General features: G+C 36.5%; 2 protein-coding genes and 1 pseudogene across 2 annotated transcripts; 1 reads left to right on the top strand and 2 right to left on the bottom strand.

The window, feature by feature from the left end:
* Positions 1–14,863: 14,863 nt before the first annotated feature.
* LOC142642465 (3-ketoacyl-CoA synthase 4-like) lies at positions 14,864–16,736 on the bottom strand. Its single transcript, XM_075816825.1, has one exon. It carries the CDS (start codon positions 16,640–16,642, stop codon positions 15,119–15,121), a length of 1,524 nt encoding a protein of 507 aa, XP_075672940.1. The 5' UTR covers positions 16,643–16,736; the 3' UTR covers positions 14,864–15,118.
* A 13,136-nt stretch (positions 16,737–29,872) lies between these two features.
* Positions 29,873–62,533, bottom strand: LOC142644401 (3-ketoacyl-CoA synthase 4-like; annotated as a pseudogene).
* A 7,214-nt stretch (positions 62,534–69,747) lies between these two features.
* On the top strand, positions 69,748–71,094 carry LOC142642846 (protein CANDIDATE G-PROTEIN COUPLED RECEPTOR 7-like). The gene is made up of 2 exons (XM_075817275.1): positions 69,748–70,968; positions 71,002–71,094. The coding sequence occupies exons 1-2, from the start codon at positions 69,748–69,750 to the stop codon at positions 71,092–71,094; spliced, it is 1,314 nt and encodes a 437-aa protein (XP_075673390.1).
* The last annotated feature ends 995 nt before the right edge of the window (positions 71,095–72,089 follow it).

Raw genomic sequence — 72,089 nt, 5'->3', positions numbered from 1 at the left:
AAATAGGCCAAAATTGCAAAAAGGGCACAAAGAAAGTCCTCGACCGAAGGGACGGTAGCAGAGAGGGTGCTTGATCATCGCCCTAGGGTTTTCGTCTGGAACCCTCCACTAGAGTTGGATGGAGCCCCCTTTCCTCTAGACTCCTCAATTACAGATTTCCAAAAGGGAAAAGATGGATACATGGTTGATGCACTAGAGTAGCCTTTACTTCTGCCTCAAGACATGGCCGACTTAAGGACACTAAAGAAGCATGAGGTGTTTCTAACTTTTAAAAGAGACATGGCCATGGTAAGTCTTTCAACCTATGACCTTTACCAAGTATACATGCTCTTTTTACTCTTAGAGGACTCATTTTAATATTTGTTTTTTTTTTTTTAAAGGTCATCCAAGCAACCAATATTGTTGAAGAATAGGTAGATGATGCCCATAAACAATGGAAGGATGAGGAAGGACGACATATAGTTGCCATCGAAACTCTCACCGTGGCCAAAAAAAGAATTAAATACCTTAACACCAAATTGACCGAGGCAAATAGAGACAGGAAGAGTGCCAAAGCTGCACTAGCTGGGGTTGATAAACAGGCCGAAAATCAACGCCAACAACTGCGTAAAACTGATGATCAACTCGCTATTGTCAAGAAGCAGATAGAGGCTCAAAAGAATAAGTTAGAGAAAGCAGAAAAGGTTGCAACTCAAGCCGAGCAAGAAGGCTATGGCGTAAGGGTAAAAAAACGGAAGAAAATCTAAGAGCCTAAATCAACGAGGTTATTACCTTTAAGAGTGGACTGTGGCACTGAACCTGGTCCAGGTAGACGCATCCTCAGAGCTTAGAAAGACAGAGAACATTTTCTATCTCCCAACTCTATGCATAACATCCCCTTCTAGCTCCCGAGTAGACATCGTTCCCAAAGCGCCTGAATCTAGCCAAACTACCTTTACTAATACTCATCCAGTCACTTCTGAGAACTCTAAAGAGATTGTCCGAGCAAGCACCATGTGTAAGGTGAAGGATCCAACCAAAGAGAAAGTATCTAAGCCAGTTAAACTTCTGCCTGCTCCCAAAGAAACTTCCAAGGAAAAGGGAGCAACCTAGGGCCAAACACTTGGGCAACCCAAACTTCCTTCAACGACCAAGGAGGTTTCTAAAGAGAAAAGTGCAGCTCAAGTCAAAGTGCCTGAACCTTCTGCACAACCAGTAGTGAAGACAAACCCCCCTCCATCCAAATCCAATTAGGATTTTATCCCTATTTTCATGTAACTCTTTTATTACTATTTTTTTGGTTGAAGAAAGTGTATTTCCCTTGCCTGTCCAAGGCTTTACTTAATGAAAGATGCCAATTACCTTTATTTCATTACTATTTCTGTATAAATTATGATAGTATTTGCTTATTATTAAACATGGTCTAATTGTCTAACTATAAAACCAAATTACAAGCCTTTCCAATTAAAGCACAACATTGCCCTTAACATTGACAAGCACCTACGTAAGTAGTAGTCAAATAACTTAACTCACAAATAGTATTTGTGTACCTTAGGTGTTCAATCTAAGAGGTCATATATGATTAAGGCTTCATTCATAATTTCAAGTAGATGTGAGGCATTGGATAGAGAGATCAAACATGGCTAGGGCTTTGTTCCTCACTTAACCATATAAAGGAAGTAATAATTTATCAAAGGTATGTGGTCCAAGGAACCAGGTATGACCAAGGTGTTGTTTAATACTTAAATAAATAAGAAGCATTAATTTATCCAATGTAAGTGGTCCGAGGAACAAGGTATGACCAAGGTTCTATTTAACACTTAAATAAATAAGAAGTATTAATTTACCCAAGATACGTGGTCCGATGAACTAGGCATGACCGAGGTTCTGTTTAACACTTAAATGAATAAGAAGCATTAATTTACTCAAGGTACGTGGTCCGAGGAACTAGGCATGACCGAAGTTTTATTTGACACTTAAATGAATAAGAAGTATTAATTTACCCAAGGTATGTGGTCCGAGGAACTAGGCATAACCGAGGTTCTGTTTAACACTTAAATGAATAAGAGTAAAACACATATAGTAGAAACAAAAAATGGCAATATTGCCTTTCATTAATAATAGTACTTTTGTAGATTATTTACATTCCACAGACGTGGTACAACGTTTTCGTCCAAATCTTCTAAAATGTAAGTTCCTATACTAGCTACCGAGGTGATGCGGTATGACCCCTCCCAATTGGGCCTTGGCTTTCCCCAAGATGGGTTATTTGTCGTACCCTCTACTTTTCTTAATACCAATTCACCTAGTGACAATGGACTTGCTCTCACACTTGTATCATACCCCTGTTTAAGCTTCTGCTAATAATGTGTCAGTTGTACCACAACTGCTTCTCTTCGTTTATTAACCAAATCTAAACTTCTTTTCAACAACTGATTATTATTGTCTGGGGTGAACAAGCTTGTCCTTAGCGTTGGAAACCTAGTCTCTAGAGGGATCATAGCCTCAGACGCATATGTCATTGAAGAGGGTGTTTCCTCGGTTGACCAATAAGGAGTGGTTCGATATGTTCAAAGAACATACGGTAGCTCTTCCACTCATCTACCCTTTACTTCATCCAACCTCTTCTTAAGTCCATTAACTATGGCTTTGTTGACTACTTTAGCTTGCCCATTTTATTGCAGATAGGCTGGGGTTGAATATCTATTCCTGAGGCCTAGTTCACAGTAATATCTCCTGAAGGCTTTACTATCAAACTGGAGCCCATTGTCCGAGATGAGGGTATGAGAAATCCCAAATTGGGTAACAATATTCTTCCAAACAAACTTTTTTGCATCCATGTCCCTAATATTGGATAATGGTTCAGCCTCCACCTACTTTGTGAAGTAATCAATTCCGACCAGAAGCCATCTTCGGTTTTCCATAGCTTTAGGGAATGGTCCTACAATATCCAAGCCCCACTTAGCAAATGGCCATGTACTAGACAAGGGATTGAGTACCCCCCAGGCTGGTGAATGGTCGAAGCAAATCTCCGGCACTGATCACACTTCTTTATGTACTCTTGTGCCTCTTTTTACATACTAGGCCACCAATATCCTTGGGTGAGAGCTCTGTGTGATAACGATCTACCCCTCGTATGACTTCCACATATTCCTTCATGCAATTCCTCCAAAAGTGGTTCTACTGTCTCAGGATGAACACAAAGCAAATATTGTCCTGAGAAAGAACGTTTGTACAACTTATACTCCTCGGATAACTAGAAACGAAGAGCTTTCCTCCATATTTTCTCTACTTCCCCATTCTTGGGTGGCAACACGCCCTCCTTCAAGAAAATAACTATGGGGTCCATCCAACTAGGTCCAACCCTGATTTGGAATGCCTGGACCTTTATCACCCTCTCCTCAGCAAGCCTTCCTAGATCTTCAACCAGGATGACTCAAGGAAGGTCTTGTCTGGAAGAAGTTGCCAAAGAGTCTGCATGTGCATTTCTACTCCTAGGGATTTTTTGTATGGAGAAGAATTCAAAACCTGATCGTAAATTATGAGCTTTATGCAAATACCCTTGCATTTTCAGATCCCTAGCCTCCAACTCCTCCTTCACTTGCCCAATGACTAGTCTTGAATTTGAAAAAACTTCAATAGCTTTTCCTCCCATCTTCTTGACCATAGTTATCTCGACCAACAAAACCTTATACTCTGCCTCATTATTCGTGGTTGAGAAGCCCAGCCTTAGGGACTTTTCTATAGTGATTCTATTTGGAGACACTATTACTACTCCCCCCCCAAGACCCTTTTTGATTTGCCACTCCATCAACACATAGCCTGCAGGGTGAGGGCCTATGTATAGAAACAGCTGAAATTTGTTTTTCCCCAAACCTACACACCTCGGCCTCAACCTCTATTGGGGACTCAGTAAATTCTGTTACCAGATCCACAAGAACTTGCCCTTTAATTAAGGTACGAGGCAAGTACTTGATATCAAATGCTCCCAAAATCGTCCCCCACTTGGCAATTCTTCTCGTATAATCAGACTTTCAAAGCAATGACTGTAAAGGAAGTTGAGTTAAAACCACCATTGAATCTGATACGCCAAGAATGTATTGACTCCCTGTGATGAATTTACCAATTAATTAGTCAAGTTAACTAATTAAACCAATTAACATGCAAAATGCATGGTAGCACAAATAAATCACCTACTGAGTTAATATGAAGTGAAAAATAAAGTTGACATGGTGATTTGTTTATGAATGGGGAAACTCTCCAAGGCAAAAATCTCATTAGGTGATTTTAAGGTCACTACTCTTTAGAATCTACTATTATCACAACAAGAGGTTACAAGTAAAATAATTCTAGTACCTTATACAAACCTACAGTTGAACTCTTACCCCAATACACAATTGAATTTATTCTGTAGTGACAATCTCTCATTTTCAATGCACGGCTCCCAGTACGTGACTAACCAATAGATGCGCGGATCCCAGTAGGCGACTTACTCACCAACTTAAGAAAGATGTTAGCTGCAAAGTTCTTTAGTTCATCAACACGATGAAGATCACGAAACTCCTTGGTCACAAAACCCAACAACGCACAAATGCAACAGTTTCTTTAAGAGAAAGATGAACTAGGGAAAATTTTGTCTCTAGTCACAATTTGTATGAACAAAACTTTGCTTCGCACTCGCGCAACCTTTGATGGCCCTTAAAATAATTCTTATATATGTTTAGGGTTGTGAGAAAAGAAAGCCTAAACATGTACACAAGGATTAGAGTGAAATTAGATCTGAAAAATTGATTTTCATTGATCTTGATAAATAGGTTATCTATCGAGCAGTTGTCGAACATCGAGCTAAACAAGCTTTTTAAACCTCAATAGATGTTATCTGTCGAGCTTTAAAATCCAACACTTCTTCACTTGTTTATTGAACAGATTTGCATGGCTTCAATACTTGGACTTGAACTCTTATTTCTTGAAGTATTAAACACATCCTAGATCTACCTAATTATAAGTAAAATGCATTTTGTCAAAGGATTAGCCAATTATAAATGACATATGTTCCTAACATCATTCACATATGTGCTAACAGTATGTGTTTGAAAATAGTGGAGGAGCTTTCGTGTAGCATGCACTACAGCCAAAATAGCTTTTTCCAAGGGTAGGTATCGAACTTCGGCTTACATAATAGAGTGGCCTTTGTACTCTATCTTCTACTCTTATTGGAACCAAACTGACTGCATAAGAGGCCACAACAATATAGGCAAAAAACACTTCTTCCTTCTCGGGTCTGGACATAATGGGTGGCTGAGATGGTAATCCTTTAGTCGTTGGAAGGCAAAAGCACATTCCTCATTCCATCAAACGCTTTTCACTAGTGCAATAGTTGGAAGAATGGCCTACATCTGTCCGCCAACCGAGAGATAAATCTATTTAAGGATGTAGTCATCCCAGTTAACTTTTGTACCTCCTTAGGGTTCCTAGGAGATTTTAAATCATTGATCGCTTTAATCTAATTAAGATTGACTTCAATTCCATGATGGGTAACCATGTAACCCTAAATCTTGCCCGAGCTAATGCCAAAAGAACATTTAGAAGCATTGATACAAAATTTATGCTTCCTCAACACTAACACTTCCAAGGTCCCTCAAATGCTCAGCCACCACCTTACTTTTCACAACCATATCATCAATATAGACCTCAATATTCCTGCCAAGTTAGGATTCAAACATTCTAGTCATCCTCCTCTAGTAAATGGACCCTGCATTCTTCAACCCAAAAGACTTCACTCGGTAATGATAATTCCCTGTGGGCGTTACAAAAGTAGTTTTCTCTAGGTCGGCCAAAGCTAGTGGTATCCTTGAAATGTATCCAAAAAGCTCATCAGAGGATGACCAACCGTCACATCCACCAATTGATCTATTCGAGGTATCGGGAAGGGATCCTTGGGGCAAGCTTTGTTTAAATCTGTAAAATCTACATAAACTTGTCACTTTCTATTTTTCTTTTTCACCACCACCGTGTTAGCTAACCATTCAGGATAGAAAACCTCCTTAATTGGCCCAACACGCTTAAGCTTTATCACTTTTTCTTTAACAGACTCGGTATGCTCCTTAAAAGAGCGCTGAGGTGGTTATTCTTTCGAGACAATGTTTGGATTGACATTCAGATGATGACAAATGAAATTTGGATCCACTTCTGGAGCTTCATAAGCGCTCCAAGCAAAGATGTCCACATTCTTTCGAAGGAAAGCTAGTAATTCCTCTTTTTCCTGAAGAGGCAACTATACTCCAATTTGGAAATATTTTTCTTCATTGGCATCTATTATGACTCTTTCTAACTCTTCACACTTCACCCTTTCATTCATGACATCCGAGGATACCTCCACCTCCTTTAATTGCTACAAGACCTTGCTCAAGGATTTCACAGACTCGTCCTCGGACTGGTAGTTGATCGCAGCAACCAAGCATTGCCTTGCCATAACCTGGCTTCCAATCAATTCCTCAACGTGATCCCCAGAGGGATACTTCACCTTCAAATGCAGAGTTGAGGATACAGCTTCCATAGCATGAAGCCGCGGTCTAGCAAAAATGGCAGTATAAGGTGAATAAGCATCCATCACGATGAAATTGACCTCTACTACTCTAGAACCAACCTGAACGGGCAGTCTAATCATACCCTTTGGGACAACAACCTTCCCATCAAATCCCACCATAGGGGAATCATAATTGTCTAGATCCTCAGGCCTCAACTTAAGTCCCATATACAGATCAGGGTACATGATCTCAACACCACTACCTTGGTCTACCAAAACCCTTTTCACATTATAACCTCCTATCTGAATGGTTATTACCAAAGCATCATTATGTGGCTGATGGGTTTCGACTTTATCCTCATCTAAAAAACTCAAAATTGGTCAGGTTTGCATCTTCATCCGTTTGATCGTAAGAGTTGGATCCTCAGCGTGTGAATTTGACATAGACATCACCTCAGATTGATGCATGCTTCTCTAACCTGGGGTTGCTAGAATTACATTAATTGTTCCCAAGGATGGTCTTAAAGAGTTCTCTTGCTGAAGAGCTGACCTGGCCCGACCTCCTTGTGTAGATGATGGGAATTAAAACTACTTAAACTTCCCGACCTTAACCAGTTGCTCAAGATAATCTCACAAAGTTTTGCAATCTTTCGTAGTGTGACTACGGTCTTGATGATACTGGTAGTATAAACCCTGATTGCATCTAGAAGGATCCCTCCTAGCTAGGATTACTTTGGCCTTACCTTTCCCCTGTTGTTGGTCTTCCTTAACCCACTTGTTCTTGTCAATTCGATCCATCAATTGACACATGCTGCGTGTAGGCTTTCTAGTTAAGGACTTTCTTTACTCATTCTTAGTGGGGAGGCTGACCTCAAATGTCCTTACAGCCACATCCTTAATATCTCCATCTATCTAATTAAACATTTCTCAATATTTGTCAAAATAAGTTTTCAACGTCTCCCCCTCCCTCATCACCATTGATAATAAGGAATCCAAGGGACGAGGAACCCTACTGCATGTAACGAATCGAGCCTCAAAGGCCCTAGTAAGCTCTTGAAAGGAGCTGATAGAACCTTCCTTCAACCCATCAAACCACCTCATTGCCATAGGCCCCAAACTAGATGGAAATACGTTGCACATCAAGGCCTCATTCCTCGAATGGACAACCATCCTTTGATTAAAGTGGCTGACATGCTCCACCGGGTCTGTCCTTCCATTATACATGGTAAAAGTGGGTTGTGTGAACCGACGAGGAAGCTTTTCCCTCTCAATCCTTTGTGTAAACGGTGACTTTGCTATTTGGCGCAAAGCCTTGCTTATAGCATCATTTCCTAAGCCCCTATGGGCTGGGCTTCTACTCCTTCATCTATAATTACATTCCTCCCTATTAGAGAAAGAGTCACTAGTTGGGGTTCTTGATCTTGGTTTGTAACTATCATCGTCATCGGATTGGGACCCTAAGCTCAAAGGAGACTCTCTCCTTTGCTTGCAGCGTAATTTCCTATGCAAATTATCTATCTTTAGCTGCAAGTTCCTAGTATCTTCTCCATGCGAAACATTACTCCCAGTCTTAGAATGACTCTTGCTAGTGTGAGTGGTGTGCACACTAACTTCACGGTCTCTCATTCGCTCCAGATTAAGGAAGTGGTCCTGACATTGAGATCCCACAAATTCTTCTCAATTTGGCCCGGAACCCATCATAATTGACCAAGCTCACAGATGTTCACTTCGCACAGACGGTGCCAATTGTAAGGGGCACAAATCGATCCACATCCCAAAAGATTTAGACAATGGCCCAACAAGCCTATAACAATAAATTTGTTAGAGAATAAGTTTAATAATGAATACTTAATGAGTCAAATATGAATCACAACAGTTTGGTCGAGTACAAGAATGAATGAGAAGAACAAGTTAAAGAGAAAAACACTCATTGGTCAAGTCCAAGGATGGTATGTTCTTATATATAGGTTTTTCAGACTTATACAAAATGTTTTCAGTTCCTTGTTGCTAATCCTTTCCCTCTTCTTTTCGATGCCACCTCTGTAATAGAATCCTTTCCCCTTTGTACTCCTTCTCATTTTCTCATCTCACCCTTGCACTTGTTGATCAAATAACTAATCTTCTTGATACTTGTCCCATGAGAAATTTCTCCAAGTCCTTGTGGATAGCTGTAAGGTTAGAAGTCACTATTCAGACATCACCTCCACCTTAATGTAGCCAATTGGTTAGGAGCAGAGTATTCAATGTGGTGATGACAGCTTTCTTCCTAGATACTCCTTAATCTTTCGTTGACTCATCTCTTTAAAGCTTATCCTCCCAAGCATAGTTACCCCTCGCCCAATATTGGTTGCGTGGTCGGACCTTAGACTTCCATTTTATGTTTCGATGAAGTTTGTCTCCTCAGACTACATCACCCTCTCGTTGTTACCAATCCTCATCATCAACCTAATAACCTACTTACCCTCATTACGTACCTCTTCAAATTGTAGACAACTTCCTTGTTAAGAATGATGTCATTCTCTCCCCCACGAGAGCTGCACCCTCTACAACAATAATATGCATCAGTCGGAAAACATAAAGCAATAATTGAAATAGTTTATTCTTATTTTTTGAACTTTGATTAGGTGCAAAAATAATAAAAGAAGAATGACATTATTTTGCTATTTGGGATCCACTTATTTTGCTGAAATTAAAAACTTTTTGCTTAAAGTACTGTAGATAAAGGTAAAAGTTAACTGAAATAGTACAGTGGGATTCATGAATAGTACAAAAAAGTGCAGTGAGACTCATGACTAGTAGCAAAAATAAGCTGAATAGTAAAATAAGCTGGCTTTTTAATTTGGAGCCAAACGCACATGAAATATCTGAATTATTGAAGTATGCATCTCTTTTATTTCAGGTTGGTGTGTGGAGGAAGACATTAAGCATTCACATCTCAATTGGTATAAAAGTATCTATTTTACAACAATAAAAATTACTTTATTTATTTTATCAACTCATTTTATAACTTACACAATATCTCAGTTTTTTTTTTTACATATAACTTATTAAAATAATATAAACTACCCTATTAACTCATTCTCTATTTTCTCTCCCGACTCTCTCTTCCCTCTTTTTTTATACTTTTATATACTTTCATGTTTAATTTTCAGCAACACACATCAAGGTAAAGCTCAATTTGAGTGGGTGAATTGCTAAAATAGCAATTTGGGGGATTTTACGACCCCAATGCTAATTAAGGAGGACAATGAAATTCCATTTCCCATATATTTGACACGTAAAATGCATCATCAGGTATTTCATTTTGCACAAATTTATACGATTTTTCTTAACACAAATAACTATTTCAAACCTGTGGGTGATCAGAATGAAGCGTGGGTGAAGGATTTCTCAACACAAATAATCATGTCAATGATAAGTGAAGGGTAGCTCACCTTCCTCTCACACATGCTTCATTCTAACTAATCATGTCTATGGCTTCTTGCTTTTCATCTTGTGGAGGATTTCTCAACACAAATAATCATGTCAATGACCATAGCCTTGAGTAATTCTGCTTTCTTCTTTCTGTTTTCAAACATTACCTAATTTACCTGCAAAGTCATTGAGATCGATGAGCTACAACTTGATGAAAACCTTGAACTAAGATCCCAAAATTGTAAAAAGCATTTACTAAATTCTCAAAAAACACTATCATATAGTCAAAGAAAAAGTTAAAAGGACTCGCTTAGAAATATTAATCAAATCCTCCACAAGATGAAAAGCAAGAAGCCATAGACATGATTAGTTAGAATGAAGCATGTGTGCGAGGAAGGTGAGCTACACTTCACTTGCGCTCTCTCTAAAATGTGTTATATTCTCAACTAACTCATGGTCATCATTATCAGCCTCAGCAAGAAACTGAGCAATCAGGCCGTACGCCTAGATCATTTGCAACTACATATAAATATTTTTAATCTAGTAAATAGTAATGCTATATCCATACAATATATATATATATATATATATATATATAATAATTGACAATTTTTTTTTCATACAGCCAGTCGACAAGTTTTCACTACTTCTCATTTAGTTTCATTATTGACATTACTTTTCTACTTATCACTCATAATCTGCTACATTAACATACGTCAAATTTTTATGTCTCTAGACTTTTTAATGAGTAGATAAATATGACTCACCTGGCAATGTTGAGAGAGAGTGAGAGATCGAGTAACACCTCTTCCCTACTCTCTCTCTCTCTCTCTCTCTCTCTCTCATTTGTAATATTCTCTATTAGAGGTATCAAGCTCAATTGTAGTCTGGATTCTCAAAAAAAAAGAAAAAAGAAGCTCAACTGTAGTCAAGACCCTAGTCCAATCCTTATGTATAACTGAGCTAAATATCTCTAATAATATTCTTAACCAACTCAACATATGCGATACGTAAATATGATAGAAAGATGCATCAATAAAATGCAAGTCTATCCTATTAAAAACTTCTTATACTTGTTTCTAAAATTGTTAAAAAAATAAATAAAAAATAAAAACTTCTTATAATTAGACAAAGATGCATCAATAAAATCTATAATATTAAATATAAAGGACAAAAATCACCCAATATTTACAATAATCGGTGATTACTATCCACGATTAATTGGATCTAATAAAGGCTGAATTAATACAGTCTAACTAATTTAGAATCCAGATTTTATTAAATGCATAAAAAATATGCTAGCCCACAATGTATAATAATAATAATAATAAATAAATAAATAAATAAGCTAACACAACTTACAAACTAATAGGATTTTATTTTGAGTAATTGTCTCTCTTAAATAATGGAATGAAAAATACTTAGTTGCAGACAAATTAATTGTTTCCCTATTAGGGTTTTATTTTGAGTAATTGTCTCTATTACATATTGAAGAAATTCGAGTCTTAAAGACTCAAGTTCTATAGGCATGTACAAATCTTTCTTTAGTAAGAACTTGACTCTTAGAGACTTGAGTTCCACATTGATTTTTTCTTTCACATTAGATCGCCACAACTTTAAACTGGAGGCTTAGAAACTCGAGTTCCTTCACTGAACTCGAGATGCTAACTTACAAAATAGTTTTGCAAACTTTACAACTAACTAAATAGTTGCTAAAATAATGCTAAAGTATTTGGACATAGCTGAGCCAGCCCAAAGTATTTGGACATGATCAATTTTTAGGACCAAGACCTTTCAACTTTTTTATTTTCCTTGGGCCCTGTGAAAGTTGACAATATTAGGCCCAGAGCAATGTTACATACAAAAAAAAAAAAAAAAAAGTCACAGTATTTTTCATTAAGTTGACAAATTTTTATTGGATCTCATTTAAATCCATCATTAACATCACTTTGTTATCTACCATTAATAATCTATCACGCTTAGCATGAATAAAATTTTTTGCCAAATTTTTTTATGTCAATGGACTTTCTCTTAGGCCCCAATCAAGCTCGATTAGAGTTGATTCAAAGAAGAGGAGAAACTTACAGACCAAGTTTTGACACTGTCCCAGTTTACCATTCTTTTTTGATGAATTCCCAGTTGAACATTCCAGCACAACGTTGGCAAGACAAAAGATGTATCCAACCATCCAAGCCCGGTTTCAATTTTCAACAAAGAAAGATATAAAGGTGCCAGCCGATCATCACATGCGAGTTTGAGCGCTCATGGGTTACCCCTCATTTACGCGTTATAGTGCTTAAGAATTGGAAATTGAATATGGCATTCCTTGATTCCTCTGCAAATAAAACACATGGTATAGATATAGAGACATTTTTTTTTTTTTTTTTCAGGCCCTGTTAACGGGTACTCTTAGAACAATTGTTAACAAACGATTTTAGAAAAGTTTTAACATAGCTTGTATGGAATATAAAATAAAATAAAAAATTGTCAAAATTTTCTTTTCTTTTCTTTTCTCATAAAACCTTTCCTAATATGGTTCATTAACAAATGCCTTTAACATTTTCCTTTTCTTTTCTTTTCTTTTTTTCTTTCCCACTTTAGACTCAATTGAATATACCTAGCTAGGCTGGTGGTTTTACTTATAATAATGACATTGTTGCTGCTAAATCAAGCAATTGACTAAATTAATTTCCACACTGGCTGTACTTGAACTACTTTACTGTGAAGGTCAAATTTAGAAATCTATACGTTTTATCTTATAGCCTTTGTAGAGTCAAAGCAAGCACGCAAACGTTGAACAAATGAAACAAGCTAAGCTGGACCTAATTTCACATCCAACCTATCAGGATACATATGATCTTGCAAAAATTTATTCGTATCCTTCTATGATGTATGATTGAAAAGATTCAAACGCTTGATATTTCACGAGTTTAGTGTTCATGACAATAAGGATAGTCTAAATTCTTGGTTCAGTGAAACCAGATCCACATAATTGAACTTCCCATAACATAACCAAAACTCCTATTAGAAATTTAATTTTATTACATCGTGAAAGATTTCTCCCTATAATTCTTGTGAAACACGTATGGTTTCAATTGAAGGAAGCTTCTGCTAAAAAGAAAAATGGAAGGAAAATGATAGATACAACAAACAAGGAAGGAAATTTCCAAAAGTGCATTAACCTGAAGAGGATTGATTTAGACTCTTGCGTATTTCCCCATTACATCAAGGACATAGTATCATTTAACATTTCTTCTGTGAATGGCTTGTTATATTTCCCATAAAAAACAATAGAAAGATGACTTATTTATTTCTAATTTCCTTCTATCACAAGTAAGCTAAGTTATTGGAGATAATGAAACACATGTATGAATATATTAACATGCCAAGAGCACAATCCAAAACCGCATAAAGATAAAAAATAAAAATTAAAAATTATGGAGAGAATTCAAGGACATAAGAAGTAGAATTAGCATGAGATAAGATGCCCTTGATCCAGATACCAACTGATCAATTATACCAAAGTCATAATAGTAACATAAGTGCAGAGAAATTGAGAGATAAAAGTGAAAATTTCGAAACTGTACTATGTTGCTATTTCAACCAAATACTTGCTTAAGGTAGAAGATGCCCACGAAGGAACCTACCTTTGTTGTAGGGTACGTATAGATGGTATAGGCCATGACTTATATTTTTCCAAAACAACAGGAGTTTTTTTAAGAAAGCAATTGACATTGAAATCTACATATGCACCTAAGACATTACACCTTATTCCAAAATTTTACTTACATTGTTAGTAGATGGAGACACCTCAACTTCCAAAATAGAGAAGATGAATTTAATTTAGGCCATGATTTCACAGAGTAAAATACTAAATGCAAAAGAAGCCTAATATTGGTTGTAGAAGAGAAGAAGCAATAGAGAACCTACAGCTGTCCACTGCCAAGCTTCAATTTGTGCTTTTCAAGACAAGAAATTCCCAATTAATTCTATAAAACATCTAGTTTATCTCAACAATTGAATGTCAAGAAATAGTTTACATTGGAAGAGTTGCACTTAGCACAAAAAATATTCCAGCATCAACTAGGAGGAACAAAATCAGACTTCAAGTATACCAAATACATGAAATTATGAATTTTAATGAAAACTGATGGGCTTAAACTCACTGTAGCACAGTAAGAACAAAACCGCTAGTTGAGTGATATTTTCAATAAATGGGAGGCAGCAAGCCATTTGATAAAACACAAAACAACAATATCTTTTATTAATTTTTTTATATTAGAGAAGAAAGGGGTAATGTACACGATTGGTGTAGGAAAATTCATTCTTAGCAGAAAACAAGGTATCCTGTACCATGAAAATGAAAAGCAATGACATAACATAGGAAATAGGACTTCGTAAATTCTGTGAAGTTTAAACCTAGTCAATTGCAAGTAAAGTGTAGGTAAAACTTTTGACAATGGGGAAAACCATGATAAGTCAATTTAAGAAAAATGTTAAGCTGGGTACTGATAGTGATTAGGGACTCATATTTTCAAGAAATCAACATATTCCACAAGCAACTGGCGTGCAGAATGTCTGGCCAGGACAGAGTAGGCTTGACCAGCATTAAGCCAATATACCGCTCAAAAATATCGAAGTCATAAAATTTACCTATTCAAGAAAATTAATGATTTCGGGTACAATTAAGTTATATCTGCATCTCAATGTGGATCAAAGTATACGATAACAGATCAAGTTCAATCAGCAGAGCTCAAGGAAATTGCATAATAAGCAAGGATTACCTGCTTGCATCCAAGGCTCAATGCAAGATGGTAATTTGACTAAATTCGTATAGGAAGAATCAGGCAACCATTTAGAAATGAAAACAGACAAATTCCCAAGACATAAATCATATATATGGTTTATATTAATTTCAAACTCTGTCACAATTCACAAACTAAATTAAATGAATTCCATTACATTTAGATTTTATATATCCCTTCGATGAAATGCATACACCATACTGGTCCAAACACTACTGTACTTAGCATACACTTTATCATAACATCAAACTAGAAGAAATTAAGTCACACATAATCACACACATTATGGCTGTCAAGACCAAGAAATACATAGACAGTGAAAATTCTAGTTCAAACCCATTAAAGTATTATCTTTTTCCCTAAATTGAGATCCTCTAACCAAATTGCGGTTGAGCTATGCAACAATCTGCACCGGGTACTTGTGAATGCAATCTTCCCATGGACTATGAGCAGAAGGTTTGACATTCCTCAGGGCCTCCCAAACTGCACTGTTACATTTAAAACCACTGCCAAATGCAATCTGCCACACACGGTTCCTCTTTCTAATCCTCCCCTTTGCCTCTGTATAAGCCAGCTCATACCAAATTGAACTCGAAGAAGTATTACCAAACCGATGCAGAGTCATCCTAGATGCCTCGACATGTACTGGTAGAAGCTGCAAATTCTTCTCAAGCTCATCAATCACAGCTCTCCCACCAGCATGAATACAGAAATGATCGAAAGCAAGCTTGAAATCCGGGATATAAGGCTTCATTTTTGCATTGAACAATTTCTTGGCCACCAAGGTACTGAAAAAAAGAAGCTGCTCGCTAATAGGAAGCACAAGGGGGCCTAAAGTTGTGATATTAGTTTTGAGAGCTCCACCAGCAATGGCCATAAGATCCTTAGACAATGAAACCCCTGTTTTCCCAACATCATCTTGTTCCTGATAAACACACCTAAAGGCCTTATCATCAGCCCCGCAATGAGTCCTCACAACATGTACAAGCTTATACTTAGCTCGCTGCTTATCAGACGCCTTATTCGATAACAAAACAGCAGCCCCACCAACTCTAAACAAACAATTGGGTATCAGCATTGATTTCTTGTTACCAAAGTACCAATTTTGAGTGATATTCTCAGTGCTAACCACAACTGCATAAGTATTCCTATGAAGTTGTAACATATCCTTAGCCAAATCAATAGCTATAACACCAGCACTACAACCCATACCTCCCAAATTGAAGCTTTTAATATTACCCCTCAGCTTATACTTATTCACAATCATAGCTGAAAGTGATGGGGTGGGATTAAACAAGCTACAATTCACAACAAGGATACCAATATCCTTAGCCTTGACATTAGTGTTGGCAAACAAGTTATCCAAAGCTCCAAACATAACTTGTTCAGCCTCTTCTCTTGCTTTAGCCATAGATGGTCTAGGAGGAATGAAATGCATAGCTTCAGGCACGTAAGTTTCCTCACCTAAACCAGAGCGTTCAAGAATCTTGCGCTGAAACTCCAACGACGATTCGTCAAAGTCCCCAGTGAGCTTTGAGTGTTCCATGAACCGATGGAACTGAACTTGGAGATGTGAAGGTGGACGATAACATGAATAGTCCACAAGGTAAATGGATCTGGGTCTGGTCGTAATGTAAACAGTGGATCCAAAAACGACAATGGTGGAGAAGATAACAACACTAACAAGGTTGTACTGGAGTTGAAGCCAGAGTTGGTGAATATCATTTGGGTTGAGTTGTGAGGCTTGGACAATAATCATTGTCATGAGAGGGACTAAACAGAGAGTTAAGAGGTGGGAAACTAAGTAATGGTAACCAAGTTTCACGTATTTAAGATTCACACTTTGAAGGAAATCTGGGAGTATCCGGGTTTGGTGGATCTGAACACCATCAGTTTTGTTTGTGGGTGAGGAACTCATGGTTTTTGGATATTTGGGGTTCAAAGTTTGAAACTTTGAGATTGATATGTGTGTTTTTGAAGTGGGTTTTTGGGGGGAGATGGATATATATATATATATATATATATATATATATATATATATATATATATGTATGTATGTATGTATGGTGTATAGTGAAAAAGATTGTACGTGAAAAATAGGGATCTAAGAGCTCTCAGAGAGAGTTGGGTGAGTGTAGAAGGGGTTGATACAACTACAACAACGACCCACTGTACACTTTAGAGATTATTCAAACATGTAGATAGATAAGGAAATGAATGTGATAGAGATGACAGAATAGAGTGAGAGATTTGAGTTTGGGAGTTGGGGCTGTCCTAGAGGCCAGAGTGATATCTAGGAATCTTAACTTGAAGAGGAAGAGTGTGTTTTCAAAGTTCGTTTATTTGGTGGGAGAAACTGCATTGAAGGGGATAAAATTTCAAGGAAAAAGAGGAGGGGGATTTATAGGAGTGTGGGATTCAATCAAATTCAGTGGAGTCAAAGAGAAGGGTGTGGATGGTCCAATGTGGCTTCTCTGGTTCATTTCTGAACTGACAGATGTATGTTTTTAAGCTTGGATTTGGGTTTGTACGTTTCCCAACTACTCCAAACAGAGAGCTCCCCAACTGTATTGCTCAGAGTATTTCATCTTGGGTTGTTTGTTAGTGAAACAATCATTCACTACATACTATTAACTCAACTTTTTTGTCACTGGAACGTCATATATTGTAAGTGATGAAGAAAAAATTATGGATTCATACATAAGTGACAAATAATCACTCAAAACCTACAATGTTAAAATTATAACAAAAAATTGTGAAGTAGTTTGTGATCATAGTGTTTTGTAAAGAACAAATTTTCGGCATTTGGACGACAGATCTGGGTTCTGCATATTTGGATTTAGGGTCCAAAGCTAAATGATTTATTTGGCTTTAAAAAATATGAATTTGAGTTCGGGTCAAATCAATTATTAAGGATTCTTATATTCAAAAACCTCTTCCTTGAAATAACAAACACCAATATTTTAGAAATCTTTAGCCGCACGTATCTCTGTCTTGATGCTGTCCCTGTTAAGTGTGACAAATGCAGTGGGTAGGGCAAATTTTGGCTTTCCCTGTTAAGTGTGACATATGAGTGGGTTGGGAATATTTTGGATTTAGTCATAAACAGGTTGGATATAATTATCAATTTGTTATCCATTTAAGAAAATAGATTACACCCATTAAGCTTTACCCATCCAATTCATTTATTTTCGATGGGACCTAATAAGGACATTTTGGGGGAGATGACACATAGTGATCTTCTAATCAATTGGACCACAACATAAATAGGTTCGAGAGTGAAGGAGCATCGAGTTTGGAATTCCTCCCTTGTCGATTTGGCCGAGTAGTCTACCATTGAGTTCCTACACGTAAAGTAATATAATTAATGAAAGTGAATTATGCATGTGGGATTTAAATAAGGGTTTGTGGTTTTCTAAAAAAATATAAGGGTCTGTTAAGGAGTATTTTTAGGAGATTTACTTACTTGATCATTTTACAAAAGTTTTAAATACTACTTTTATGGAAAATATAAAAATTTATCAAAAAATTAGTTAATTTTATTTTCCCATAAAAAGTTTCTAAAAATAATTCATAAACTAATGTTCTCAAGATATCCATTAACTTTGTCTTTTAAATAAACATGGACTTTAGAGAGTTTGTGTGGATATCTCATAATAACAAGAATCTAAAAAATTAGATGATTAAAAGAGTTTCTAACTTTATTGGTGTGGTTTTGTTACACTAATTTGATGCTCACTTAATCACTTCATGATGTTTGTGGTAAGTTGGAAGGTTTGTCGTAGTCTCTTGCCCATTTGTACTCACTTGGTACTGCATTGAGTGATTTGCATAATGGGCTACTAAGTGACACATGTCACCTCTCAAAAGAGCTCTCAACATATACCCATCTACCCAATTATACATTCATATACATAATTAGAAATACTTGAAATCTCTAAAATGACTCAAATACCTTCAAAAGTACTTAATAATTGAAAATACCCTCAAACTCTCCAAAATGACCTAAATAACCCCTTGAAGTCTCCTAAAATTACCAAAATTCCCCTGAGCCTTCTAAAATGACAACAACAAAAATCCTTCAAAACTTTTTTAATGACCAAAATACTTGAGGATGAGTGCATGATGAGAATAAACCATGATATATTAATGTGAGAGAGAAAGAGAGGAAAGTATTGGGTGGTGATTTGTCAATATTGAGAGATGAGATAAGGATAGTGGTTCAAAAAAAAAAAAAAAGATAAGACAAAGAGAGGACAAGTGTCAAGAAGAAAAAATAAATCTCCATAACCAATGAATGCATGCCATGTACAATGCAATGAATATTTAAATTTCTTGACTAGACCAAATTTTGTTGAGTGAGATTTGTCAATATTGGGTGGGTCGAATTGATCATCCCTCCCCCCCCCCAATAATTTGATAGTTACAATAATGAAAAAAGTAGTATGTAAACCCTAGTTCTCCTAAATAATGAGAACCTTTTTTCCCAATTTTATAGAGATAGTTAGAAATACATACATACTAAATATATTGACCTAACAACTTAGGCCAATGCGCTTCTCTTACTCCCTCAAGCACTTAGTGCCTTGGGAGATACCAACTTGGCCAAATATTGTTGCGGTCTAATTAATGAGAACCTAAGCTACAAGCATCTTAGAGTTACAACATTAAATTATAATCATTTTGACAATTGAACAAGCTATTGAGTAGCTTTTTTTTATTAAAAAAAAAAATTAATAGTTGGAAGAAGGAAATTTGAACCTTAAGGGTCCGTTTGGTTGGAGGAGTGAAAAAATGGGAGAATAGAAAAAATGTTAATTTCTCTCCTTTTTGTTTGGTTGGGAGTAGAAAAGTGGAAGGATAGAAAAAGTAAGTTTATATAAATTTATTCATATACTCTTGTTAAAAAATGATAGCCAATTAATACAAAAAAGTGACAAATAACCGACAAAAAAAAAACAATCACCCAATTTATTAAGAAATAAAAATTATGTCTAATTAAACAAAACAAAACAACTATCACACCTACAGCCCAAAAATAAAAAATAATAATAAAAGAAAGGAAAAAAAGCAACGTGTACACCACAACTCAGGAAAAAAAAAAAGAAAAAAGGAGGCAGCGTGCCCAGCACCGAAAAAATGGGGAAAAAAATGAATTGGACATGAGCATTTTTGTCTATTAAGTAGTTTCATTTTTTTTCTCTTAGTTTTCTTTTCATTTTTTGGAGAAAACTTTTTGGTAAGTTTGGGGAGAAAACGCCTGAACCCCACCATTTATTTTCATTCTTCTCCACCCAACCAAACATACTCAAAAAAGTTTTCCTTCTCATTTTCTTTTCAAAGTTTTCATCTCTGTTAATCTTCCTTGTCTCTTTTTTTTTTTTTTTTTTTCTATGAATGGATAACTTTTTTTTTTAGAAAATTTCAACTCGTAGCGTCTGTTCCTAATAATAATTTCAACTTATAAATTGTTAACTAATATTCTAAGAGCATTTGTTAGCATGACGTTTTATAAAAAGGGAAAAGAGTTTAGAGGACCAAAATATTCATATGTGATAATAAGCACAGTACAAGATAGTATGACTACGTATACCCATTGAAATTGTTGAGACTTAAATGCAGCTCCTAATGTCAACTCAAAACTGTAGGTCCTATTGACCGTACCGTTTTTCATTAAATTCTTTTTTCTTTTCTTTTTATGGTGAAAGTTTTTCATTAAATTCATGAATTAAAATCCTCAGCTTTGAGAAGAAAAAAAAAAAAAAAAAAAATCCTCAGCATTGTATCCGTGCAAACATATCCACAACCACATGGCTACGCCATATCATATGTTTCAATTTATTCAATACGTGTGAAATGAAAGTAGAATTTTCTCTTACAACAAAACAAACCCGAAATAAATATTTGATGTTGTATGAAGGAAAAAAGATAACGTTTTTGCTGCAATGGAAAAGCTTTGAAAGATTGAGCCATCATTAGCCAACTAAAAATTTGGGAGAGGGGACCCTTTTGAAGGCTATAAATTATAGGAGAAATAAATAAGGGGGCACGTGTCTATGCAAGCGGCAGAACATTGCTTTATTATAATTTATAATTATTGACACCTTGGCTAGCGTTTCACTTTTGAGTTTTGACTTTAAAAGTCAGATACATTATCACATTGTCATTTATTGGCTATATGATATCGTTGACCTCTCTGACACCTTCATGTTCAGTTTGATAAAATTAAAAACACGATCTTGTTCATGAACTGGTTTTATAGGAAAAAATAAATAAATTAAGCCACACATAATCACACTCATTAGAGAACTAAGTATTGGGAGTGTAAGAACCCCAGGTTGCACTTTTACCAACCAGCACCTCCAAAAATCAAGTTTATCCGAATATATATTGCTTTTTTTTTTTTAGCAACTGTGAACAGTGATTAGGTTTTATAGGAAAAAAAATAAATAAATTAAGCCACACATAATCACACTCATTAGAGAACTAAGTATTGGGAGTGTAAGAACCCCAGGTTGCACTTTTACCAACTAGCATCCCCAAAAATCAAGTTTATCCGAATGTATACTGCTGTTGAAGAAGCTGTGAACGACAGAAGTAAAGGACTCAAAAACGACAGAAGGAAAACAAGTCTAAAGGAAGAAACGACAGAGGAAAGAAGTAAAATGAAACGGGGCGTTTTAGTTAGTAAACCCACACAAGCCACACGAGGGAAGGAAACACAAATTCAGTTACAAGGGAAGCCAGCTGTCAAGTTGCGGTTGGTCAGTTAATTGAGAGTTAGTTATTAGCGTTGCCCAGAGCTATGCTCTGTTTTCTGATTCTGGATTTGTATATAAGTTCTGTTAGATTATAATCAGAGTTGGTTAGTTCATTTTGTAAGATTGTAGAATCAAGTTTGTTAATAAGAGTAAGCTTTCAATCCTCTGTTATTTTACGCTATTTTTTTAGCATTTGTGAACAGTGAGTTCTCAAATATACAACCTACTATTCATGGTTGTAAATATAAAAAATATATATTATTAGAGAAAGAGAGACAAAGAGTAAGAGAAGAAAGAGAGATGATAACTAATGTCTCATCTTATGGAGCTTGAGTTTCAGCAAGCCAACCCCAATTCTAGTAAGGAAGATGCAGAGCTAGAGAAGAGTGTAAAGAAATCAAAAGACATTTCCATAGAGAAACCCATTAAACCTCTTCGCTCACAGGTTAGTTACAAGGATAGTCTCCTGGGAGACATACCTAGCGCTTATACTCAGGCATTTTGTTTTGATAGGGTGGAAGAGTGTAAGGTGGAATCAGACACAGAGCTTGATGAACTTGTTGAAGGAATGGTGGATGTTAAGCTTTCTAAGGAGACCAAGTCTAGGATGAGAGCCCCCTGGACTAAGGCCTTGATCGTGAAAGTGTATGGGAAAACTATTGGTTATAGTTACCTCACTTACTTTGTGGAAACTAGTGGCAAAAATGGATTGTGTTGATTTTGGAAAAGACTTTTTCCTTATCAAGTTTAGTGAGGATTCAAATTATGACGAAGTGCTTCCCTGGAGGTCCCTGGTTTATTGGGGAGCATTTTCTTGCGATCAAACCATGGGAGCCATATTTTAAAGCATCTGAAGCTACCTTTTCTTCGGTGGTTGTATGGATTAGGTTTCTAGAGCTTCCGATAGGATTCTATGAGTCCTTGGTCCTTAGAGAAATTAGTTCAGCTATTGGACTTGTTTTTGAGAATTGATTCATACACTACTTCAAGCTCAAGGCTATGCACGCCTTTGTGTTCAAATTAGCCTCTCCAAGCCACTGATCAATACGGTCAGAGTGGGACTTCTAAGGCAAAAGATGATGTATGAGGGCATATCTTCATTGTGCTTCTGCTGCGGGAGGCTTGGGCATAAGCAAGAAAGTTGTGGGTTTTGTGTGAGACTAGCTGAAAAGACAATGAGTAATGAGTGTACACGGAGACAAGATGATCAATCTGATCCCAAATTTGGTGATTGGATGCTTGTTATGAGGAAGAAGAACACAGATAGGACTGGATGAAATCGCGGGACCAATATGCCCCACCAACAACTAAATACTTTTCCTAACGAAAATAAGGGCAAAGAAGGAAATTCAAACACCCTAACACCTGTTAACCCTGATTTAACTTTTCAATTAAAAGCTGGTCCACCCTTTAGAACTGTTGGAGCCTCTGAAGACCCTAAGGCAACTCTCACATCACAAAAATTTGGAGAGATTTTCACGCAAGCAAATCATGGAGAAAACCGAAAGGCTAAGCTTGATGTCAATCCTAGCCTCTCTAACTATGATCTGGGCTCCCCCTCTACCCAAATGACCAACCTTGGGAATAAGAAAGTGTAGCCCGTGAAAAGAAAACCCAAAACTCAAAAAGATCCAACACCTTGAAATGCTACAACCCTAAGCCTGATTCCTTCCTCAAAGCATCTATCCTTGCCCCTTGCCTAAGCTCTAACCATGGCTCACCCCTTTCCTCCCCCCCCCCCAACCTTTTCCTCCCCTTCCCACAGTGGGATTGGAAATTTGGCACAGGAACAAGGCTGTTGCCATACCAAAAGAAGTGATTGCTCAGATTCGGGCAACCCCAACGAACACATTGGGGTGGTTCGAGGAGGACCTAGTTGCAACTTGGAAACAAATCTTCCTAATCATGCCAACCAGTGTATTAATAAGGAACCTTGCCTTGGACCATCAAGCATGGGGAAGGACGCCAAATCCGTGGTGGAAGTTCCTCACAGACACTCCACTGATATCTGAAAAGGAAGCCCAGGATTTGAACAAGCTAAGGCGGTCATTGGTTGTGCCCCACTCGGATGAATTGGGTTGGCTAGTCTAAGAGAGGAAAGTGATCGATTTTAGGGGGTTGGTGTCAATATTTCTGGGGAATATTCCTATGATGAAGCTGTTCTAGATTCTCAACCAAGTCAAAAAGTGTAATCTACTTCTGTGTTGCAGAGAAGAAATTAAGGGGATCTTAAATTATTTGGTGGTGTGGAAGCTAGATTGGGTGGCATCCAAGGATCTGTTAAGGAGGCTGGGATGGAGCATGATTACATCAGCCAAGATGGGGACTAATCCAATGGAACTACCAAACATCAATTGTTCCCAAATGAACATCTTATTGTGGAATTGTAGGGGTGCCCTGAATGGGGACTTCAAGTGAAGAGTGTTTGAAATGGCTGTGAACCATTTTCCCTCCATCATGATTATCACAAAGACTAGAGTGGGCAGTGATAGGGTTGCCAAGATTATTGAGGGTCTCTGTTTTGATGTTTTTTTTTTTTTTTTTGTAACCAAAACCATTGGATATGCGCCGGGGGAGGGGGGGGGCTTTATCTACTTTGGAAAAAAGAGGAAGTGGAAGTTTTTGTGTTGGAAGCCACAGAACAAGAGATCCATGCCACCATTGTATGCAATTCTGACCTTACTTGGCTTATTACTGTTGTTTATGCTAGTCCTTGTTTAGCTGAGAGGAAAATTTTGTGGTCTAATCTGTCACAAGTTGCACGTTTACACAATTTGCCTTGGTTACTTTTAGGAGACTTTAATGTAATTTTGTGTGGAAATGACAAACTTGGGGGCAAGCAGATTAATCTAAATAGAGCATTAGAATTTAAAACCTGCTTGGATGACTATAATTTTTTGGACCTTGGGTTTTCCAAACCTAAGTACACTTGGTCTAATCTTAGACAGGTGACTGATCTTATATTAGAGTGCATTGACAGATGCTTTGCTAACCCTTCTTGGAGAGCTCTTTTCCTGAAGCTTTAGTGACCCACTTGCCTAGGGTGTTCTCTGATCATTGCCTTGTCCTCCTAGAATTGTCTAGACCCCCACCTACTTCATCCGAGAAATCCTTCAGATTTCATACCATATAAATTCACCATCCGAAGTTTCCTAATGTAGTTAGGAGGGCTTGGGAATCTGAATCCAACCTTCACTCGGCTATCAAGAATTTTATGGACAGAGCTAAAGTCTGGAACAGAACTGTGTTAGGAAATATTTTGCTCGAAAGAAAATGGTGTTAGCCAGACTAAATGGGGCCCAAAAAGCCCTATCCAATGGCCCTAATCACTTTCAAACCCAATTGGAAAAAAAGCCTCATTGAGGAGTACAATTTAATTATGCAACAAGAGGAGGAGTATTGGGCCTTGAAGTCTCGACTTAACTGGGCTGCTTACAGTGATGCTAACACCTCCTATTTTCATTTTCTACCTTGGTTAGGAGGCATAGGAACAAGATTCGGAGCTTAAAAAATTTTGTGGGGGAGTGGAACTAATGAAGAGGATAATAAAAACTTCATCCTATCGAGTTTTCAAGAAATATTTCAGAGTAGTCTTGTTGCATCACCTTATGAATCAGAGGTGCAATCCTTTAGCTGTTGTTTTCTCTCTGAAGAAGAGAGATTTATATTGGCAGCCCCTGTTTTGGAAGAGGAATTTAGGCAGGGCCTTTGGACTTTGAAGCCCTTCAAGCCCCTAGACCTGACGAGCTGCACGAGGGATTTTTTCAATTTTTCTAGGCGGATGTAAAAAATTCTGTTTGCAAGGAAGTCTCAAATATCGTTGATTTAAGGATGATTCTAAATTTTTTAATGAGACTTTGATCTCCCTAATACCGAAATGCCCTAACCCGAAAGCATTAACAGGCCTATTAACCTATGCAACTCCATTTACAAAGTGGTGACAAAGATTATTGTAGGGTTGGATAAACTAGTCTCTCCCAACTAGACTGCTTTTGTGCCAGGTAGGAGAGGATTGGACAATGTTGTTGTTGCACAAGAACTTATCCACTCTCTAGAAAAGAAGAAGGGTAAAGTGGGATTTATGGTGATCAAAGTTGATCTTGTTAAGGCTTATGTTCATCTTGAATGGTCTTTCATCCGCAATATTCTTAAAGCTTTTCAGTTCCTTGATGATCTGATTAAGCTAATTATGAGTTGTGTTTCATCAACAACTATCCCTATTCTCCTCAATGGTGGCAAGTTAAGCTCCTTTAAGCCCACGAGAGGAATACAACAAGGAGATCCTTTCTCTCTGTATTTGTTTATACTTTGCATGGAGTACATTGGATTTCTCATCAATGAGAGTTGTAGGAAGAAAGAATGGACCCTGCTAAAAGCATCCAAGCAAAACTTGGGAATCTCACACTTGTTCTTCGCAGATGATCTTATGTTTTTTGCCAAAGCCAACAAGGCAGGAGTTGAATCCATTAAGAAGGTGTTAAGCCAATTTTGTAAAGAGTCTGGGCAAGTGGTAAGTGTAGAAAAGTCACGCATATATTTCTCACCAAATGTTCTTCCTAATGCCAGAGAGGATATCTGTGATGTTCTTGACATTTTTGAAACCTCTTGTATAAGGAAATACTTAGGTTTCCCCTTAAACCACAGAGGAGCAACCCGAAACAGATATAATTTCATTGTGGAGAAAGTGATCTCAAAACTCTCAGGATGGAAGGCAAGATTTCTCTCCTTTGCTGGGAGGACTATGCTCATTAAATCTGTCATGGCAGCACTTCCTAACCATGTTATGCAAGGGGTAGCACTTCCGAGCCATTTGTGTGAAAAACTTGACAAAATAAATAGAGATTTCATTTAAGGTTCATCTACAGAAAAGAAAAAACTTCACCTTGTGGGTTGGAGCAAAATTATCAAGCCTAAGGAGGAGGGAGGCCTCGATATACAGGTAACAAAGGCAAAAAACATTGCCTTACTTACGGAGCTCAACTGGCGATTATATCATGAAAAAGATTCAATATGGGCGAAGGTCCTCCTGAGCAGTGGCGACTCCAGGAATTTTGTTCAGGGTGTTCCTATTCCACTTTGAAAAAATTTTGGGTCATTTCGGTCTATTTCGGGTTTTTCGGGACATTTCGGTAAATACCGGCCGAAATTCAAAATTTGGCAAGCATGAAGTTTGTACTTTAAAAAAAAAAAAATTCTTAAAACCAAAACAAATTTGCATTATGTACACTGAAAAACCTCAAAAGGAAAAAAAATAAAAAATAAATAAATTAATGAACAAAGGTACCAGTACAATAAACTATAAGTTCATTTGAAATATTAATAAAATATTAATTATTGTTGTTTAGTTGTTTCATAAATTTGTTTGTCTTTTATAAACTATAATTTGTTGTATTGTTGTTTCATTAATTATTAAATTATTAATTGTTGTTTAGCCTAACATAATTTAATTTGTTTGTCTTTTATAATGTATTAGTTAATTAAATTATTAATTATTGGTGTTTAGTTGCTTCATTCATTTCTTTTTACTAACTATTAGGAGTCTAGCACACACCCCACTGTGCGTTAGCACACATCTCATGTGTGCATACACCCCTGCCTCTACATGCTTTTTAGTTTAAAATTTGTTTGGCATAAAAATTTTGAGGGTGTTCCTGATATTGCCTGAGAGTGTTCCTATTTTTTTTTAAGGGTAAACAAATAAAAAAAATTAAATTATTATATATAAAAAAAAAAAAAAATTCAAGCCAGGGTGTTCCTAGGAACACCGTGGCTTCTGAGTGGCGTCGCCATTGCTCTTGAGCAAATACTGCTCTTCTGAGTGGTGTCGCCACTGCTCTTGAGCAAATAATGCTCTCATCAGCGTAGGCAGTCACTAGACCCCGATAAGCTTCCTTGTTCCTCGAATTGGGCTGCAATTAAAGTGGGGTTTCCAATCTTTAAGCAAGGCATCTGTTGGAATGTGGGAAACAAGTCGGGTCTAAGTTTTTGGGAGAGCAATTGGGTGAAGGGCAACTCTGTTAGAGATCTTATTGAAGGCCTTCTTACTCAATAGGAGGAACATCGGACTGTTGTTGAAGTCCACCAAAATGGGATTTGGAAATGGGAAAAAATTTCCTTTGATCTCCCTAGATAAATTGTTGATAGATTCCAAGCCATACACATTCAAGCATTTGGTGAAAAAGATGGTTCTTTGATGTGGAAATTCTCCGCTGATGGAGATTTTAGAATGGCATCAGCCTATCACTAGGCCATTGCTGAGCAGCCTAAGCCCCCTCCATTCATGGGCTGCTAGATTTGGAGCTTGGACACTTTGCCAAAAATCAAACACTTCTTTTGGTCATGCAACCATGGTAGCATACCGGTAAGGCAAGTCATTAAGGCGAAAGGCATCAATTGCACTAGAAATTGCCCTTTGTGCTATGTACAAGAAGAATCTATATTACATGTCCTCGGAGATTGTCTAGTAGCGAGGAAATTCTGGTTAAGCATGGGAGTACCTCAAGCCTTGAATGATTTTCTTTCCCTTGATTTGAAGGATTGGCTTAATCTTAATTGCTTATGCAACAACAGTATCCATGCCAATGGTCTTCCTTAGAGCTCTCAATTTCCCTTTGTTGTGTGGCTATTATGGAAACAGAGAAATAAGGCTATTTTTGAAAACTCCACTTTCAACCCGAAGCTGAATAACCTGTGTATCCAAACTGTTAGAGAGTATTTTTACTGTGTGAACAAAGGCCAGAAAGTTAAGCAACAAATTGCAGTACAAGTGCGCTAGAATAGACCACTAGTGGGATGGTTCAAATTGAATTCTGATGGTGCTTCCTTTGGGAATCCAAGCAAGGCGGGTGAGGGTGACCTTATACGTGATCACCATGGGAAATGGGTAAAGGGTTGCATGAGGCATATCGAGGTTGCATCCAGCATAACAACTGAGTTTTGGGCTCTGAAGGACGGGTTGTTGCTCGCATCACAGCTCGACATCACTCAGCTCCTTATGGAGTTGGATGCCAAAGTTGTTGTAGACCTAATGCACTCTTCAAAATCCTCCAAAAAATCCTTTTCTTCTCTTCTCAATGATTGCAGGTACCTCCTTCGACAATTCCACCAAGTCAGGATCAGACAAGTTTTTCGAGAAGTGAATAGATGCGCGGATCATCTCGCTAAAGGAGGCTGCACCCTTATATGGAATTTTGTTGTTTTAGACTCTCCTATTTTGGAAGAATTATGTATTATCTTAGACTCCAATGCTTTTGGTTTGTATTTCTTAAGGCTTTCAAACAGTACTTCGCCTTTTATGGCTATTTAATTAATGCAAATCATCCATTTTAACCAAAAAAAGAAAAAAGGAAGAGAGATGGAAGAGAAGACAGAAAAACAAAATTTTTTATATTATTTGATTGTGTAGTTTATAGTATTTGATTAGGTTGTATGTAAATATAAAAACTAAGATATTAAAATGTATTGTTAATTAGGTTGGTAAAATAGTGTTTGAGAATGTAAAATAATATTTTTTTTTCTACATCCTGGATGTGAATGTTCTTATGGTTGTCAAGACTAAGTACCACATAAATAGTGAAAATTCTAGATCAAACCCATTAAACTATCTTCTTTTTCCCTAAATTAGGAGCTCTAACCAAATTGCGCAGATGAGCTATGCAACAATCTGCACCAGGTACTTGAATGCAATCTTCCCATGGACTATTAGTAGAAGGTTTGACATTCCTTAGCGCCTCCCAAACTACACTGTAAAATTATTGATTGTTCCAAAAATTTAAACTATTAAGAAATGGTAAATTTAATCACTTAACTATGATTCTAACACTCTTCCTCACTTATGGACCTAAACTTCTCATTAATAAATGGGGGCCCAGCAAGTGGGAATTTAACATTTTAAAAGATGTAGAGTAAAGTCAGGAATTGAACTTAAGATTTCCTACTCTGATACCATGAACAAAATATAGATAATGTTTTTACAATATATTGACAAACTTGATGAATACAAATATATACAAGTATGTTTGATGAAATAAAGGAAAAGGGGTACATGACTCATGGGAAAACAGAAATTAAGGATCCCATGATTATACAATCATGTAGTGGCAATATAGGATGGTGGTTGAACAAGTATTAGTGTTTGTGGCGTGTGAGAGGTAAGGGCTAGAGTTCAAGTCTTCAGGAGGGAGCTTTACACACATGTATACTTAGATAATTAGATTAGGCTAGAATAGAATTTTTATCTTATCTAAAATAAATAAATAAATAAAAAAGAAGGATGGTGGCTGAGTTGTAGTTTCCTTGCAGGAGTAGTCAATTTATGGGGTGGAGCTTGTACAAGGAAAGATATCTGTTGCAATAACAGTTTGCTCTGCCCCTGTTATGCAATCAGCTTATGTTATGGGCTCTTTGCCTTTAACAGTAAAATGGGCAAGAGTTCCACCAGCAATGGCCATAAGATCCTTAGACAATGAAACCCCAGTTTTCCCAATATCATCTTGTTCCTGATAAAAACATCTATAGGCCTTATCATCAGCCCCACGATGAGCCCTCACAACATGTAAGAGCTTATACTTAGCTCGCTGCTTATTAGGCGCCTTATTCGATAACAAAATAGCAGCCCCACCAACTCGAAACAATCAATTGGGTATCAACATTGATTTCTTTTTACCAAAGTAACAATTTTTAGTCATATTCTCAATGCTAACCACAACTGCATAAGTATTCCTATGAAATTGTAACATATCCATAGCCAAATCAATAGCTATAAAACTAGCACTGCAACCCATGCCTCCCAAATTATAGCTTTTAATATTACCCCTCAGCTTATGCTTTTCACAATCATAGCAGAAAGTGATGGGGTTGGATTATGTTGAAATCACATACAAGCTCGAAGGTTCAACAACGGAGGAAATGAACTAAGAGAGAGAGAGAGAGAGAGAGAGAGAGAGAGAGAGAGAGAGAGTGAACATTGTAAAGCTTGTGTGAATGATTTTGTGTATATAATTATTATGCTCTGCTCCTTATATAATGAGAACAGAGAAGGAAAGAATAACATAATTAACCAACAATGATCTAGCCAATACAACAAGGACACGTGGCTTAGAATCATAACAAACCACTAACCTGTACAGTGTAAACTACAGACTGTTTAACACACTAAGCTACACTATGCTATTTTAGTCTAATTCATTTGGTACAAAATACAAAACACAGATACAACTCTAGTATATACAAGATAACCACTACTTAATACTCCCCCTTAAGATGAACTATAGATGTTTATTAAGTTCATCTTGGACAGAAGGAAATAGAATTGTTTATATCCAAGAGCCTTTGTGAAGAAATCAGCAATTTGGTGTCTAGTAGGAACATGAAATGTCTTGATCACACCATCTTGAATTTTATCTCTGATAAAGTGGCATTCAACCTCTATATGTTTTATTCTTTCATGAAATACTGGATTCACAGCAATACACAAAGTTGCCTTGCTATCACAGTACAAAGAGGCTGCTTGATTGTGATCTAAACCAAAAGTTTTAAGAAAAGCTAACAACCAAATAATCTCACTTGTCACTATAGCCATTACTCGATATTCTGATTCAACTGAGGATCTTGACACTATTTGTTGCTTTTTACACTTCCAGGATATTAGAGAATCACCAAGGAATACACAAAATCCTGATACAGACCTTCTGGTGTCTAGACATGCTGCCCAGTCAGCATCGCAGTTGGCTTTGAGTCTTAATTCTAAACTTGCAGACAGAAACAGAACTTGCCCTGGTGTCTTCTTTAGGTACTCAAGCACTTTATAGGCTGCTTGTAGATGTGGAGCTTTAGGAGAACTCATAAACTGACTAAGTTTATGCACTGAGTAACATACATTAGGCCTGGTGAGAGTCAGATAGAGCAGTTTACCTATGTTATAGGCTAAGTGTGTATTAACCCCTTGTGATGAATTAATTGATTAATTAGCCAAGTTTATTAATTAATCAAATTAGCATGCAATATATGTGGTAGCACAAACAAATCACCAACTAAAATAAAATGCAACGGAAAATAAAGTTGACATAGTGATTTGTTTACAAATGGAGAAAACCTCCAAGGCAAAAAACTTCACCGAGTGATTTTAAGGTCACTACTTCTAAGAATTCACTATTATCACAACAAGCGGTAACAAGTAAAGGAATCTCAGTACCTTATACCAACCTACAGTTGAACCCTTACCCCAGTACCCAATTAGACTTGTTCTATAGTGACAATCTTTCCTTTTAATGCACGGCTCCCAGTACGTGACTAACCAATAGATGCGTGGATCTTAGTATGTGACTTAATCACCAACTTAAGAAGGATGTTGGCTACAAAGTTCTTCAGTTGATCACACAATGAAGATCACAAAGCTCATTGGTCACAAAACCCTACGGTGTACAAACACAGCAGCTTCTTCAAAAAAAAAAAAAAAAGAACTAAGGCAAATTAGGTTTTCGGTCACAATTTGCATGAACAACACTTTGCTTCACACTCGTGTAACAGTGCTCCCTGTGACAACCCTTAAAATAATCTTTATATATGTTTAGGGTCGTGAGAAAAGAATGCCTAAACACATACTTACGGATTGGAATAAAATCAGAACTGAAAATCTGATTTTTATAAATCTCGATAAATACCCTATTTATTGAGCAGCTGTCGAGCATTGAGCTAAAACAACTTTTTAAACCTCGATAGATACTAGTTGTCGAAATTTAAAATCCAGCACTTCATCACTTGATTCTTGGAAAAACTTGCATGGTTTTAACACTTAAACTTGAAACCTTATTCCTTGAAGCATTAAACACATCCTAGATCTACCCAATTACAAGTAAAGTGCATTTTTTCAAAGGATTAGCCAATACATGATGACATATGTTCCTAACATGAATCACATATGTCCTTACTCTATGATTCTTCTGTACGAGGATGGATCTGGAACATCCTCTCCCATTGAACTTCTAAACTTGGTTGATTGATCCATAGGCACATTAGTTGGTTTACTTGCTAATAGACTTGTATCAGAGAGCATCTCTAGAGTGAATTTCCTTTGACACAAACTGATGCCTTTCTTAGTCCTTTGAAAGTATTGACTACCTACACATTATTGCTAGCAATTAAGATGTCATCCACATATACTAGCAAAATGATAATTGAACCTTTGCTAACCTTAGTGAAGAAAGAATAGTCTGATTTAGATTGAAGAAAACCATGATCAATAAGTGTGGAAGATAGCTTAGCAAACCATTGCCTGCTTCCTTGCTTCAAGCCATAAAGAGGTTTTGTGAGCTTACACACCTCCCCCTTGCTGCCAATTAGGAGGAGGAACCATATACACTTCCTCATCCAAATCCCCATGCAAGAATGCATTATTGACATCCAATTGAGAGAGATGCCAACCATACACAAAAGCAACAACCAAGAGAGTTCTAATAGTCACAAATTTCACCATAGGACTAAAAGTTTAATAGAAATCAATACCTTCAATTTGTGTGAAACCCTTAGCAACAAGTCTAGCTTTGTACCTCTCAATAGAGCCATTTGCCTTGAGCTTAATCTTATACACCCACTTGCGCCCAATAGGAACTTTACCAGGAGGTAGTTTGGTCATGACCCAAGTGTGGTTAGCTTGAAGAGCATCAATCTCAGCCTTCATGGCAACTTACCACAATGGATCAGTCAAAGCTTGAGCATAAGAAGTAGGTTCTTTGGCAACAGAAAAGGCTCTATGTGCATCAGACAATTTAGCATAAGAAAGAGTAGAAGAAAGAGGATAAAGGATACCTGGACTGTCAAGAAAACTGGAATCATGGAAAGGCATGAGGGAAGCTGAGGCCAGGACATGAGTTGAAGCCAAATTGCAGTGATAATCATGAAAGTATGTGGGTTGTTTATAAGACCTAGTAGACCTTCTAACAATTGGCAAATCATGCAAGGGAGCAGCAACAATGGGAGTAGCAGGTGAAGGATCAATGACAGGTGAAGAAGAGTCCAAATCAGGATGAACGAGATCTGGGAACTCATTAGGAGGCACAATAGTGTCAATAGGATCAAAAGGCAGGGAAAATTCTGCAGAAACGGGAGGAATGGAATCTGGAATTGAAGGCTGACAAGGAAACATAGAATGAGAATTGAAGAAGGAAGAGGAACAATTTTAGACAACCAATGCTTAAATGGAAAAAAAAAAATTCTTTGAAGATGACATCTCTAGAAAGGAAAACTGATTTAGTGGCCAAATCATACAACTTATATCCTTTAGTGCCAAAAGGATAGCCAAGAAAAATGCATGCCTTTGCCTTAGGATCAAACTTGGTTCTATTCAATTAAAGTAGAGGCATAACATAAGCAACCTAAAGATTTAAGATGATGATAGAAGGGAGGATGACCTAAAAGTTTCTAATAAGGAGTGAGATTACCTAGAAGGGGACTAGGAAGTCTATTGATAAGGTATGTGACTGTAAGGACACAATCCCCCCAGAATTTCAAAGGTAGATTGGCATGGAATCTTAAGGCTCTTGCAACATTCAACAAATGCTGATGTTTTCTTTCAACAACAGCATTTTGTTGTGGTGTTTCAACACAAGACAGTTAATGTAAGATACCTTTGGAAGCATAAAATGTAGAAAGAGCAAATTCAGGACCTTTATTAGTCCTAAGCACCTTGATGGAAACCTTGAACTAATTAAGGATCATGTGAAAGAAAGACTGAACTAAGGAAGAAGCATCAGACTTATGCTTCATCAAATAAACCCAAGTACATCTACTATGATCATCAACCAAAGTAAGAAATTATCTTGAGCCATTCAGTGAAGGGGTAGATTAAGGTCCTCAAATATCAACATGGACCAAATCAAAGCAAGATAAAGAAACACTAGTAGAAGTAGGAAAAGGTAATTTGTGTTGCTTATCTAAAGGACAAACATAGCAATCAAAGGACTTATTGTTATTACAAGAATTCAGTTCAGGTACAATAGAGTTCAACAAAGCTAATCTTTGTGAAGAAGGGTGACCCAATCTTTAATGCCACAATCTAACAACATCATTGGAAGGAACAACATTATTGGAAGAGTCAAAATTACAAGTATTGACACTCTTATTACAAAGAAAAGATGACAATTTGGATAAAACCTCTGAAACAGAAGATGGTAAGGTGACAGAACTAGTGCACTGCAATGTATGAAGACCTCCTTACCTCTTACCCAACCCAATCATCTTCCAATGCTGTAAGTCCTAGAAAAAACAATAATGGGAAAGGAAAATACAGCAACAAGAAGGATTTTGGGTCAGTTTGCTTATAGAAATAAGGTTGAAAGAAAAACTAGGAATGCAAAGCACATGTTCTAGAGTTAAAGTTGCTGAAACTTGAACAACTCCAATATGAGTCACCTCAACCATGTCACCATTAGGAAGCTTAACAGATCTGAACAGAAGAAGTAATGGAAGTAAAGAAATGAATGGAATGCACCATGTGGTCCATTGCACCACTATCAAGAATCCAATCATGAGAACTGATATGTGAAGGATTGGCACTTGAAGAGAAAACAAAATGCTCAAGAGAGGGAGAAAACTAGATACCTGATAGCTCTTGAGCTTGAACATCCATAGATTGCTGAGTAATGATGGTAGCAACCTGATGAGTATTGTCCAAACATGCCTCTGGTGGAGCTTGAGTACCAAAGTGACATTTAGAGTTTAACAATCCAACCAATTGTTGATATTCATCCTTAGTGAGTGTGACAAGTTCACTTGCATTGTTCTTGAATTTATACCCAGGAGGATAGCCATGTAATTTATAGCACTTCTCAATTACATGTCACATGGCTCCATAATGAGTGCATTGTGGTCTTCCAATTTTGGACTTAGTGTAATTCTTGGCATTACCAGACTTAGTTCCTAGAGCTGTCAATAATGTTGCTGCATCAACCAAGGCTTTCTTCCCAGCACCCACCTTTCTTTGCTTCTCATCTTGAAGCAAAAGAGAGAAAACTTTGCTCAAGGAAGGTATAGGATCCAAAAGAAGAATTTGTCCTCTGACAGCTGCATAAGTCTCATTCAACCCCATTAAGAAAGACATAGTACAATCCTCTACTTGATGACCACAGGTACTTGTCCTATAATTGATAAATTCATCCCAAAGGCCCTTAAATTTGGTGTAATATGCATTGATGGTTAAATCTTCTTGAGTTAATTAAAGAACTTATCTCTTTTCTCAACTCAAAGATTCTAGGCCCATTGCCTTGCTCATATCTGTACTGCAAGTCAATCCACACATCTTTAGCAGTCTTGAAATAAACTATACTTGGTTGTAAATCCTTGGAAACAAAATTAAACAACCAGGCCAAGACTGTGTTGTTGCATATACACCAAGCTATGTAATAGGTGATCAACAGATTGAGGTTTAGGAATGGAGCCATCAATGAATCCTAGTTTGGTCTTGGCATCCAAAGAGATGAGGATTGCCCTACTCCAAGTGTTATAATTATCCTTAGTAAGAGGTTGAACTACCAATAGAAAACACCAGGATTATCACCACTGGATAGGAAATAGGAACTGGAGCTATTTTCCTAAGGCTAGACAATAGGAGCAGTAGCACTAGAAGTACTTTCAGTCATACTTAGTGCAATGATGAAGATTCAGAGTCCTAAATAAGAATTAGCAAACGAAAATCAAGAATTGATTTTCTAGAGAATTCTTCAAAGAAACAAGCAATGAATGCTGTGATATGATGTGCAACCAGATCAAATCAAGATACAATCTATAATCTTGATGAAATCACAACAGAAAACTACAAATTAGGAACTGAAACCCTAAGATTGAAGAATCAATTTCCAATTATGAAGAAGAGAATCTAGATTTCAATATGCTAAAGAAATCAAGATCCAGAAGATGATGAACTTAGTGCAAGAATCAACAGAAACACAATGAAGAAAATTTCTAGTCGATCTAAAGAAGAAGCATTAAGAAATTGAAAAACGAAATTGAACTAGGAAGAATCAGAGAATACCAGACTTTGAATGAATCTCTGAACTAGTTCAGCTCTGATACCATGTTGAAATCACATACAAGCTCGAAGGTTCAACAATGGAGGAAATGAACTCACAGAGAGAGAGAGAGAGAGAGTGAACATTCTAAAGCTTGTGTGAATGATTTCGTGTATATAATTATTATGCTCTGCTCCTTATATAATGAGAATAGAGAAGGAAAGAATAACAAAATTAACCAGCTAATGATCCAGCCAATACAACAAAGACACCTAGCTTAGAATCATAACAAACCACTAACTTGCACAGTGTAAACTACAGACCATTTAACACACTAAGCTACACTATGCTATTGTAGTCTAATTTATTATGTACAAAATACAAAACACAGATACAACTCTAGTATATACAAGATTATTACTGCTTAATAGATTAAAAATGCTACAATTCACGACAAGGATACCAATATCCTTAGCCTTGACATTAGTGTTGGCAAACAAGTTACCCAAAGCTCCAAACATAACTTGTTCAGCCTCTTCTCTTGCTTTTGCCATAGATGGTCTAGGAGGAACGAAATGCAAAGCTTCAAGTGTGTAAGTTTCCTCACCTATACCTGAGCGTTCAAGAATCTTGCGCTGAAACTCCAACGACGATTTTGTCAAAGACCCCGTTGAGCTTTAAGTTTTCCATGAACCGTTGGAACTTAAATTGGAGATGTGAAGGTGGACAATAACATGAATAGTCCACAAGGAAAATGGATCTAGGTCTGGCCATTATGTAAATGGTGGATCCAAAAAGGACAACGGTGGAGAAGATAATAACACTGACAAGGTTGTACTAGAGTTGAAGCCAGAGTTGGTGAATGTCATTTGGGTTGAGTTGTGAGGCTTGGACAATAATCATTATAATGAGAGGGACTATAAGCCTCCGATTGGATAACAATGAAAAATGAAAATTATTTCACTATTCAGCTTATTTTTGCTACTATTCATGGTCCTATTGCACTTTTTGATACTATTCATGGGCCCCACTATAGTATTTCAGCTAACTTTTACCTTTATCTATAGTACTTTCAGTAATAAGTTTTCAGTTTCAGCAAAATAAACGATATCTAAACAGACCCTAAAGATGAGAAATTATTAGGTCGACTAGGAGGATTGCTGATGTGGTCCTCCCAACCAATGAGATGATGTCACTTATGCAAATATGTGAGTGAACTTCCTAATTAGCACAAGGAATAAAAAATAAAAATTACCAAGCGATGTCACATTTGCATAAATAAGAGTATTTTATTGATTGAGAAGTCAAGGAGGACCACGTTAGCAATCCTCTTGGTGGACCTAATAATCCCATTAAACAAAGAGTTAAGAGGTGGAAACTAAGTAATGCTAACCAAGTTTCACGTATTTAAGATTCACACTTTGAAGGAAATCTAGGAGAATCCGGGTTTGGTGGATCTGAACCCCATCAATTTTGTTTGAGGACTCGGTGCTCATGGTTTTTGGATATTTGGGGTTGAAAGTTTGGAACTTTGAGATTGATATGTGCGTCTTTTGAAGTGGGGTTTTGGGGGGAGATGGATATATAAGTTGTACAGTGAAAAATAGGGACATGAGAGCTCTCAAAGAGAATTGGGCGAGTTTAGAAGGGATTGGTAAGTTCTGCAGTTTATGGTAGTCTCTTGCCCATTTGTACTCACTTGGGACTTCATTGACTAATTCACACAACGGGCTACTAAGTGACACGTGTCACCTCTCAAAAGAGCCCTCAACATATGCACATTTACCCAATTATACATTCATATACATAATTAAATACACTTGAAATCTCTAGAATTACTCAAATACCTCCAAAATTACTTAATGATTAAAAAACTCTCAAACCTTCCAAAATGGCCTAAATAACCCCTTAAAGTCTCGTAAAAAGACTAAAATACTCCTAAGCCTTCCAAAATGACAAAAAAAATATCCCTCCAAACCTTCAAAGTGACCAAAATACTTGAGGATGAGTGCATGATGAGAATTAACCATGATGTATTGATGTGAGAGAGAAAAAGAGGAAAATATTGGGTAGTGATTTGTCAATATTGAGAGACAAGATAAAGATAGCACTTCAAAAAAAAAACAAAAAAAGATAAAAAAAAACAAGGGAGGGCAAGTGTCTAGAAGAAAAAAATAAATCTCTATAATCAATGAATGCATGCCATGTACAATGCATTGAATATCTAAATTTCTCAACTAGGCCAAGTTAGTTGAGTGAGATTTGTCAATATTAGGTACGTCGAGTTGACCATTTTACCCCCATAATTCAATAGTTACAATAATGGGAAAAGTGGTATTTAAACCTTAGTTCTAATTAATGATAACTTCTTTCCTCATTTTTTAGAGATTGTTAGAATTTTATACATACTAAATATATTGTCCTGGCAACCTAGGCCAACGCACTTCTCTTACTCCCCTCGAGCACTTAATGCCTTGCAAGATACCAACTCGCCCAAATATTGTTGCGGTCTAGTTAATAAGAACCTAAGTTACAAGCATCTTAGAGTTATGATATTAAACTACAATCCCCTTGACAATTGAACAGGCTATTGAGCAACTTTTTTTTTTTTTAATAATTTGATAGTTGAAAGAATAAAATTTGAACTCTATATATTTTTGTTAGAAATTCTTGAAGGTGTCGACCGGTTAACCTTCCTCCTCCTTTTTTTTTTTTTTTTCCTTTTTTTTTTTCTCTCTCTATATGAATGAATAAATTCATAACGAAGCAAAGGAATTTGGATTCCCAAAGTATTAATACGTGATAAACTGATAATAAGCATAGTACAAGTCAAGTATATACAATCCTTACGTTATGTGTAGGTAACAGAATTTGCTGTCCCAAAGTATGACCACGTATATTCATTGACATTGCTGAGAGAGTTAATGCAGCTCCTAATGTCAACTCACAGCTGTCTGTTCGATTGACCATACGGTTTTTCATTAAATTCATGAATTAAATCCTCATCAAAATGTGATAAAATAAAATATAAAAAATCCTCATCAAAAGAGCTCTGTATCCGTGCAAACATATCCACAGCCTCACGGCTACGCCATACGTTTCGATTTATTCAATACCATGTGTGAAATGAAACTAGAATTTTCTCTTACAGCAAAACAAACCCGAAATAAATACTTGCTGTTCTATGAAGGAAAAAGATGATGTTTTTGCTGCAATGGAAAAGCTTTGAAAGATTGAGACAACTAATTAAATTTGGGAGAGGGGACCCTTTTGAAGGCTATAAATTGATTGGAGGAATAAATAAGGGGGCATGTGTCTTTATGCATACGGCAAAACATTGTATTATAATTAATTTTTATGGGAAATGTTGACGCACACAATAAGGTATTCGTCCATTACAAATGATTTAGTGTGGAGTTCACCTAATAAAAAATTTACATAAATTTAAATAGATAAGATGACTAAAAATATTAGGCAAAACTACATTATTAGTCCCTAAAATTTACCCTGTAAGTACAATTGGCCTTTTAAATTTTAAATGAGCGCTATTAGTCCCTTAAGTATAAAAAATAAGTAATATTATTTTTTTGTTAATTTATATAAGTGTTAATGCCTATGCGATTAACAAAACATTGACATAACATCTTTTTAATTGATATGACATTTCTTTTTATTAAAATATTAGTAATTTTGTTTAGATTTAGAACATCGCCTAAGATGGATAGTCCAGCTTGTCTCGGTAGGTGGTCACTAAAGAGAGGCCGGCAGTGAAAATTGATTTTTTTTTTTTTTTCAAAATGTTTTGGTTTTTACTCTTTTATTTTAAATATAAATAGATTTTTAACTTAAAATTGACTAGTAAGTTTTTCTTCAAAATAGCTTATATGTCATAGTTAAATGTTTGTTAATATCTTGTAGTAAAAGTGTAAAACTTGCCTTTATATTAATCATAAACAAACTAACTACTAAACACATGCACACACTTTATATGAATTAAAAATTATGTTTTTTTTTTTTTTGTTTTTGAGAAGAGCATTTCACGTTTTTCAAATGTGAGATTATTTTTTTTTAGTGGGTCTCGTGTACTGTTCACAGGACTTACAAGTACTTTATTCAAAGAAAGAAAACTTTAAAACTTGGTTCCACAGTACTATTCATACATTTAAAAATTATTTTGCTATAATATTTTTAATTTTTAACAAAATAAGCAGTATCTAAACAGACCTTACAAGGTAGATAGATTATCACATGGTCATTTATTGGGTATATGATTTCGTTGACTTTTCTGACACCTTTATGTTCATTTTGATAAAATTTAAAACACGTTCTTGTTCATGAACTGGGTTTTAAGGGGAAAAAAAATTATATACTGGTTTTTTTTTTTTTTGAGGGTATTGTCAAAAAACTGGGTATGCTTGCAGAGTAAACCGTACAGTTTTTTAAATCTGAAATTGGCAGTATATTTGATGCTTTTTCACTCTTTTTTTATGTAATATGGTTAAGATAAGATATTTCTTACATCAAATTTTTTTTGATACAAGATAGAATTTCTACTCTAACTTAATCTAAATATATATGTGTGTAAAGCTCTCCCCTTATACCTCACATTCCACAAGCATTTATATTTATGGAGTGACCACCGCACCAAGAATGAGCGGTAGTATTTCTTGCATCAAATTGATGTATGTATTCTCTCATAACTTATGAATTACACATAGTCATTAAATCCATTCACGGAAATAGAAATGATATATATATATATATATATATATATATATAAGATAATATTAAGTCCTTTTGTAACGGTACATTGGGTTAAATAATGTATTTGAATTTGGTGAGAGTGTAATTAAAGTGTGTGTATGTATTTAGTAGTTAATTTTTTTCTTAAAAAAAATAATAAAAAAATATTATGTGCCATTATCCTTATGTTTTCTTATCTTTTTAGTTGGGTAAATAGATGAGAGTGGGGTTAAATAGTAGATAGAGATTAAAGTTTCTTCAAAATTTAAATGTTATCTTTATCTTGTAAAGTCTATCTATTTAGTATTTATATGGCTTGATATTGAATAATAAAGCATGCTTAAATATATTATTATTGGGTGGGATTTTATTTAAGAGGTCTGAACTGCCTCAAAATAGACCATTTTATCAAATTAGAGGCCTTAATTCTTTTAAAGCAACCAAAAAAAAAAAAAAACATTGCGCACATAGCATATAATTATTGGACCTACCAATTAGAATGGACCATGTTCGTTGTGGCTAACTATTCTTTTGGTACAATTTCAACTTTTTGCATACCTACACCTAAATTGTTGTGAGTTTTCTTCCAAAAAAAAAATATATATATATATATATATATATTAAAAATTGTTATGAATTCCAATTAACTAAATTGATAAAGTTTATTATTGTCGAACTAATCTCATCACACGTACTCTGCGCATGCGATGAGGCTTTTTTTTTGTGGTTCCAATGTCATATTTTCCATTCATCTGAATTTTTAGATTATGACAACCCAAACGGGGACATCAATTGGAATTAAGTTTTCAAAGAAGATACATATTTTTCCTACCTGTGATTTAAAAATTGGCATTTTACCCACCTAAAGTTAGCTCTTTTGTCTCCCGTTACCCACCTTTGTTAAAAACATGGATAAATTTGTATTTTTGTTACCCTTTTATGTTTCTCTCCTCTCAAAACATAAAAAACTAAAAAATCAAGAGAAAAAAAAGATCTAAAAACTAGGTTTTGTAAAAATTAAAACCTAACTTTTACATCTTCTTTTCATGTATCAACTTTTAGATCTTCTAATTTAACAAATTAAAAATTGAAATTATTGCGATGTTTTTCGTTTCCCAAATTACAAATCCTTATTTGCTACTGGTTGCTGCCCTTGGTTCTGGCAACTAGTTGTTCACTCTGTAAGAGCATTCTCATCAAAGGTTGTAAAAATTTTAGCATTTAGCATCTAAAAAACCGACTTTATAACATTTAATACATCACTTTACAATACAACCTACATCAAAACTTCTATTTTTTTACCACTTCATATAAATAATCTTTCTTTATTATTTTTATTAATTTTTTATTCTTTCTCTCTCCCTTTGTCTCTCTCTCTCTCTCTTTCTCAACCTAGAACCTTCCCCCTCTCTTTGATCTTCTACTCTCAAACCTTCTCCCTCTCAATAGTAATCCAACAAAGAAATAACAAAAAGAAACAAAACCCAGATTGATTACCGAAGTACGATGAACACCGAACCAGAGTATAACGAAACCCACTAACGGCCCAGAATGCCGCTTCATCATCTCGGCCTAGATTCCGCCTTCGACATCTTCGAAAAATTGGAAGGTCGGAGATTGGAGTCACCAGAGGTCGTGGATTTCTTGCCCCACTCCTTCTAGGCCTCGTTCTCCTCACCGTCAAAAAGATCGTCAAGATTGTCCGTTATGTGAGAAGCAGAGAGAAGGAGAGAAAAGACAGAGAGAGTGAGAGTGAGAAAGAGGACTGAGTGAGTCTGAGGAGAGAGAGAATTAAAAATATTAAAAAATTATAACATCTTGCTACAGTGCGCTCTCAAAAATGAGAGCACACTGTAGCAAGATGTCAAATTTTTTAGTTTATGGCATCTTTGATGGAGTGGGTTTTTGTGATTATAAATGCTAAAAATAGCATTTTAACACTTATAGCACCTTTGATAAGAATGCTCTAAGGATCTTTTTATTTTTATATTTTGTTTAGATTTGTGAAGCTTAGTTTATCACATCATTGTCCAAAATGCCCTTTTCATTCTTTGTTTGTATTTCCAGCACGCTCTTCATTTTTATGCTTGGTGTATTTTATCCATACCACCGAGGAGCTTTTTTTTACTGCACTGGTAGTTATATATGCACTCACGTCTTGGATAGCAGGATACACAGCATCCTCTTCAGTGCCAACTGAATGCTTGATGTAATTGATGCAGTTGCTTAAGGCCTTAAGAAAATAAAAAGGCCCCCAAATTTTAACCAATAGGGTTATTTATAACCAATAAATAAAATGATATTTTTTATCAAATGAAAAAAAAAAATGTTATGTCCACAACATTTTTCACAACACTTTTATAATAAATCGTAAGTAGCAGATTGTTATAGCCTATTATTGACGGCAAAAAAATAATTAAAGTGGTGGGTTCAAATAGAAAACAAGAAGTAAATTAACTCCTAGCATTTGTTGTGAAAAATATTGTGAATGTTGCACTTTTCAAAAAAAAAAAAAAAAAAAGGAGTTATACACAAAAAAATTCATAACATTATTCACAATAGTTGAGTTAGCAAACTTTTACTAGTTCTCATCTAAGTCCACCATTGACATCACTCTTTTGCTTACCATTATCAATCTGTCACATCAACAAATGTGAAAAATTCTGTCAAATTTTTTGTATTTATAAACTTTCTAAACTAAGAAAAAAAAATCTACGTAATTCATGTTAATTAGTAATAATTTTGCATCTAAAATAAGATAATCAGTTTTTGCCTTAGGCCCCTAAATGCATCAAGTCGCCCTTGATCCTCTCTTTCTATAATCAACTTGAGGAAAGAACTTGATTAGTCTAGATGAATTATGTCTATGAATTTAGCTTAGGCCATGGTGCTTCTTAAAATAAGACTTGGTGAACTTAATTAATTTTTTTCCATTCTCTAGTTCAGGGGAGGAAACGCATAATTTTAATTTTTAATGTGTTAAAATAAAAGATCTAAAAATTTATACATAAAAAGAAAATGTAAAAGTTAGAATTTTAATTTTTACAAAACCTAGCTTTTAGATTTTCTTTTCCCTTGATTTTTTAGTTTTTTATGTTTTGAGAGGAGAGAGTTATAAAATGGTAACAAAAATACAAATTTACCCCTGTTTTAACAGAGGTGGGTAACAAGAGACAAACGAAGCTAATCTCAAGTGAGTAAAGTGCAAATTTTTAAACCACATGTAGGCAAAGTATTTTTTGGGCAAACCACAAGAGGGCAAAGTGTAATTTCCCCTATTTTTCATTTTTTTTTTAAATTTTGGATAAGTTTTTTTTGAAGGCATGGATTAGTAAGAGAGTGTCCTATTTTGTAAGCATTTTAAGTGGAGTTTGAGATATATTTTTACCTCTCTAAGTTTTGTGTCTATTAAATGTAGAGTTTAGGAGTATTTCTGAATTACATAAAAGTCCAGTCCAAAAGGAGAAATTCTGTTATCAATAGTATAAATAAGAAATCTAAGTTCGAATTCTCTAGCTATATCAAAAATTAATGAAGGTATGAGCTTCCAAGATATTCAAGCGTTTAATTTAACTTTACTAATTAAACAAGCGTGGCGATTAATTCACAACACTCATTCACTATTCTATCGGGTGTACAAGTCTAGGTACTTTTCTACATGCTCTTTTATGGATGCCAACCTTGGCAATAATCCTTCATATGTGTGGCGTAGCTTGTTGGCAGCAAGGGATATCATAAAGGAAGGGTCAATGTGGATGGTGGGTGATGGGAGAACTATTGAAGCTTCAACTTATAATTGGCTGTCTCACAAGCCAGTGGTTCTAGGAGAACCTCGGCCTAATTTATATGCGAGGGATCTCATTGATTCGGCCACTATGCAGTGGGATAGAGATAAAAATCAATTGGGATCTTGTCATCTTGGTCTCCAAATGGAGCAGAAAGCATAGATTTAAATCCTATCATATTGATTAAAATCCTATCATATTGATTAAAATATATTATGAATGGTTGATTTTGACGTGGACATGGATAGAATTTTTATTTTATTTTTTATTGAAGATTAGAAGAATTCATCTACGTTAAGCATTGAATTTTCAGCACCATGGGCCACTCCTAGTCGTATGGCTTACTTATTAAGCCCTATAATAAGAGCTAGCAAGCTAGAGTGTTACATAAGTAGTTGGATTGTGTGGCAATTGGCATGTATAAGGTACAAATTAAAATCGAAGTTTGGGTAGTTTCAACTCAATATTAATGGGAATAGGTTGCAGACTGCAGTGTTAGAATTAAACAAAAATAAAAATAAAAATTGCAGTGTTACATAAGCAGTTAGGGTATATAACACTCTCAAGTAGATGTGTGACATATACAAGACACAATTAAATGAAAAAGTATGGTTTACTTTTTGTGTATGGAGCTAAGTTAGGGTGTTAAATAAGTAGTTAGAACATGTGACATGTATAAGACACAAATCAAAATCAAAGTTGAAATAGTTTATACTCCATATTAAGTGGAATAAGTTGGGGTATTGCACATGTTGTGGGGATGTGTGATATAAACAAGATATCAAATCAAATCTTTTTGGTAGTTTTAGTGGGTTTCAGTTAGCTCAACTGGTAAAGTTTCTAATAATTGAATAAGAGATCTGGGATTCAATTCCCGCCTATACCAAAAACCGATTAGTGTCTTGGTCTAATAATAAAGAGTTATCATCAAGAGTAGACGTCATAAGTTGAAACTCTAAAAAAATATATTTAACTCTATAGTGACTAGATTATTTGATGCCCTCAATGTACATACGATAGAATTTAAATTTATGACATTTCCTCTATGATTTTTTTTTACCATCACGCTAAAATACAGATAGACAAGAGTCATGCTTATAGCATTAATTGACAATAAAAGATTTTACGAATTGAGCTAAATGGAATCTGCATTTGATATCTTTTTATAATGATTGATTAAAAGAGAAAAATTAATTAATAGAACCCTAAACTTAAATTGAAAATATATAGTTTATTTATTTATTTATACTTAAACATGAGTGTATATGGTGTATGTTACTTCTAATTTATCTATCAGTGTTAATTATTATTATTATATAATATTACCTTTTTTTAGGGGTAATTATATAATATTACTTTGAAATTACAATGTTATCCTAACCCCCATCAAATTGGATTATATATGTTCTGATATTCATATGGTCCCCAAAACACTCTCCATTCCACAATTCTATATTCCCAATTGCAATTTTTATTACTAATGTCTCCCATACTAGTCTCATCATTCAAATCGATAAGGTTTCAATTAATTAATTAAAAAAACAAAAGAGTTTAATTATTCAATTGTGAATCTAGTATATGGTTATTTATTCGCTCCCAGGTTTTCTGGCGCCATGTCCACAAGTTCTGCCAAACCATTGTCATCCATATATGTCATTTGCAATCTTATATTGTTACAGTTAATTTCAGAGAGGCAACGCTTGGCTCAATCAACACCCTCCCCTAATGAGTCTATTCTCAATAGGCATTACCCAATGTAGTGTTGGATCATTTTAATATTAAATAATTAAAATGAATAAATGTTATAACATAAATGTAAAGATGTGGGAATGAATACGGAAGATGAGAAGTTAGTGAAAATGTTTAATCTCACATTGAAAATGAGAGAGACTATTTTATTCTTTTTAATTGTGGTGATTAATGGGCTAACATGAATTGTCTCAGATATTGGGCTAGATACGTGCACATGAGGGAGGTAAAGCATGGAGGTATTTGGGTAGTAATTTCGTGAGGCCCATTGAGCCTATAAACAAATTCATTTAGACCCAATCCAAGTGATTGCAATATACAAAAAAAAAAAAAAAAAAAAAAAAAAAATAGAGAGGTTCTTGGCAAAGAAGGGTGTTCTTTCTGGTAGAACTTTGGGCTTGAACATTTTGTGCACCAACAATTTTAAGGAGATTCAATACATGGAGCCTACACAAAAGAAACCAAATGAGTTGGTTGGAAATCTCAACAAGCCCTTTTTGCTTTAAGGGGGCCCACTTCAAGAGGTGGAAAAAAAAAGGTCATCTTCTACTTAAGTCTTCTCAAAGTTGCCTACATTTTCACTGACAAGAATCCATCAAATGTTTCTACCGATGAGATGAGTGAGGAAGAATTTACTCTCCAACAAGAAAAAATAGATAAGTATACAAAAGATGAATATAATTGTCGCTCTTATCTTTTGAATTGTCTTGCCGATCATTTCTATGATTATTATGATACAACTTATAATTCTGCAAAAAATTTTGGAAAGTTTTACAAAGCAAGTATGATACTGAGGAGGTTGGTGCAAAGAAGTATGCTACTAGTAGATTTTTCCGTTACCAAATGGTGGATGGAAAATCGGTGGTGGATCAAGCATAAGACTTCCAAATGATTGTGGCAGAATTGAGATCCGAAGGTATTAAGATTGGAGAATAACTGGCATAATTGATAAACTATCACAATCTTGGAGGGAGTTCTAAAAGACTTGGCGGCACAAACAAAAGGAGACATCCTTGGAGACTTTGATCACACGCATTCGTGTGGAGGAGAAGGCTAGAGGACAAGATGCACTCATGACACAAGAGAGCAATGGTAATTCCACCACAAAGGTAAACCTTATTTCATCCAATAATAATATACCCAAAAATCATTTTCCTAGAAATGGTCAATTGAAGCTTTAAAAAAGGGTTTTCAAAAATAATAATAGACCTCAAGGAAGGGGAAATCCGAATAAAAATTACAATAAGAACCAAGGACCCCCTTCACATGATCAATTTAATAGATTCTGTTTTGTCTATGGTAAGAGTGGGCATATTGCTCGATTTTGCAAATTTCGGAAACGTGAATCTGTCCCGCAGGCTAACATAACCGAAGAGTCTTTAGTGGCTATGACTACAGACATCAATATGATGCAATATGTTGAAGGGTGGTGGGCAGATCTGGTGCTAATAGGCACATTTGCTATGACAAAAATTAGTTCAAGTTGCACACTCCTTTTGAAGAAGAAAAAACTGTTATACTTGGTGACTCTAGCAAAACCAAGGTTCTTGGGAGTGGTAAGGTTGAATTGAAATCCACTTCTGGACGTGTGCTAACATTGAAAGATGTACTTTACACTCCGTCCATAAGAAAGAATTTTATGTCAAGTTTTTTGCTTAATAAGACTAGCTTCAAGCAAACTATAGAATTTAATAATTATGTAATCGCTAAAAATGGATTATTTGTGGGCAAGGGTTATGCTTGTGATGGAATGTTTAAATTGAATGTTGAGAATAATAAAGAATCTACCAGTTCAGTTTATATGCTTTCTTCTATTAATTTTTGGTATGCTCGTTTGTGTCATATAAATAGTAGATTTGTGGGAATCATGAGTAGTTTCAGATTAATTCCAAGACTGTCAAAAGATTTTGAAAAATGTGAAACTTGTAGTCAAGATAAGATTACAAAAGGCCTTATAAAAGTGTTGTAAGAAATACCGAATTGTTTGAGTTAAACTCCGATTTATGTGAATTTGAGGGAATTTTAACTCGTAAACGAAATAAATATATTATCACTTTTATTGAAGATTTCTCAAAATATACAACTATTTATTTGTTGAAAAATAAAAGTGATGCTTTTGAAAAGTTTCAAGATTTTTTAAAAGAAGTTGAAAATCAATTCAGTAGGAAAATAAAAAAGAATAAGAAGTGATAGAGGCCATGAGTATGAATCAAGTTTATTCAACTCATTTGTTCAGTCTTTGAGAATTATCCATGAAACTATTGCACCATATTCACCTACTTCTAATGGTGTGGCTAAAAGAAAAAATAGAACTCTAATTGAGTTAACAAATGCTATGTTAATTAAATCTGGTGCACATTTACATTTTTGGGGTGAAGCTATTTTAATTACATGTCATGTTTTGAATAAGGTGCCACATAAAAAGTCACATACCACATCTTTTGAGATGTGGAAAGGACATAAGCCAAATTTGAGATATTTGAGAGTATGAGGTTGTCTTGCTTATGTAAGGCTTACTGACCCTAAAATACCTAAATTAGGTATAAGAGCTACTACCTGTGCTTTTCTTGTTTATGTAATTAATAGTACAACCTATAGATTTTTTTATCTTGAAAACAAAATAATTTTTGAATTTAGTGATGCAATTTTTCATGAAGAAAAAATTCCTTTTAAATTAAAAAAATAGTGGGGGTGAAGAAAATATTTTGTCACAACCTAGTTCTTCTACTTCACATTTACAAAATCAAGAAAATTTTGAAATGGAACTTAGAATGAGTAAAAGAGCTAGAGTTGAAAAGGATTTCGGTCCTGATTATTATGTTTTTTAACATTGTGGAAAATCCCCAAAATTTAAAAGAGGCTTTAACATCACTTGATGCTATGTTTTGGAAAGAGGTTGTAAATAATAAGATGGAATCTCTAATTTCTAATAGAACTTGGAAATTAGTAGATCTTCCACCGGGTTGTAAGACCATAGGTTGTAAATGGGTTCTCAGAAAAAAAGTTGAAACCAGATGTATCAATAGATAAGTTTAAAGCTAGACTTGTTGTAAAAGGCTTTAAAAAAAAAGCTGATCTTGATTTCTTTGATACTTTTTCTCCGGTAACAAGAATTACATCTATTAGATTGTTAATTGCTATTGCTGCAATTTTTTATTTGAAAATTCATCAAATGGATATAAAAACTGTTTTTCTAAATGGGGACCTAGAGGAAGAGATTTATATGAATCAACCCGAAGGTTTTGTAGAGCCTAGACAAGAAAGCAAGGTATGAAAGCTAACTAAGTCTCTATATGGCTTAAAACAAGCACCAAAACAGTGGCATAAAAAGTTTGATTGGTGCATGATTGAGAATGGTTATAAATCAAATGAATGTGATAAATGTATTTATTCTAAATCATGAAATAATTTACATGTTATTATTAGCCCCTATGTAGATGATATGTTGATTTTTTGCTCAAATATGCATGTTATAAATGAGACAAAAAAATATGCTTAAAAACCATTTTGATATGAAAGACCTTAATGAGACTAGTTTTATTTTGGGTATGAAAATTACAGAAACATGTGATGGAGTATTTCTTGATCAATCACATTATGTTGAGAAAATATTGAGAAAATATAGTTTTCATGATCACAAAAGTGTAACTACTCCTTTTGATTCTAGTGTTCATTTATTTCTTATGAATAATGATGATGAGATTTTTAATCAAAAGAATTATGCTAGCATCATTGGTAGTTTGCGTTATGCTACTGATTGTACTAGACTTGACATTGCATATGCAGTAGAAGTGCTTAGCAGATTTACTAGCAAGCCTAGTAAAGATCATTGGCTAACAATTGAGTGATTCATGAGATATTTAATTGAGACCAAAAGTTATGGCTTATTTTATAAAAAATATTCTGCTGTGATTGAAGCTTTTAGTGATGCCGATTGGAATACTTTGTCAAGTGATTCTCTCTCTATCATTAGTTATATTTTTACCTTAGGTAGTGGTGCTATTTGTTAGAAATCTAAGAAGCAAACAATAATTGCTAATTCAACAATGAAAGCTGAATTAATAGTATTAGCTTCAGCTAGTGAAGAGGCAAATTGGCTTAGAGATTTGTTATATGAAATTCCACTTTGGGAAAAGCCAATTTCACATATTAATTCATTGTGATAGCACTGCCGCAATTGGTAGAGTTAAAAACCATTATAATAATGGTAAATCCAGACCTATAAGAAGAAAGCACAGTACCGTGCGATCTTATTTGAGTAGTGGCTTCATAACTATGAATTATATTAAATCTAATAATAATCTTGTAGATCCATTTATCAAGGCCTTAGCAAAAGATAGGGTCTGGAATACATCGAAGGGGATGGGACTAAAGTCCATAGAATCATGAGTCACGTGTGAGGATACCCAACCCAAAGACCAGAGATCCTGAGAATTGGGTTCAATAGGAAAAACAAATCATACGATGGTCGTAAGAAATGCACTATTTATTTTTTTAACTATTTATTTTGTAAATAATTTTTAATTATTCATCCCTATGATGTAAGTGCATTTATCCTGTAATGTGAAGAGGTTGAGTAAAAAACTCCTAATGAAATTTGTAACTCGTATGAGTGGAGTGTCAGAATTACAAGAGCACCATTGACAAAATTTCACCTATGTGAGTGTGGGGGTGGGGCCGCTCCCTATGAGATTTGGACTTAATCTTAAATACACTCATGAAACTGGGATAAGCACACGGCCATAAAGTGCTAGCTATAAAAGCTCATGTCAACACCTGGGTTGTTATGTGTAAACTGTTCACGTAAAATAATTTGCAAGCGTACAGAATCGTAACAAGTAGTAAAGTGTTTTTAGAAAACGAATGTCAAACCCACAGGGATTAACTATGCTATTGAATACCAAAATTCACTAAATTAATTACTCTTTGGAAAATCGAAAAATAAATGGAATGTTCTACTATCTAAATTAAATTAAACTATTTAATAAAAATAAATCTACGAATAGAAGATTAACAAAATGCAAAAATCTAAAAGTGTAAAAATATGATAAGAATGGATTTAGAGCGGTTGATTTCACCTAACAAATCCCACACAATTTATTCTTCCTAATTATTAAATTCTAATAATCTCCCGTTGATGATTAAAAATTCCTTAAGTATTCAATATCTTCTCTCGAATAATATCAAAAATATCTTCAACTAACAATTCCATATCTCTATGTGAATTTAATTAATTGGAAACTCATTATGTACTTTGAATTTTCTGAAAAAATCACACTAATCGCGGTAAAGCATCTCTACTTTCGCTCAACTAATGATGTTTAATTCTAGAACTAAAATAACAAATCACCTTTCGGTCTCATTGTAATTCAATTGATCAAACAATAATTCGTAAAAAAATTAATAAGCACTCAATCATGAAAATATTAAAAATAAAATAACTTAGAATATAAATTGTGTGTTCATTGCTAGACTACATCAACGCTCTAGAAAATAAATTTAGTTCATAATAAAATTGAAAAGAAAACAAATTAAACTTATGTCTTTCATCTGAATTTGTTGATCAACATGAAGCTCTCGCCTTTGTCCTCAGATCCTCCTCTTCATAATGACTCCTAAAACAAGTTCTTCTATGCGGCACTCCATTTTCCTCTCTGGTCTCTTTCTTTTTTCCCTAAAGAGCCTTTAAATAGGTTAAGAAATCCTATTCCCGTTTGGAGAAAATCCCAGATTTTTAGACTTCACTTAACCAACAATTTTGGCCCATTTAAAGTCAGAATTTGGACTTTTGATAAACTACAAAGTTGTAGCCCTTTAAGTTAAATTTCCAGCCCAACTTGAATCATCTCGATTGGATATCTGAGCCGAAATTTATGCCAAAAATACTACTGATGTGCAGGCTGGAATCCTAATCCGAATTGGACTTGGATTTGGTTCAAATTTCCTTTGATTCCTTGCTCCACTTGGACTTGAATTTAATTGGGTTGGTCTTCTCCAATGGACCTAATTAATCAGATTAATTTGGGTAGTAATTTCATGAGGCTCTATTGAGCCTATAAAAAAACTCATTCAAACCCAAAAAAATACACATAAAAAAAATAGAGAGGTTCTTCTTTAAATATTCAGAAGTATTATTCAGTTTCTCTTTGTGTCAACATGTAGAAATTGAAGCGACCAGATAAAAAAATTTCTTAGCACCAACCAAAACTGCTAGCTAGTAATGCACTAGTGCCTGTTTAATTTTTTGTGTATAACTTAGAATATTTATCTCAAAATCATATGAAGTATTGGTAAAGAGATCCGGAGGAATGCATATCATGATCTATTACAAACAAGATGATCAACCCTCTATTAGTTATTTATTGATCACAAAGTTTGCATTGGAGCCCACTTTCAATTTGAATTTGATCTAAAGGATGAACTAATCATATAGATCAGTTTTTTTTTTTTTTTTTTTTCGTTTTTAAAGGGTAAGGGGATGGTTAGATTGAATGGTCACAAATGCAAATCAGTTTTTCTGTACCAAAAATAAAAGGAAAAAAGAAATGGTCACAAATCAATGAACCGTCCAAAATTTGAATTGAATTAAAATTTTATATAATAAAATAAATAAAAACTAGATTTATACCCACAAAAAAGCAGATTTTTAGAGGAAAAAAAATAAAAACACAGATTTATTTAAGCATTTTATTTAATTTTAGGATATTATGAGTTTTGACTAAATAGCTGCACTTTCTTTTGATTTTGCATGTTGGGCCTATTTGGTAAGAGTATTTAAATACAACTAGATAATTTTATGTGCGATGCGCAGATCCTTTCAAATTTATTTGAAATAATTTTTATGTTTTTTAAGACCTATTTATAATATTCATTTTTTTGTATAATATTTATGCTTTACCAAAATATTACCAACTTCTTTGAAACTCAATTTTCTTAATTCATATTATATATTAATTAATTATATATATATATATATATATATATATAATTCATAGAATTGGTTTCCGAATATTGCGCAGAATTAATGCTCTACTAATCTAAATTTTTGAGGTTAGAATAGTCAAGTTTTTCGACATTTGTAGAAGACTACCATATTATATTATTTGTAGACTTTATTTTTTAAATTGATTAAATGATATTGAAATTTATAAATTTCAATTCAAAGCATAGAATACTTTCATACCTAAAATTACAAAAATTCAAGCAACCACTTAAACACTTACCAAATACCGAGCCTCAAATCTCAAACTCTCATTTAATTATCTCAGTAAAAAGAAATCATTTGTAAGTACCGGCATATGGAGAATATGATAAAATAAATTTAAAAATGTTAAAAACATTTACATTTATAAAGATTTAATTTCCTTTAGCAAGGCTTCCACATTAAAAATATAGATAAAATAAAAATAAAAAACAAAAAAAAAACACTCTAAAATCATCATTTACTTTTACTTTTATTATTGTGGCTCATATCAATATTCACTAAATAGCTGTAAAAAAAACTATAAAGGAACTTATAAATTATAAGTTCTAAAACATTAAAAAAAAAAAAACAACTAATCTCATCAATAATCAACTAGAAGGTTTATTTCTATTTTTCTTAGTTCTAAAACAAAATACATTTTTGGCTTTCCCACACCAAACACCCAGATACCCAAAGCAATGAAAGCATTTACAAAACACATAACATCTAATCTTAACACCAAAACCCATAACATCTTACCTCAACACCAAAACTGTAATCCATCATCACTCAATAAAAAAAAACAAGCTCTCCTCCTTGGTTATAGCCAACTCATACAGGTTAATATTAGAAAGGATGACAAAGTTGAAGCTGTGGGGAGTAAAAGGACCCAAGTGGGCATATGGGCCTTTGGGCTGTAATGTGGAGGGCCGACCTGCTCCAGGATTAAACTCTATGAGTTGGCCCATACGCTGAGAGCCCGAGGATACAGCCGAGGGAGGGTTTCACCTCGGACAGATCCAAGAGAATTCAAGATTTTATTATAAAGGTCAAGGCACAACTCTGGAAAGACTAATGGATAAAAGGGGACATCCTGAATCTTTTAGATGCACCAGTATTAAAGAAAATATCAAGAGTAAAGGCTGCCACCTCCGCATTAAAGGCTCTGCACCTACCTCCCTGGCCGCATTAATGGGGAGGTGACCCCTGAGCAGTGAGGTGGAAACTTCTAGTCACTGTTCAAAAAGTATTAGGGAAGGAAGTATAAAAGGGGGGTAAAGGGCAAAGAAAAGGGGGCGCGGTAGCTAAGAAAGAAATTGAGAAATTGTAATCTTTAAGGAAGAAGTAGAAATAATAAAGAAGTAGTCCTCGGCTCGAGTTCGAGGAGATCCATTGCAATTATTGTTCGTTGTTTACCTGTATTTGTTTATAAAAGCCTGTTATCGAGCTCCCAGTACTTCGAACCTAGGTTTCAAGCCCACACTCTACAAATTTTATTGTTTAAGGCTCATTGGGCCTGAGCCCGTGATTGTCTTTGGGTCCAGGTGCAATTGTGCACTTACAATTGGCGCCGTCTGTGGGAAATCTAGTCTAGAAGAGGTAGGGATACTATGGCAGGCTTAGGTGCTCACCACGCAGAGTCACAGGGATCACAACCGGAGGATCATTTCGAGCGTCTTGAGCGTCGAAGGGATCGTGAGGGAAGTGTCCATACAGAATACCCAGGCGTTAGCCATACTCATGGTGGGGGTAGCACTACCCACGAGGAGGGTTCTAGGTCCATGCAGAGGGAAATTAATCGTTTGAAGAGGAAGTTACGCCATGCTAAACGCAGGTTTTCACCGTCCTCGTCTAATCCTTTCTCAGAGGAGGATAGGGGAGGTGGCTACAGCTCAAGGTCGCGCTCCCCCACCAGTGCAACGTCCTCCGGTGAGGAGGACGACCAGCCAACTCGCAGACGTAAGAAGCTTCGTTCTAGGGGCTTAGGCAACGATACTATGAGTAGGGCGTTGCACCAACTCTCCAAATCTCCGTTTACACGAAGGATTGAGAAGGGGAGGCTTCCCAGGAGGTTTACTCAACCCACTTTTACCATATACAATGGCCGGACTGATCCGGTGGAGCACGTGAGTCACTTTAACCAGAGGATGGCGGTGCACTCTCACAACGAGACCCTGATGTGTAAAGTTTTCCCCTCTAGCCTGGGACCCGTTGCTATGAGATGGTTCAACGGCCTTAAAGCGGGGTCTATAGGTTCGTTTAGGGAGCTTACTCGAGCATTTGCTTCGCGGTTCATTACGTGTAGCAGAGTACCCCGGCCATTGGACTCGCTGTTATTCATGACCATGAGGGAAGGGGAGACGCTGAAAGCATACTCCGACCGTTACTGGGAGATGTTTAATGAAATAGATGGCGACTTTGATGAGGTGGCGCTTAATACCTTTAAGGTAGGCCTTCCTACTGATCACGACCTGAGAAAGTCTTTGACTAAGAAGCCCGTCCGAAGTGTACGTCGCCTCATGGACCGTATTGACGAGTACAAGAGAGTGGAGGACCAACAGCAAGGAAAGGGTAAGGAGAAGGTTATCCCGCAGGAGAGAAGGGATTTCAGGTCGGACAGATACCATAATAACAGGCCGAGGAGAGATTATGTTGGGCAGTCCGGCTCGGCAGCACCTCAGGCCGTGAACACTGTGTTCCGAGAACCAGTACATCAGCTGCTGGAGAAAGTTCGTAAGGAACCCTTCTTCAAATGGCCTGGTAAGATGGCAGGAGACCCTGCGAAGAGGAATCAGAACCTTTTCTGCCAATACCATCAGGATGTGGGCCACACTACCGAGAATTGTCGGACCCTTTGGAGCCACTTGGAGCAGCTTGTCAGTGAAGGAAAACTGAAGCAGCACTTGTGCCAACCTGGCGGGCAGGGCAGTCAATCTGGCTCAAACAATCAGAGGAATAATTCATCTCGGCCGGCTTTAGGAACAATTAATGTTATTTTTGCTGCACCTGGCAGGACCGGTTCGGCTCCCACCAGGGTGATGGCAGTTTCACATCCTCAGGTCGAGGAGTCGGGCTACAGACCGAAGAGGTTGAAGCTAAATTTGCCCATCTTAGGGTTTTCCGAGGAGGATAAGGTAGGGACCATCCAACCCCATGATGATGCTCTTGTGGTCACTCTTAGGATAGGGAATTATGATGTGAAGAGGGTGATGATAGATCAGGGCAGCGGTGCAGATATCATGTACCCTGATCTATTTACAGGGTTAAGACTGAAGCTGGAGGATCTTACTCCCTATGACTCGCCACTTATAAGCTTCGAAGGGAGAGCTGTTTTGCCGAGGGGACAGATCCGTTTTCCCGTTCAATCTGGATCAGAAACGGTGGAAGTGGATTTCATTGTCGTTGATGCGTACTCTCCATACACGGCCATCCTTCCCAGACCTTGGCTGCACGCTCTGGGGGCTGTCTCCTCTACCTTGCATGTTAAAGTTAAATTCCCCTCGGGGGAATGTGTTGAGGAAATCCTCGGCAGCCAATCGGTGGCCAGGCAGTGCATATCGGCAGCAGTACTGCATCAGACAGAAGCCGAGCCTTCGGCTTTAATCACCAAAGACTTATAGCAGTTAATAGCTCCTGATTCATCTGGAATGGTGACAGGAGAGGAGACATATTATGAGGAGTTAGAAAAGTTTTCATTAGCCAAAGACCCAGAGAGGTTCTTTCAAGTCGGTATACTTTTGCCGCACCAAGAGAAGATGGAATTGTTAGAATTTTTGAAGGACAATATTGATGTTTTTGCGTGGGATCCTTATGAAGCTCCAGGCGTTGATCCGAGCTTCATTTGTCATCATTTAAATGTCAACCCAGCTATTGTTCCGAGAAGGCAGCCACCTCGGCGATCTTCTAGAGAACATTCTGAGGCTGTGAAGGAAGAGGTTCTTAAACTCAAGAGGGCTGGGGCTATCAAAGAAGTTTTCTACCCCGAGTGGTTGGCCCATACTGTTGTTGTTAAAAAGAAGAATGGGACATGGAGGGTATGTGTGGACTTTACTGATCTGAACAAGGCCTGCCCCAAGGATTCGTTCCCAATGCCTCGTATTGATCAACTGGTGGATGCTACTGTCGGACATCCTAGGATGAGTTTTCTGGACGCCTTCCAAGGGTATCACCAAATTCCCTTGGCATTGAAGGATCAAGAGAAGACTATTTTCATTACTCCAACGGGGAATTATCATTATAAGGTCATGCCATTTGGTTTGAAGAATGCTGGGGCTACCTACCAAAGGATGATGACTAGAATGTTTGAACAGCAACTGGGGAAGACCGTTGAAGTATATGTGGATGATATGGTTTTAAAGAGCAAAATAATACCCTTACACGTGAGAGACCTGGCTGACACCTTTCAGGTGTTAAGAAAGTATAAGCTGCGCCTTAACGCCTCAAAATGCTCTTTCGGCGTTGGGTCTGGAAAATTTTTGGGGTACATGATCACTCATAGAGGCATAGAGGTAAACCCAACGCAGGTTAAGGCTATTCAGGACTTGCAGCCTCCTCGGAACCCAAAAGAAGTCCAGAAATTAACCGGAATGATTGCCGCCTTGAACAGATTTATATCTCGGTCGGCTGACCAATGTCGTCCTTTCTTTCAGTTGTTGAACAAATGGAAAGGGTTCCAATGGATCGAGGACTGCGCGTTAGCTTTCCAACAACTCAAGCAATATCTTTCTCGGCCGCCCATTTTGTCTCGTCCCGAGGCGAACGAGGTCTTGTTTGCTTATCTGGCAGTGGCTGTCCACGCAGTCAGCCTGGTCCTTATAAGGAATGATGACGGGGTGCAAAGGCCGGCATACTACGTTAGCAAATCTTTAAACGATGCCGAGGTGCGTTATCTACCCTTGGAGAAAGCACTTCTGGCCGTAGTTCATGCCACGCGAAAGCTTCCTCATTATTTCCAGTCCCACACCGTGGTTGTCCTGACCCAATTTCCCTTCAAGGCAGTGCTACGTAGTGCTGACTACTCAGGCAGGATAGCAAAGTGGGGGACCGTCCTAGGGGCTTTTGACGTTAAATACAAGCCTCGCACCTCGGTGAAGGGTCAGGTTCTCGCTGACTTGGTGGCAAAGTTTACTGAACCATTGCTAGAAGAAACTCTAAAAGAAGCACACATGGATGGAAAATCAGTTGGAGTGATCACAACCGCAGTGCCCCCGGCTTGGAAAGTGTATGTGGATGGGGCTGCTAATCAGAGAGGGTCTGGTGTTGGACTTGTTCTAATGTCCCCTGAAGGAATTGTCTTCGAAAAATATTTAAGATTGGCCTTCTCGGCTACTAACAATGAGGCCGAGTATGAAGCAGTCTTGGTAGGCATGCAGATGGTACGTAGGATGGGTGGAAGGGCAATCCATGTGTTCTCGGACTCTCAGTTAGTGGTCGGCCAAGTCATGGGGACAATGGAGGCTAGAGACCCCAGAATGTAGGAATATTTGGCCCAGGTCAAACGTCAGCAAGCTGAATTTGACTCTTTTGCCTTAGCTCACATTCCTAGGAGTGGAAACACCCATGCAGACTCTTTAGCCACATTGGCAACATCTTCGGCTCAGGGTTTGCCCAGGATTATCCTTGTGGAGGATTTGCTAAAGCCAACTCTTACCCCCATCAATGTGGCTCGCGTCCATCTAGTAAGGCTTGGACCTAGTTGGATTGACCCGGTCGTGTCTTTTCTTAAGAACGACATCATTCCCGAGGACAAATCGGAAGCAGATAAGATACGTCGAAAGGCGCCATGCTTCTGGTTTTTCGAAGATCGGAAACTGTAAAAACGATCCTTTTCAGGACCGTACTTGCTGTGTGTGCACCCTGACTCGACGGAAGCACTTCTGGAAGAACTGTATGAAGGGATTTGTGGCAGCCACATTGGGGGAAGGTCCTTCACCCACAAAGCTTTGACTTAGGGTTATTGGTGGCCCAATATGCAAAGGGAGGCACAAGGCTACGCCAGGAAATGTGATCAATGCCAGAGGTTCGCCCCTAACATCCATCAACCTGGAGGAGTTCTTAACCCCCTTTCCAGTCCTTGGCCCTTCGCACAGTGGAAATTGGACATAGTGGGGCCATTTCTGAGGGCAGCAGGTAACAAAAGATGGCTGCTTGTAGGAACGGATTACTTTACTAAATGGGTCGAGGCGGAGCCCTTGGCAAACATTAGAGATGTTGATTCCAAGAAGTTTGTGTGGAAGAACATCGTCACTAGATTTGGAATACCACATACACTTATATCAGATAATGGTGTCCAATTTGACAGCAAAGCTTTCAGGAAGTATTGCGGTGACATGGGTATCATAAATAGGTACTCCACCCCAGCTTATCCTCAGGGAAATGGACAAGTCGAGGCCGTTAACAAGGTCATAGTCAACGGGCTCAAGAAGAGGTTGGACGATGCGAAAGGCAGATGGGTAGAAGAGCTCCCTCATGTTCTGTGGACGTATCGGACCACACTGCGCAGGTCCACTGGAGAAACGCCATTCTTTATGACTTATGGAGCCGAGGCGGTGATACCTCTAGAATCTGGTTTTCCTACCCTAAAGACGAGCTCTTTTAGCCCAGAGAATAACAAGGGACTCCTGGAGAAAGGTCTTGATTTACTTGAGGAACGGCGCGAGACAGCTATGGTCCAAATGGCTTATTATCAACAGAAGCTAAAACGAGGATATGATGCCCACGTGAAGCTAAGGCCACTTGCACCTGGTGATCTTGTGCTAAGAAAAGTTGTGGGCACCTCTAAGAACCCAGCTTGGGGTAAACTAGGACCCAACTGGGAAGGCCCCTATCGCATTGTTTCAGTAGCAGGCATAGGGTCATATCGGCTAGCTGACCTAGATGAAAGAATTGTACCACGCCCATGGAATGTAAATAATCTTAGAAGGTATTATTATTAATAAAATGTGCTTTTGTCAGTTAACATTTCAAAGTTATGAGTACCTCTGACGCATGCAGTTACTATTCTTAAGAATCAAACAGAAACTTGGTTAAGTGTCGTCCTCGGACCACAAACCTTGTGGAAATTGATATCTTGTCACTTGTTAAACAGAACCTTAGTTATGCCGGGTCCTCGGACCTCCTACTTTGGGAAAATTAACATTTGAAGTTACTATTCTTAAGAATCAAACAGAAACTTGGTTAAGTGTTGTCCTCGGACCACAAACCTTGTGGAAATTGATATCTTGTCACTTGTTAAACAGAACCTTAGTTATGCCGGGTCCTCGGACCTCCTACTTTGGGAAAATTAACATTTGAAGTTACTATTCTTAAGAATCAAACAGAAACTTGGTTAAGTGTCGTCCTCGGACCACAAACCTTGTGGAAATTGATATCTTGTCACTTGTTAAACGGAACCTTAGTTATGCCGGGTCCTCGGACCTCCTACTTTGGGAAAATTAACATTTGAAGTTACTATTCTTAAGAATCAAACAGAAACTTGGTTAAGTGTCGTCCTCGGACGACAAACCTTGTGGAAATTGATATCTTGTCACTTGTTAAACAGAACCTTAGTTATGCCGGGTCCTCGGACCTCCTACTTTGGGAAAATTAACATTTGAAGTTACTATTCTTAAGAATCAAACAGAAACTTGGTTAAGTGTCGTCCTCGGACCACAAACCTTGTGGAAATTGATATCTTGTCACTTGTTAAACAGAACCTTAGTTATGCCGGGTCCTCGGACCTCCTACTTTGGGAAAATTAACATTTGAAGTTACTGATCTAAATAATCAAACAGCAACTTGGTTAAGTCTTGTTCTCGGACCGTAAACTTGATTAAAGTTAATTTCTTATTGCGTCTGGAAATTAGTGCCTTACTGTTTGTTAGATCGGATCTTAAAACTCTATATCTTTAAGTGTTAAGCAAATTTATGTAAGGAATGGTCCTTGGATCTTACATCCTACTAAAAACAAAACCACACATTATAAGGGTTTAACCGTTATATGAGGTCTTTTTTTTTTACCAAGGCATTGTTTAAAATATCTCAACCCTGTCATCTGCTGTTAAGTTTTTAATACTAAAACATGCGAATGACTGCGTGGAGGTTATGATTGTGTAATACTTGGAGTTAGATTTGTTTGTTCTGTCCCTTTTTGACTATGTACTAATGGCAATCTTTATGACAAATACAAAAAGAATAAAGTAAAACGGATGCAACATAGGTGAGAATCAAATGAAATTGTTCTTCATTAATCATTCAAAATATACATTACATATTTAATTCAAATATGGAAAAAGAGAAGTCCTAAGCTAGGTCCTAAGCTTTTGGAGGGGGGTCTTGCTGAGAAGTGCTGGTGGCCTCGGTCTTTCTCAACTCCAGCTCAAAGGGAGACAGCACTTGCTTTCCTTTGTCTGCTGCCTTTGTTGGAGGGACGTTGGACTCCACATTTTGGCTCAGGTCCTTCTCGGCATCCCCGTCTCCTTCCTTTTCTTTATTGGAACCCGAAGGTTCTGTAGGATCTAGAATTAGCTTTGGGACCATAGGAGGAAGAGCAGGAAGAGTTGTTTCAGGGGTAGGAGTAGCAGCAGGAGCCTCTTCAATCTCCTGTATCTCCAGGGGAAGCCGAACATTCTCGGACTTCCTCAGATCCGAGGATAGAGGAACTCCTACTACGTTCAGAGCTTCCCCCTAGACCTTTTGACAGTACTCCCAGCACAAGGCAGCAAAGGCTTCTGTCAGTTGCTCCTCGGTGACCGCTACCCCTTCCTCATAACTCGCCTGCTTGGCGGCTTCTAGAGAACGATGGAATGCGCCGGCTTCCTCCTTCATTCGCGTAAGTTCCTTCTCCAAATCCGAGCGCTCCCTTTGGGCTTGGGAGAGCTCGTCATCTTTTTCACGAAGAAGCTTGCGCTGCCCTTCTATCTGGGTCTTCATGGTCTTCAGGTTCGCTTCGGCCCCATTTATCTCTCTCTTTAGCTCAACCACCTCCGAGGTAAGCTTCTCATTTTCAGCAAGGGCTGTGCCCAAGGACTTCTCAGTCTCCAGCCTGATTTCAAGCTCAGTTCTGGCCTTCTTTCGAGTGTCTTCTATAAATTTCTCGGCTACGAAGACTTCCTGAATGGCCTGCAATAAAGTGCGAGGAAGTCAGATATAGCAAGACACTTATGAATAATCTGATATTGTTAAAAGTGGAATCTTCCTAAAAGGGTTAAACTTACCAGCGCTAAATCCCTTTTTAAAGAGAGGAATAGTTGTGGCTGGCTCATTTTTTCCAAGGTTTCCATGTCCTTGGGCAGCAGAAGAGGGCGCTCCAACACTTCGGCCAAGTGGTGGGCATGGCCTTGTTGAACCGCCCTTATACTGGATTGGCAGGAGATGGGTGCACCGTCCAGCCTTAAGTCAGGGGACCAGGTGGCCGGTGCTCGGCACACTTCGGCCACGTCCCTGATCTCCCCGCTTTCAAATGAGCGGGCCCTGCCTTTGCCTTTATCCAGCTTCTGCTGCTGAACGGCTGGCAGTTGTTGTCGCGGTTTCTTTGGTTCCTTGCTGCCTGTCCCCTCGGCCTCCCCCTTTCTTTTCTTTTTGGGATCCTCGGCTGGAAGTTTTGGCTCAGCTGGAGGAGGGGGAGGTGGTAAGGATGAAAGAGCTTGGGACCCCCCCGTCTTTCTCTCAACAACCTTCGCAGCTCTATTGGTTAGGAGACCCTTCATCCTGTCCATATCCTCCTCGGATTCGTCCTCTGGTTGGGCAACGACTAACCCTGCAATTCCAGAAGCCTCAGTGGCTTCTTCTTCCTCGTCAGAGAGTACGACGAACTAGTTCCCTCGAGGTCTTTCGTTGTCTTCAAATTGGAACTGTTCTATCTCCTCGTCTAGCGTGTGTGAAGAAGACACCTGCTCTTCTGGAACAACGGTTGCCTGAGAGTGCACGGCGAGGGGAATTGCCGCTATGGGCTGTGTGTACAAAATGGTGTGAGGGGCGTCAGGGAGATCGTGGTCGTCCAAAAAGTGGGGCCGGGCTACGTTTATCTTCCTTCGCCTTCGGTCACCCGCGACTATGGCGTTTTCTATCTCCTGGAAGTTCGACAAAATCGAAGTGTACCCTAGAATCATATGAGCAGCCCTGAGTTGTAAATCCTCGCTGACAAACACCTCAGAGTGCAGTACTCGGTTGAGATCTGCAACGTTGCAGTGGCTTAAGCGTGGGCGCACGTGTTGCTTATCTGTAAAAGAAGACACCAAATCAAATGAACATGGTCAGATTCACACAACATATAATAAACCTAAATAAACATGAATACATGTGAATACGCATTTTTGTGAGTGTTAGAGGAGTTTGTGTGGGGGGAAGGTTAATCCTAAGGTGTCGCACCTGGATCTCCCCACTCAACTGGGCAGTGGAGGCCGTCGTGCCAGTTCCCAGAGACGATCAGGTAGTCATCCTTCATGCCTTTGTTGGATTTGGGCAGACAGGAGATTAGTCTAACGACGCTAGAGCGGGATTTAATGTAGTAACCTACTTTGGAGAGTTTATGGGACTCGTACAGAAAGACGACGTCGTGCCAGGTGAGGTTTAGACCCATTTGCTCGTTTAGAGCATCGACGCTACCCAAAACTCTAAAAACGTTTGGGAGGCACTGATCGGGACACAACCGGTGGTTGCGAAGGTACTCCCTAGTTACAGGCTTCATTGGGAGGGTCATCCCACCCTCTACAAAGGCTATCATTGGGATGATAACCTCTCCCTCCTTTCTAGAGCCGGCCACGGCTTCCGCCGGGCAATATTTTAAACCTACATCGCCGAGAATGTGATACTTGGCTCTGAAGCCTTCCATTCCAGCGGCGGTATCAACTAGACATTTAAATTTTCCCATCAGAGAGGGGCGAAAGACTAAACTCTAAAAGGGAAAAGGTCTACAAGTATAGCTGAGGACAAGATCCGAGGAGAAAATGTTAAGAAAAGGAGAATCAAAAACTTACGAATCTCAAGTTGTGCAGAGTTCCACGGTTTTCTGCAGGTAAAGTATGTTTACTGATGTTTTGATGGGATTAGTCCCTGATGAATTAAATGAAGGCGCAGGTTCCCGAAGCGTCATGGTGTGCGGAAAGCGGTCTCGAAATTATATTTGTCCCGCCCAATTTTTCGTGAAATAACGAGGACCGCTGGATGCACATCTCACCGTTGAACGTGGGGGACAAGGTGTAACTCATAGTAATAAATGCGCGCGTTTCTGAAAATAAAACCGCCAAGTGGCGTTTTCTGGAACGCGAAACGGTTTCCACACGTGCAATCATTCACATAGTAAGCAGAGTTAGTTCTCATCGGATCAAAACCCTAATTTTCTCCTCGGATATTGAAAATTAGAGTTTTGAGGGGCTATTGTGGGGAGTAAAAGGACCCAAGTGGGCATATGGGCCTTTGGGCTGTAATGTGGAGGGCCGACCTGTTCCAGGATTAAACTCTATGAGTTGGCCCATACGCTGAGAGCCCGAGGATACAGCCGAGGGAGGGTTTCACCTCGGACAGATCCAAGAGAATTCAAGATTTTATTATAAAGGTCAAGGCACAACTCTGGAAAGACTAATGGATAAAAGGGGACATCCTGAATCTTCTAGATGCACCAGTATTAAAGAAAATATCAAGAGTAAAGGCTGCCACCTCCGCATTAAAGGCTCTGCACCTACCTCCCTGGCCGCATTAATGGGGAGGTGACCCCTGAGCAGTGAGGTGGAAACTTCTAGTCACTGTTCAAAAAGTATCAGGGAAGGAAGTATAAAAGGGGGGTAAAGGGCAAAGAAAAGGGGGCGCGGTAGCTAAGAAAGAAATTGAGAAATTGTAATCTTTAAGGAAGAAGTAGAAATAATAAAGAAGTAGTCCTCGGCTCGAGTTCGAGGAGATCCATTGCAATTATTGTTCGTTGTTTACCTGTATTTGTTTATAAAAGCCTGTTATCGAGCTCCCAGTACTTTGAATCTAGGTTTCAAGCCCACACTCTACAAATTTTATTGTTTAAGGCTCATTGGGCCTGAGCCCGTGATTGTCTTTGGGTCCAGGTGCAATTGTGCACTTACAGAAGCTAAGTAGGTGTCATTGAAAAGTTAAAGATAAATGACATCATTCTTGGTCAGAATGTATTTGATAAGATGGCATGAAGGGTTGTGAGCTATAATTTTTTATTTAAATTACCTCTTGCAAGAAAATGATCCCACAAACAAACAAATTAATTGTTCAGTATGAAATAACATTAAAAAAAAAAGAATCATTAAAAAAAAGATATGACCTTCGATTGTTCCCCTCTCAAGGTCCCGTTCTTATACGTTACTCGCCCATCCGCTATTGAAAACACCACTTTCCTTCCTTCCATTATTTTCATATCCGTAATAGTGCAAAAAGAAGGAAGGTCAAATGCCAAGTTGTTCAAGAATAGTGTAATATATATAAAGGAATAGAGGTACAAGAGGTTTATCTTGAAATATTGAACCAAAAAAAACAAAGAGTCTTACAAAGAATCCTTATTCTTTAATTGGAGAAGTCTTGAAACATTGAACTAAAGAAACAAAAAGTCCCTATTTTTTTCAAACATTGATCTTTTGTTTTGGTAAAAATAAAATAGTAGGTCCCACACTTGAATTTATTGTTTGGTTGATGTTCTCTAAATATAGTTTTCAGAAAATTGTTTCCTATTTTCCCTCTTCAAAACAGGATTTGAAAACAATTAGGAAGATGTTTTCAAGATACATAAAATGTTTTTAATGGAATAGTTGTAAAAAAAATTGAAAGTAGTAAATCCATAGATTTGTTCGAACTCTTGTATCTCTTAAATTAAAGAGTTTATTTTTATCACAAAAAATTCACAAGCTTCAAATTTGAAGCTTATCATTAAAATTTATAATAAAAAAAAAAGTAAATAAGCTACATTCCCTTATCATTATCCAAAACAAAACAAAAATTAATCTACGCATTACTTTTAGTTATAAAAAAAATATCAAAAAGTAAGATAAAAATGGTCTCCCAAACATCTTTTTGGTTTTTAGTATTTTGAAACTTGTTCTTAAAATTGAGAGCCAAGCATGTATAATGTAAAAATTATTATTTGAAAACTAATTTCAATTTTAATTTTTTGAAAAAAGTTCATGTTGTTTTGAAAACAAAAACAAAAATCCTCCTACCAAAATAAATAACCAAAATATAAATTTAAGTGCCTCATTTTAATTTAGTTATTTTGATATTAAAAATTACTAAATTGTATATTTAATATTTTTGAAAAATAATATTATATTAATTACAAGCTTTGGTATCTTGCATATTTATGTCTAAATTGAATACCAATTCACCTTTTGTCTTTTTAAGTTTATCTTCATTTTTTTTGTCTATTCTTTAATATATTTACTTATATTTTTAAATAAATTAAATATTAACTTAAAGGTTGTACCCATGAACAATTATATCACTTCCTTAACGTTCTGATTCTAAATATAATTCTGAAAATTTTGAGTAAGAGTATGGGATTGAATCATTTTTATTTTTATTTTGAACAGGATTATATGTTATAATGTCAAAATTTATAAATCAACAATAGATTAGCTCAAAACAAAATGAATTTAAAAAGAATAGAGTTGGGCTGAAGCCCAAATGCTGCATACACTCTCCTATTTTGGCCCAAAGAAAAACTTATATGTTTCCGTATTTATTCTCTGGATTTCTGTGTTTATGAATTTATACGAATGATCAAGTTTTGTAGTGATGTATCAAAAAAAAAAAAAAAGCTAGAGAGGGATTTGAGAATGGGGGATAACTACTTGTTGTGTGGATAAGGATATCTTCATCAAGTTTTTTTTTTCCAGATAATTGAAATTAAATACAAACATAACTAATTAAGGATCATTTGACCGGGGAGTGTTAGTTGTAATTAAGGATATCATGTAATATTTGTGATGACAATGTATATTAGATTTTTTTTTTGCTAAAAGTTTCAGTGTGTCTTAAAACTAGTTTGAATTAATTTAAAATAAATAAAATAAAATAAAAAAACCCTCATGTGGATTAATGATCATTGAGGGACCAGTGGACATATATTAGACTTATTAGTCTTTGTTTTTATTTTTGTAATAAAGGAATTTCATTAAGAAAGGCATGCACTCGGTGCCTTTCATAATACATACCCATATTATCTAAAAGTAACAAAAGAGCCACATGACTACATGAGTAGGGGGATTATCAAAAACTAGCTTCACCACTTGCTCTGTGTGATGAGGCTTTTTTTTTTTTTTTTTTTGTGGTTTAATATCAAAATTTTCTAGAAAATAAAAGAGAAAGAAACAACTAAAAATCATACAGAACAATTAAAATCATATGAGCAATAAAACGGTAAAAGAAAAAAAAATTTTAAAGATCGAATTACCTTATAGGAAAGGACTACTCCTTCCTATTTATTAGTAGTATAGATTACTAAATCCTGTTTTTGCATCACGCCCTTTCTTGCCAGAGCATCGTTTTTTGAACTTCTCATAAGGCATATAACAGCATTAGCATCAAGTTCAAGTTTTTATATCAGTGCTTAATTGTCTTCATTAGTATTCTCCCGAGAAGTTCCTTGCAATCATCAACAAGGCAAATTCTCCTAGACATTCTTTTGAAATTTTCACAAGGCATATCACATACATTAGTCAATACTAAATAGCTTAATATGCATAATCTTATCTCGTTGCATTACAAAGGTATTCAAACCTAGCTACGATACCCACTACCAAGAATCTTATTATAAGAATGTGTATGCCTTTGTAAACCAATTTGTTATATGATAGCTCGTGAGGGAAACCACATACTACAGCGGTACAGCCTATAGGTAGCGGACTTTGTGGCATGGATTAGCTGCATCCAATCTCTGGATTTTTGTCCATGATAGACCGCCTAGAGCACTCAGAAATAGCCAGAATAAATGAAAAATGACAGACAAATAAAGAAGAACGACAATCCTTACAGGCCCGATGAAGGCACTGAAAGGATGAGAACCCTAAACAAAAGAAACTTCTATTATATCGAGAGGTGGGAGTGTGTTATGAACCGAAAAATTAAAATGATATTTTTCCACATGCATAAATACATTTGATGACTAATTTTCTGCTTGCTTCATCCATATTTTTCCACATGCATAAATACTAATGAGGAGATAACGTCATCACAAAAATCTCCTAAAACATAGCATCAAACTCTTATTGAAATTTAAATACAATCAAATTATTGTCCTAATTTTAAAATCAAAAGTCTCTAATTTACTAATTTTTCTATTATACCCCTATTTTATTTCCAGAAGTTTAATACAACAAACACTTAAAAATCCATATAATTTGGGTACCTTTTCTTTTTAGTTAAGTTATTAGAAAAGAAAAACTCTTAAAATATAAATAAATAAACAAATTACGTTGCGCAAGAAGAACAATTTTTTTTTTTTTTTGAGAATGAAAGAACAACTAATTAGAATTGGCATTGTACACGCTATTCTCATCCAATAGAGTTTGTATTTTAGGAGTATTGAGGTTTTTTTATTTGATCAAAAAGATAAGTTAGAACTTTTATTTGAATATGATAATAAATTATGTCCCATTAAAAAGTTGAATTTTCTAAACCAGACCAACAATTTGAAACTAAGATAGTACATAATTGGCGCTAAATTGTTAGATTAGCCTAAAATTAACTAAGCTGTAATGAAACTTGAAGTCTAAATCATAATCATAGTTGTAGTGTGATTGTTTCTCATATTGCATTAAATAATGTACACTAAAATATTTTTTTGAAGGATTTTATACATGCTATGTCATAAGTTTGTTCTCTTACTCTTCCAAACCTTTAGCAAACCGTTCTTCTCTTTTGTTGTTACCACAATTAGAGCCATTCATATCCAACCAAACACACTTAACACAGCCATTTGCCAATTATTGTTTTCAGTTTGAACCACCTTAAGCAACATAAAAATAATTCGATCTCTACCAATTTGGATACCATTTTTACATTTTTGGAGTTTCAATCCTATATTCACTCTAGCTATGGAAAACTTCTTTCCTCTAAAGTATCATCCTATGCTTCAACTCTCATACGCATTACTCATAGTTTCAAGCATTCCATTTGCTTTCTCTGAGATCAGGAACGCACGCATTGTCGATGACTCCCGAGAGAAGATCACCTTTCAGACATTCGGGTTCTTACAAGGCGGTCGCGTCTCCATTTCCATTAAAGATGTCTCATGGAAATCATCGAATCACAAGGCACAACTAAACACTTCTTCCATGGGATTTTACCTTTACAACTCTTCAGCTTTTGCCCAGCTCTATAACTTGTCCTCCCCCATCAATTTCACCATAAGTTTCTGCATTTTGTCTCAGTATGCTAAGCTTTTATTCACTTTTGAAAAGCTCACCACCAACTCAACCTATAATTTTTCCACACCCATTGATAAACCTGAAGAATACACCTTGTCTTTTGTTAACTGTCAGCAAGAATTTGAAGTGTCAATGGATGTCCACACAGAGATGTACAATTTACGAAATGGTCAAAAAGATTTCCTTTCTGCAGGCACAACCAATTTGCCAATGCTCTATTTTATCTTCTTTCTCATATATACAAGTTTTCTCATTATATGGGTCTTCACATGCATCAAACAAAGACTAATTGTTGACAAAATCCATATAATTATGGGTGCATTGCTTCTCTTCAAGGGGTTCAAAATGATATGTGCTTTTGAACAATATATATACGTGAGAAAAACTGGTACTCCACATGGTTGGGATGTAGCATTTTATGTATTTGGGTTCTTCAAGGGTATAATGCTTTTCACAGTCATTGTACTCATAGGCACTGGGTGGTCTTTCTTGAAACCTTACCTGCAAAAGCGAGAGAAGATTGTTTTGATGATTGTAATTCCATTACAGGTTGTGGAGAATATAGCTTATGTTGTTTTGGAGGAAACAGGTCCAGCAATACAAATGAAGGATTGGTTAAAATGGAAACAGATTTTCTTCTTGGTTGATATAATTTGTTGCTGTGCAATATTTTTCCCAATAGCTTGGTCAATTAAAAGCTTACGAGAAGCATCCAAAACAGATGGCAAGGCAGCTAGGAATGTTGAAAAACTAATAATGTTCAAGACATTGTACACGGTTTTGGTGGGGTACTTGTATTTTACAAGGGTTTTTGCAGTGATGATTGGTGCTGTATGTCCTTATGAATATAAATGGGTTCAGGATGCCATAACAGAAGCTGCAAGCTTGGCTTTCTATGTGTTTCTTTTCTCTAACTTTAAGCCGATGGAAAGGAATCCATACTTGGAGATTGATGAAGAGGAAGAGATTGCAGCAGGCAGGTTGCTCGAAGAAGATGACACATTTGAACTCTAGGCTTTGAGCTGGTACGTTCACTACTATATTGTCTTGTCTCTCCCAGTTATATAGTGGAATGAGCTTCAACATTCAAGCTTCTTGAGAAACAAGGAGAGGAGATAATCATATTCCATATTTCGAGTACAATCTACTCATGTTCAAGGCTCCTTTCATAAGCCCGGTGTTGTCTTCTAAAACTAAAACTATTGTACTTCCTTAGTATGTATATTCTTAAAGGCTCATTTATGTTGTTCTTTCACCCCCCCCCCCCCCCCCCCCCCCCCCAAAAAAAATAAAAAAAACAAGTATTGTTAACCAATGCCTTGAAAGGCACATGTTAAGAGCACTAAATACTTAATGATGAACATTAATCACATCTTAAATTGCTTGTCAATACTTCATGGGTCCAGCTAACAAGTATCTAAAGACAAGAATTAAAATTGAGTTATTTATTATAATCAATCAGTTTTTTGAGTGTAGTTGCACGTCAATCAGTTAAAGAAATATTTCTTTATGTACTTTGTTACTTTTCAATGTAGTTTGATCCATGAAATTCCTCATTAACGAATTCCTCATTAAGGGATGTGCGAATGCACTCATTACCAAAATTTAATAAATTTTATTTAACTTATTTATTAACAAGTTAATGAAAACAATTCAATAAATAAATAAATAAGTTGATAAGAAGCAAAAAGTCATGTGTTAAAAAAAATTAGCTGATAAAATAATAGTAAAAATATTTTTGAAAGTAATACATGTGACAATTGGGCAAGATATCCATTTAACACAATCACAACTTTTAGAACTTAACTTTTTTATATATATATAGTTAACTAGTCGCTAACCCGTGCTATGCACAGGAACCTATTTATTTGTGAGGTAGACTAAAATAATTTTATAAATCTTAAATTGATTAAGGAACTACATCATTGCATAATTTGCTCTTGTATGACTTCAATTTGTGTTACAATATGATGAAGAAGCTTGAACATGCAATTACTTACAAAAAAAAG

Source organism: Castanea sativa, chromosome 7, assembly GCF_040712315.1.
Source record: "Castanea sativa cultivar Marrone di Chiusa Pesio chromosome 7, ASM4071231v1".
Classification (NCBI taxonomy): Eukaryota; Viridiplantae; Streptophyta; class Magnoliopsida; order Fagales; family Fagaceae; genus Castanea; species Castanea sativa.
Note: the sequence above shows the minus strand (reverse complement) of the source record. Positions and strands in the feature narration are given on the sequence as shown.

What these genes read in the sequence shown, in the direction of transcription:
- LOC142642465 (XM_075816825.1), bottom strand. Translation starts at nt 16,642, where the DNA reads ATGAGTTCCTCACCCACAAACAAAACTGATGGTGTTCAGATCCACCAA.
- LOC142642846 (XM_075817275.1), top strand. Translation starts at nt 69,748, where the DNA reads ATGGAAAACTTCTTTCCTCTAAAGTATCATCCTATGCTTCAACTCTCA. An exon ending in TAACAGAAGCTGCAAGCTTG is followed by an intron (nt 70,969 to 71,001) that starts GCTTTCTATGTG and finishes TCTAACTTTAAG; the next exon opens with CCGATGGAAAGGAATCCATA.